The sequence below is a fragment of the Saimiri boliviensis genome, chromosome 4, assembly GCF_048565385.1.
Source record: "Saimiri boliviensis isolate mSaiBol1 chromosome 4, mSaiBol1.pri, whole genome shotgun sequence".
Classification (NCBI taxonomy): Eukaryota; Metazoa; Chordata; class Mammalia; order Primates; family Cebidae; genus Saimiri; species Saimiri boliviensis.
Genome location: NC_133452.1, coordinates 131786673 through 131848935, shown reverse-complemented (window position 1 = coordinate 131848935; position 62263 = coordinate 131786673). Strand labels below are relative to the sequence as shown.

Sequence of the window (62263 nt, the reverse complement as noted above, 5' to 3'; positions counted from 1 at the left end):
TCCTGGTCAACATGGTTAAACCCCGTCTCTACTAAAAATACAGAAAATTAGCTGGGCTTAGTGGCGCGTGCCTGTAATCCCAGCTACTCGGGAGGCTGAGGCAGGAGAACTGCCTGAACCCAGGAGGCGGAGGTTGCGGTGAGCCGAGATCGCGCCATTGCACTCCAGCCTGGGTAACAAGAGCGAAACTCCGTCTCAAAAAAAAAAAAAAAAAGCCAGGCGCGGTGGCTCAAGCCTGTAATCCCAGCACTTTGGGAAGCTGAGGCGGGTGGATCACGAGGTCAAGAGAGCGAGACCATCCTGGTCAACATGGTGAAACCCCGTCTCTACTAAAAATACAAAAAATTAGCTGGGCATGGTGGCGCGTGCCTGTAATCCCAGCTACTCAGGAGGCTGAGGCAGGAGAATTGCCTGAACCCAGGAGGCGGAGGTTGCGGTGAGCCGAGATTGTGCCATTGCACTCCAGCCTGGGTAACAAGAGCGAAACTCTGTCTCAAAAAAAAAAAAAAAAAAAAAAAAAAAGAAGGGTTGCTTTCCCAAGTATCATTTAATTTATTCAAAAATATTTACCAACTGCCTACCCTGTGCCATGTGCTGTCCTAGGATCTGGGGACATAGCAGTGAATAACCCTGTTCTCACAGTGTTTACATAGCAGGGAAGAAACACATAAACACAAATATAATGTCAAGTATCAGTAAGTGGCCAGGGTGCAGTGGCTCATGCCTGTAACCCAACCCTTGGGGAAACCGAGGCTGGCGGATTGCTTGAGCCCAGGAGTTTGAGACCAGCCTGGGCAACCGTAAGACCCTATCTCTACAAAAATAATTTTAAAATTAGCCAGGCATAACAGCACTCGCCTGTGGTTTCAGTTAGATGGCTGAGGTGGGAAGATCATTTGAGTCCAGGAGGTCAAGACTGCAGTGAGCTGGCACTCCAGCATAGGCAACAGAGCGGGATCTTGTCTCAAAAAACAAGTAGCAGTGGCCGGGCGCGGTGGCTCAAGCCTGTAATCCCAGCACTTTGGGAGGCCGAGGCGGGTGGATCACAAGGTCAAGAGATCGAGACCATCCTGGTCAACAAGGTGAAACCCCGTCTCTACTAAAAATACAAAAAGTTAGCTGGGCATGGTGGTGCGTGCCTGTAATCCCAGCTACTCAGGAGGCTGAGACAGGAGAATTGCCTGAACCCAGGAGGTGGAGGTTGCGGTGAGCCCTGATCGTGCCATTGCACTCCAGCCTGGGTAACAATAGCGAAACTGCATCTCAAAAAAAAAAAAGTAGCAGTAAATGCTATGAAAAAAATGCAAAGGGGCAAAGAGTACTTGCTCCTACACTCCAGCTTTTCTCTACAGTTGCCATCTATAGTCCTCAGATTCCCAAATGAGGAACCATGGTTCTCAGTTTAGAGAAATAATAAAGTACTTACTTGTTCTTGTTTCTCCAACAGGTTTCAAAGGATAGCCATTTGGGCTGTTTAGGGAATTTGTAAACAAGAAACAAGAAAGTGACTGAAGGCTGGGCGTGGTGGCTCATGGCTATAATCCCAGCACTTTGGGAGGCTGAGGCAGGTGGATCACTTGAGGTCAGGAGTTTGAGACCAGCCTGACCAACATGGCGAAACCCCATCTCTACTAAAAATACAAAAATCAGCCAGGCATGATGGCGCACACCTGTAATCTCAGCTACTTGGAAGGCTGAGGCAGGAGAATCACTTGAACCCCAGAGGTAGAGGTTGCAGTGAGCCAAGATGGCGCCATTGTATTTCAGCCTGGGCAACAAGTGCAAAATTCCACCTTGAAAAAAAGAAAGAAAGTGGCTGAAAATGATAAATGATGAGGCAAAAGGAGACTGCTTCAACTCACCAGTTTATTTGCCAATAATTATTTTATTGACAGTTTTTTTTTTTTATTGTTACAATGGGAAAGTAAGGCATCACGGACGTAGAAAGGCAGGCCATGCAAATGAGGGGACATAGTCTCATTTTATATCTTAGAAAGCAGTGAGTATCTGATAAGTCTTTGGGGAAATAGGAAAGGAGGAAAATCCAATAAAGAGAAAGATCAGCATAAGAAAAACAAAGACAGGCTACAAAATGCAGTTATCTACCTGGAATTGTAAGAGAGGGGCTAAATGAAGTCATCATCTCCTCTTTTTGGAGATCAGAAGGTCTCTGGGAAAAAAGAAGAACCAGTTATTCAGAAAATAACTAAGGTCACAGAATGAACATGTGGAATTAGAGAGCCACTGATAGAAGTGAGGAAATAGCTGTGTCGGTTTTGGGCAGTGTGCAGGTGGTGGTAATAGTATCACAAGGTTGCTACTTATTGAATCACTGCTACTACATGCGAGGAACTATGTTAACTCTACAGAATGATTCGTAATCACTGAAGCAACACTCACAGGGTAGGCATTATTATCATTCCCGTTTGACAGGAGAGGACATTGAGGCTACCAAGTTAAGTAGCTTGTCCTGGTTTCACAGCCAGCAAGTGACAGAGTCAGGAGTGGGACCCCCATCTGCCAGATGCTGAAGTCAGGATGTTTTCCACATTCCTACTTCCCCATGTTACAAATTTCACAGAGGGTTTAGGTGAGAATGACTTGAGAGTTTACAAAGTCCCAGTGAAGGTTAAAGAACAACAAGGAGATTCAGATGTGAGAAGGATATTTATAAGTTTCACAGAAAACTACCGAATCCTGCCTCCTAGGATTTCTAGGGGGAGGAAAGAAGACAAGGATTATGGTGGGAGGTGATTTTTTATTTTGATTGGAGGATTTCTTTGAGGGAAGGAACTGGCAGAAGGAGTCAGGCCCTACGGTGGTCCTAGGCAGAAATCCGGTAGTTGGGGTGGAGCTGGGGCCTGACGTCGCAGACCATGCCAAGAAGCTGGGCCAGGACACGCTCTCGGTTTCTCTGCTGGGAGCTCTGCATGCCCTGCACCTGGCGCCTTGTAGCCTGCTCCACCTCAGCCGACAGGTTCCCCTGGGAGCCCATGGCCTGGGGGGTGGGGAGAGAGGTGGAAGAGAGGGAAAAGCAGAAACAGAGAGACAAGGGTCCAGGAATATGAAAGGAAAGATCCTGAAGCAAAGCCTGGAAGAAAGGCCCTCTCAGAAACCACCCTCATCCCACAGAAATATCCCAACACCAGAGAGATCAACACAATCCCCTTTCCCCTTAGACCTGACATGCAACTTCATCCTAAAACAGACTGTAATATCCCCACCACCTCACCACCCATGGCCGTAAAACTCTACCCTCCACCACAAATGTTAATCATTCTCCACATAGACGTTATGCTTTACACAGACTGTGGCAATTCCCCTCACCAGCTCTACATGTCCTTCAAAACTCCTAGACTCCCTTACATATCATCACAAAGTTTCATTGATGTGATCCCTGCCAGGGTCCCCTCAGGCTCAGCCCGCTGCCACCATATTTTCTCGTTGAGTCATCCATACACACCTCACTAGATGCACCCACCAACTTGCACCGGGGTCTCATCCCAACTCTGCCCCAACTCACCGCCTGCTGCTTGCTCTGGAATTCCTGCTCTCGCTCTCTGCGGTATTGCTCCACTTCCATCTGTGCCTCCTCCTTTGCCTGCTTCAGTCGCCGGGCCTTCCCTGGAGGCAGAAGAAAGGACAGTGGGCGGGGGTGGACCCCCCACACAAAATGTAATAGCAGGGGTCAGTCCCTTCCAGAAAGTTATACAGCCTTCTCTCGGCCAACCAGGTGCTAGATTCTAACATCCATCCATTTCTTCCCTCCTAACCAGCCTCCAGACCCTAGCTCTCTTCCCACCAACCTTGGGTTTTCCCAAAATGTTTGCTGTCCCTCGCCCCCAATTTTCTTTCCAGACTCCTAAGGGAGGAAAGAGGAGACTCACTCTTTCTGGCATCTGCCACCTTCTCAGCTGCCCGCTTCTCAGCTTGCAGGAGCTGCTGGATACCCTGGGACTGACTGGCCATTTCTGTTGTGATGGCCGATGCTGTTTTGAAATACAGTCAAGGTACCAGATGGCTCCCACCCCCCACCGCTTACTTCTCCTCCTCCAGCTCGTTGCTGCAGTCCCCCACCACCCCTGGGTCTTAGTGCTCCCCTTCTCCCTCAGCCTACTGCACCGGGTGTCTCCCCCAATCTGATCCTCCCATTGATGACTCGTCCTCCTTTCCAGCACTTCTCGCTCAGGCAGTACCCCAGGGGGCCGCTTGGGAGCAGCAGAGACCAGGCCCAAAGCTGCGGGTTTCCAACAGGTTAGCCTTCGCAGTCGGAAAGGTCTAGGGATGAGGCAGGGGCGGAGTTGGGGAGTACTCGGGTCAGAGAAAGAGAGCTTGATTGGTGGTATCAGAGGAAGCAAAAGGGGTTGTGAATGGGGTGAAAAGGTAAGGATATCGTCATGCAACGTGTGTTGAGAAAAGAGTCTCCCTTTCTCTTTCTCCACTCCTGTCCCCTCCCTCGCCTCCGTTAACATCTCCATCTTTTTCTACATATTTCCTAAGTCCAAATTTCTGCATCTCACTTGCCCCGTCCTACGCTAGTCTTCTTCCGTCTTTTGTCTGTATGTTTTCTCTTTTTTTTGATCTGTCCCTGTTCTTGGCCCACGGTGGTTTTTGCTTTTGTCTTTCACATTTAATGTGATTTTTATCCTGTCTTTATCTCCCGTTTTCTCTCTCATCTTTTTGTCCATCACGGAACCATCTCCTCTCTCCGCCAAGTTAGAGGAGGCGGGGGAAAATCTCCAAGTAGCTCTCTTTTTCTCTCCGACCTCCCCTCGCCTCCAGTCCAGTCTTCTGGTTTCAGACGGACCCTTTAGCTTACGTTCCCTAGTTTCCCTAGGGAGAGCTGACCAAGAACCACCCTATCGGGGCGGAACGACATCCGGTAACGCCCCTCACAGTTCACTTCCGCCCTCCACCTGCGTCTCAGCTTGCGCCATTTCCTCCATTCTGGAGTGTCTCCGCCCTTCCCGCCTCCAGTCTCCGAGCGTCTTAAACACAGGCCTTGGGGCCTACAGCTCTGGGGGTACTGGGGGGGCGGGGGCAGGTCTGATGAGTAACCCCTCCCCCCAGGTCCCAGAGGAAGAAGCCTCCACATCTGTCTGCCGGGTACATGATATTCAATTTCTAGATCATTATTGGAGATTTTCTGTGACTTTTTAAAACTCAGATTTCTGCTGATAAAAATTGTCCCCAGCTGGCCTTGTTGGGTTTTTTAAAGTTCTTTGTTAAAAGTTTGCCTGGGCTTCTGAGCCTTAAACCAATTATTTACCCTTTTCTCGAATTTTACATTAAAAAATTAAGTCTCTGATCCTAGCACCCCCCCAAAATTTTTTTTTCCACTCTATCATCTGATAAAGGATCAGGGTTGGAATAGGTCTCATCTCTTGCTGAAGTTGTTAGAAATAAACGGAACCAAGGGAGAAACAACAGGGGATGTCAGAGATGGAGGGAGAAGCACCAGCCAAGGCTGAAGTCCTGACTGCTGCCTTTTTTCCTTCCTCAGCCCAAGAGTTCCATGGCCTCCACTTCCCGTCGCCAACGCCGAGAACGTCGCTTCCGTCGTTACTTGTCTGCAGGACGGCTGGTCCGGGCCCAAGCCCTCCTCCAGCGACACCCAGGCCTTGATGTAGATGCTGGGCAGCCCCCACCACTGCACCGGGCCTGTGCGCGCCACGATGCCCCTGCCCTGTGCCTGCTTCTTCGGCTTGGGGCTGACCCTGCCCACCAGGACCGCCATGGGGACACGGCACTGCATGCTGCTGCCCGCCAGGGCCCAGATGGTGAGTCTGTCCAGTGGGGAACAAGGTCATGAGCAACTGACCAGACCTGAAATGAAAGCCAACCAATACAATAGCTGAGAAATAAGCTAGTTATTTGGTCATCAGTACCTAGGGAAGGAGTTAACCAAGTTGGCATGAGGCTGTCATTTGTGCCATTACGTTTTTGAGCTACCATTGTCTGAAGAACCCAACATTTCCAAGACAGCAACTGGTCTTAAAATTTCACATCTTGTCTAGTTTAGTAGCTACTTTGTTCCTTGACAGGTTGTTTGCTTGTAGCCAAATAGTAGCATAGAAGGTAGTCTCTGGAGTTAGATTGCCTGGATTCAAAACCCAACTCCAAATCCCAGCTCCACATTTGATAGCTGTGTATTCTTGGACAGGTTACCTGAGGCTTAGTTTGCCCATGTGCAAAAATCAAAATCATAACCTTTGCTATGTCCCAGGCATTTCTCACAAAGTAATACCTTTAATCCTCACAACGTTACGAGGTGAACTGATATTATCCCCCATTTCCCAGATGAGGAAACAGGACATAGAGAAGTTTGCCAAAGTTACAGTCACTTGTAGAGCAGAGGTTATAACCCAGGTGGCCTAGATAGAGTGTCCATGCTTTTAACAGCTACATTGTCCCGTGTTATACCTTATAGCATTGTACAGTTATTGTGCCCATGTTCAAGGTACCCATGTTGTGCCACATATGTTTTGAGAATCAACTGACGCAGTACATAATAAGAGTACCTAGCACACACGATAAGCAATTGGTAGATGCTGGTGACAGTTGTTCCTGTTTTTCTTTTTCGTTTTTTGTTTGTTTGTTTAATATGGAGTTTCACTCTTCTTACCTGGGCTGGAGTGCGGTGGTACGATCCTAGCTCACTGCAACCTCCACCTTCCGGGTTCAAGTGGTTCTCCTGCCTCATCCTCCCAGGTAGCTGGGATTACAGGTGTGTGCCACCATGCCCAGCTAATTTTTGTATTTTTAGTAGAGATGGGGTTTCACCCTGTTGGCCAGGCAGGTTTCAAACTCTTGACCTCAGATGATCCACCCACCTCAGCCTCTCAAAGTGCTGGGATTACAGGCATGAGCCGCTGTGCCAGGCCTTGTTCCTGTTTGTGTTATCAACAGGTCCATGCTCCCTTACCCACAATTCTAAATTCAAAAACACTCTGAGAACCAAACATTTTTCATCAGGCTGCCACCAAAATTCGTTTTGGGACAGAAACCTAATCTGAACTAAAGTAAGCTTTCTATGATTTGTTTTTATCCTACTGATGTCAATATTCATACATTTCCCTGCAGAAACACTCATATGTTTGGTTCTTGGGGCTGCCCAGGCCCTCCTGGGCTACCTAATGTACAGTAAGTGTACTTTTAGGTTAGCCCTATCAAGTCCCAAAAAAAAAAACATTTGAATTCTGCAAAACCTTTGACGCTGAAGGATTTAGATAGGGAACCTGGTGATTATAATGTGGTGGAAGCAGCTCTTTAGAGGTAGAATCCTTCTTACTAGAATAAAAGGCGAAACCTTTCCCCATCTAGAGATTTCCTTCTGGAGTAAGAACATTAGAGGAAAATCTCCAGATGGGGATGAACAATCCTAACTCAATTTGAGTTTGCTACTCATAGCATCCCCCAGCTCAAGTATAGACAAAAGGCCCCTCCCCCAAAACTTCCCCCATATGGTCAAAAACCCCCCTTTTTAAAAATTTCCTTTAACATACCTGACATAGGCAGGCTGGGCGCGGTGGCTCAAGCCTGTAATCCCAGCACTTTGGGAGGCTGAGGCGGGTGGATCACGAGGTCAAGAGATCGAGACCATCCTGGTCAACATGGTGAAACCCTGTCTCTACTAAAAATACTAAAAATTAGCTGGGCATGGTAGCGTGTGCCTGTAATCCCAGCTACTCAGGAGACTGAGGCAGGAGAATTGCCTGAACCCAGGAGGCAGCTGCGGTGAGCCGAGATCGCGCCATTGCACTCCAGCCTGGGCAACAAGAGCGAAACTCCATCTCAAAAAAAAAAAAAAAAAAAAAACATACCTGACATAGGCTAGCATAGTCAGATTTATTTCTTCAGTTGTTGTTTTTACTTAAAACTAAGTTTACCAAGTATAGGCATCTAACTTGATAGCTCATATTGTAAGAGGCAGAACCCTGGAAGGCAAAAGAGCAGGTTTTTTGTTTTTGTTTTTTTTTTTTGAAGCAGAGTCTCTCTCCCTGTCACCCAGGGTAGAATGCAGTGGCATGATCTCAGCTCACTGCAACCTCTGCCTCCCAGGTTCAAGTGATTCTCCTGACTCAGTCTCCCAAGTAGCTGGGATTACGGACACATGCCACCACGCCTGGCTAATTTTTATATTTTTAGTAGAGTCGGGGTTTCACCACGTTGGCCAGGCTGGTCTCAAACTCCTGACCTCAGGTGATCCACCTGCCTTGGCCTCCCAAAGTGCTGGGATTACAGATATGAGCCACCATGCCCGACCAAAAGAGCAGATTACACCAAGACAGACCTGCATCCAGACCCCAGCTCTATTGACAAGGACATGCAGCTTATCTCTGTGAGCCCAATTTGCCTCACACAAATGGGATTTCTTTCTTTTTTTTTTTTTTTTTAAAGATGGGGTTTCACCATGAAGACCAGGCTGGTTTTGAACTCCTGACCTCAGGTGATCCACCCACCTCAGCCTCCCAAACAAATGGGATTTCAAATAAGCAAATTAGGCAAGCACTTAGTGCAGTTTTGGCACTTATTATTTATACTAAGTAATAAGTATGCTATTTTTATTTTTATATTCCCCAACTAAGGCTTCTAGAGTAGTAAAAATGCCCTTGAGGATGGGCGCGGTGGCTCACGCCTGTAATCCCAGCACTTTGGGAGGCCTAGGCGGGTGGATCACGAAGTCAAGAGATCGAGACCATCCTGGTCAACATGGTGAAAACCTGTCTCTACTAAAAATACAAAAAATTAGCTGGGCATCGTGGTGCGTGCCTGTAATCCCAGCTACTCGGGAGGCTGAGGCAGGAGAATTGCCTGAACCCAGGAGGCAGAGGTTGCGGTGAGCCGAGATCGCGCCATTGCACTCCAGGCTGGGTAACAAGAGAGAAACTCCATCTCAAAAAAAAAAAAAATGCCCCGATAGTGTGGTGGGAATTTCCTTTATTGTTTGTTTGTTTTGTTTTGTTTTGTTTTTTTGAGATAGGGTCTCACTCTGTTGCGCATGCTGGAGTGCAGTGGTGCGATCTTACCTCACTGCAGCCTCTACCTCCTGGGCTCAAGCCATCCTTCCACCTCAGCCTCCCTAGTAGCTGGGACTACAAACACACACCACCATGCCCAGTTAATTTTTTGTATTTTTGGTAGAGACTGTTTTGCTGTGTTATCCAGGCTGTTCTCCAACTCCTGAGTTCAAGCAGTCTCCTAACCTCAGCCTCCCAAAGTACTGGGACTAGAGGCATAAGCCACCACACCCAATCCTATTGTACTGAATTTTAAGAAGCTTGTGAGACTGTTAGTATCCCATTTACAGATGAGGAAAGCAGAGCCCAGAAGGTTCAGGGACTTAGTTGAAATCTCACAGCTCTCAAGGTCATTGTCTTCCAAGCTCAGGACCTTCACTCCCAAAAACTTTGTGTTCTCTCTGGCCTTGTTTATTCCTGGTCCCCTGCCAGCCCTGCCACCAGATGGCCTTCTAACTCCTTGATTGAAAGGCTCATCTCATTCAGCTTCCCGCATTTTTTTTTTTTTTTTATGCTCTCTGCAGAATCAAGCTTCCAGCTTTTTTATAGACTACCCTGCCTTAGTAAAATTAAAATATCTTCTTCGAACAGGTTAAATGACCCAGAATCCCCTGGTGGTGGTTGTTAGTTTAGGTGTGAGGGATGTGCCAGTGCATATTGGAGTGGCTGGGCTGGGTTATCACAGCCAATGAGACATCATGAATGGCCCCTACCTTTTAAGCTTTTGGTGACTTCTTTTTAGAACCATCAACTCAGCCCAACATGGGGAAGAGGTCTTAGCTGTCAAAGACTGTGTATAAACAAACTTCAGTCAGACAATAACCTTTACGTACAACAGAGTTAACGAAAACTGAGAAATAGGGGTATTTTTTTCTCACAGTTTTTGCAGAAAGAATAAAGCCCAAAGTCAGTCTGGGTTTTTGGGGTTTCGGTTTTTTAATGTGTTTAATTTTATTTTTTAAAATGTAGTATTTACTGTGCTTCTTCACTCTGCTAGCACAGCACTAGACGTTTAACATCCATCACCCACTGTACTCTTGCACAGTACAAGTAGGCTGTGGCCCTGCTTTAAAGGGCTTAAGGCCATCCAATTTATGTTCCATTTGGCTTTCCAGCCTTGCTTCATGCTGCACACACACAGAGCCAAGCCTGCTCATCTCTAGCCTGTCACCTTCCCTTCCACCTGATTCCCACTTTGCTAAAAGTCATTCTCCCTTCACAGCCCAGCAGAAGCCCAACTTCCTTCCTTTTTTTTTTTTTTTTTTTTTTGTTTCTGTTTTTGAGACAGAGTCTAGCTCTTGTCACCCAGGCTGGAGTGCAGTGGCACGATCTTGGCTCTCTGCAACCTCTTCCTCAGAGGTTGAAGCAATACTCTTGCCTCAGCCTCCCGAGTAGCTGGAATTAAAGGTGCCCACCACCATGCCGGCTAATTTTTATATTTTTAGTAGAGATGCGGTTTTGCTGTGTGGGCCAGGCTGGTCTCAAACTCCCGACCTCGTGATCTACTCACCTCGGCCTCCCAAAGTGCTGAGATTACAGGCATGAGCCATCTCGCCTGGCAGCAATCTCCTTGAAGCCCCCTTGTCCACCCCACCCGCTGTTACCTGTTCCTCCTCTGAGCATCAGTCAGTCATGAGTATAAGCTGCTGATATTGACATTTTTTAAAGGAATGGTTTTTTGTTTGTTTGTTTGTTTGTTTTGTTTTGTTTTTATGAGACGGAGTCTCACTCCAGGCTGGAGTTCAATGGTGCCATCTCAGCTCACTGCAACCTCCGCCGCCTGGGTTTAAGCGATTCTCCTGCCACAGCCTCCCGAGTAGTTGGGACTACAGGGACATGCCACCATACCCAGCTAAAAGGAGTGGTTTTTCCTGTTTTGTTTTTTTGGGGACGGGGGTCTCGCTATGTTGCCCAGGCTGGAGTGCAGTGGCTATTCATAGGCACGATCCTACTACTGATCAGAATGGGAGTTTCCGACCTGGGCCGGTTCACCCCTCCTGAGGCAACCTGCTGGTCCCCCACTCCCAGAAGGTCACCATATTGATGCTGAACTTACTGTCTGCACTAAGCAATCAGCATAGCACACTACAGCCCAGAACTCCTGGGCCCCAGCAATCCTCCCACCTCCGCCTCCTGAGTAGCTGGGACTACAGGCACATGGCACTGTGCCAGTGGTAGGAATGTTTTTTTAAGAGATAGTGTGTCCATTCTTTTCAGATAGAGCTCACGTCTTCTAATAGGTCAGAGAAGATCAGTGCTTCCATCACTAAGACAAAGTGTATTTTTCCTCCACAAAATGTTTTTTTTTGTTGTTGTTTTTTTTTTTTTTTTTTTTTTTTTTGAGACGGAGTTTTGCTCTTGTTACCCAGGCTGGAGTGCAATGGCGCGATCTCGGCTCACTGCAACATCCGCCTCCTGGGTTCAGGCAATTCTCCTGCCTCAGCCTCCTGAGTAGCTGGGATTACAGGCACGAGCCACCATGCCCAGCTAATGTTTTGTATTTTTAGTAGAGACGGGATTTCACCATGTTGACCAGGATGGTCTCGATCTCTTGACCTCGTGATCCACCCGCCTCAGCCTCCCAAAGTGCTGGGATTACAGGCTTGAGCCACCGCGCCCAGCAATGTTTTTTTTTTTTTTTTTTGAGACAGGGTCTCACTCTGTTGCCCAGGCTGGAGTGCAGTGGTGCAATCTCAGCTCACTACAGCCTCTGACTCCCAGGTTCAAGCAGTTCTCCTGCCTCAGCCTCCCAAGTAACTGATTACAGGCACTCGCCACCATGCCCATCTAATTGTTTGTTTGTTTATTTGTTTGATTTTGAGACAGTGTCTCCCTCTGTCGCCCAGTCACTGCAACCTCTGCCTCCTGGATTCAAGCAATTCTCCTTCCTCAGCCTCCCAAGTGGCTGGGACTACAGGTGCCCCCCACCACACAGGGCTAATTTTTTGTATTTTTAGTAGAGACGGGGTTTCACCATGTTGGCCAGGCTGGTCTCAAACTCCTGACCTCAGGTAATCCACCCATCTTGGCCTCCCAAAGTGCTGGGATTACAGGCGTGAGGCACCATGCCCAGACTAATTTTTGTGTTTTTTGTAGAGATGGGGTTTCACCATGTTGGCTAGGCTGGTCTCGAACTCCTGACGTCAGGTGATCCACCCTTCTCAGCCTCCCAGAATACTGGGATTATAGGCGTGAGCCTCTGCGCCCATTCCACAAAATGGTTTTTTTTTTTTTTTTGAAACAGAGTCTCGCTCTGTTGCCCAAACTGGAGTGCAGTGGTGAGATCTTGGCTCACTTCAACCTCCACCTCCCAAGTTCAAGCCTCAGCCTCCTGCCTCCTGAGTAGTTGGTACTATAAGCATGTGCCACCATGCCCAGCTAATTTTTTGTGGTTTTAGTAGAGACAGGGTTTCACCGTGTTAGCCAGGATGATCTCAATCTCCTGACCTTGTGATCCCCGTCTGCCTGCCTCAGCCTCCCAAAATTCTGGGATTACAGGCATGAGCCACTGCACCCAGCTAAAATGTTTTTTATATTTATTTTTCTCAGTATGAAAGTCCAGCATATTAAAGGGCATTGGGAACAGCTGATCTATACTGCTAAATTGCTATCAAGGGGGCATTTCTAATACTGGAGAAAGGTGAACTTTTTTTTTTTTATTTTGAGACACTGTCTCACTCTGTCACCCAGGCTGGAGTGCAGTGCCACAGTCTCAGCTCGCTACAACCTCTGCCTCCCAGGTTCAAGTGATTCTTCTACCTCAGCCTCCCAAGTAGCTGAGATTACAGATACCTGCCATTGTGTCCGGCTAATTTTTGTTGTTGTAGAGATGGGGTTTCACTATGTTGGCCAGGGTGCTCTTGAACTCCTGACCTGAGGTGATCCACCCACCTCTGCTTCCCAAAGTGCTAGATTAAAGGCATGAGCCACTGTGCCCGACCAGTTGGACTTTTTTTTTTTTTTTTTTTTTTTTAATGGAGTCTTGCTCTGTCACCCAGGCTGGAGTGCAGTTGCTGGATCTTGGCTCACTGCAATCTCTGCCTCCCAGGTACAAACGATTCTTCCACCTCAGCCTCCTGAGTAGCTGGGACGACAGACGCACACCACCATGCCTGGCTAATTTTTGTATTTTTAGTAGAGAAAGGGTCTCACCATGTTAGCAGGCTGGTCTTGAACTTAAGACCTCGTAGTCTGCCCACCTCAGCCTCCCAAAGCGCTAGGGTTACAGGTGTGAGCCACCGCACCCAGCCAGGTGAATTATTTTATAAACGATGTTGGAACATTTGGCTCTTCTAGAGAAAAACAAGTCCTACCTCACACCTAATCAAAAAGTAAATTCCAGGAGATTAAACACCTGAATATGACAGGATGGTCTGGGGAGAAATGAAACTTGGAAGGCAGTATCACAGAAAAGTACCCTTATCTGTGATTATTTTATTTCTTTAAAATAAACAATGTTACAAACATGAGAGTATATTAACAAACCCTGTGGTAGGAATGGGGGCGTGTATTGTATTATACTTTGTACTTTTTTGAGTTTTGAATGTCTTTTTTTTTTTTTTTGAAACCAAGTCTTGCTCTGTCACTAGAGCAACAGCCTTGGAGGGCAGTGGCATGATCCCAGCTCACTTCAGCCTCCACCTCCCAGGTTCAAGCAGTTCTCTGCCTCAGCCTCCCAAGTAGCTGGGATTACAGGCACCCACCACCATGCCCAGCTAATTTTTGTATTTTTAGTAGAGACGGGGTTTCATCATCTTGCTTAGGCTGGTCTTGAACTCCTGACCTCGTTATCTACCCACCTTAGCCTCCCAAAGTGCTGGGATTACAGGCGTGAACCACTGCACCCAGCTGAGTTTTTAAATTTCTAAAAATAAAAGTAAGTATATATTTAAAGTAATAGAAGAAAATGCAGGGAAAGTTGTTTTTTGTTTGTTTGGTTTTTTTTGTTTGTTTTTTTGATACGGAGTCTTGCTCTGTCACCAGGCTGGAGTGCAGTGGTACAATCTCAACTCACTGCAACCTCTGCCTCCTGGGTTCAAGCAGTTCTTCCGCCTCAGCCTCACGCGTAGCTGGGACCACAGGCGTGTGCCACCATGCCCAGCTAATTTTTGTATTTTTAGTAGAGATGGGGTTTCACCATGTTGGGCAGGATGGTCTTGATCTCTTGATCATGATCTACCTGCCTCGGCCTCTCAAAGTGCTGGGATTACAGACGTGAGCCACCGTGCCCAGCCAGGGAAAGGTTTATAATCTGAAAATAGAGAGAGCCTTCCTAAGAGTGAAATGAAATAAAAAGTCAGAAAATAATATGTTGTTACAGATTTAACTACATGAAAATTTTTTGGCAGCTCACACCTGTAATCCTGACACTTTGGGATGCTGAGGTAGGTGGATCACTTGAGTCCAGGAGTTCAAGACCAGCCTGAGTAACACAGTGAAACCTGGTCTCTGCAGAAAATACAGAATTATCCAGGCATGGTACATGGCTGTAGTCTTGTAGTCCCAGCTACTGAGGAGGCTGGGGTGGGAGGATCACTTGAGCCCAGGAGGGGTGGAGTTTGTGGTGAGCAAGATCATGCCACTACACTCCAGCCGGGGCAACAGAGCGAGACCTTGTCTCAAATTTAAAAAAAAAAAAAAGTGTTTTTAAAGACAGATGAGGAAAATATTAATAATATGTATAATACATACAATATGTAGAACCCTCATATCAATATGTAGAATTTCCTTTTTTTTTTGAGACAGAGTTTCACTCTTGTTACCAAGGCTGGAGTGCAATGGCGCGATCTCAGCTCACCGCAACCTCCACCTCCTGGGTTCAGGCAATTCTCCTGCCTCAGCCTCCTGAGTAGCTGGGATTATAGGCACGCGCCACCATGCCCAGCTAATTTTTTGTATTTTTAGTAGAGACGGGGTTTCACCATGTTGACCAGGTTGGTCTCGATCTCTTGACCTTGTGATCCACCCGCCTCGGCCTCCCAAAGTGCTAGGATTACAGGCTTGAGCCACCGCGCCCGGCTTTTTTTTTTTTTTAAGACAGGATTTCACCATGTTGGCCAGGATGGTCTCAAACTCTGACCTCGTGATCCTCCCATCTCGGCCTCCCAAAGTGCTGGTATTACAGGCATGAGCCACCACGCCTGGCCTTTTTTTTTCTTTTTTTTTTCCTAAGACGGGGAATATGTATAGCTTCCAAAGAGAAAGCAAAGAATATGAGCAGTTCAGTCACCAAAAAAAAGAAAGAAAAAACATCATTAGTAAAATCATTTTTTAATCTATCCAACTGATGAAATTAAAAGGGTTGGCCGGGCGCGGTGGCTCAAGCCTGTAATCCCAGCACTTTGGGAGGCCGAGGCGGGTGGATCACGAGGTCGAGAGATCGAGACCATCCTGGTCAACATGGTGAAACCCCGTCTCTATTAAAAATACAAAAAATTAGCTGGGCATGGTGGCGTGTGCCTGTAATCCCAGCTACTCAGGAGGCTGAGGCAGGAGAATTGCTTGAACCCAGGAGGCGGAGGTTGCAGTGAGCCGAGATCGCGCCATTGCACTCCAGCCTGGGTAACAAGAGCGAAACTCCGTCTCAAAAAAAAAAAAAAAAAAGAAATTAAAAGGGTTGATGATATTGAATTTTGGTAAAGGAAGACACAGGCACACTTGTATATTGGCACAAACTTATTGAGAGCAGTTTGACAAAATTATACATGTTTTTTGACTCAGAAATTCCACTTATGAAAATCTACCCCCACAGAAAGACTGTAGCAAGTCCACAAAGGTACTCATGAGGCTGAACAGTTTTGGAAACAAAGTCTGTGGGTATTGGGGTGAGGAGATTTGTTTTGTACACACAGTGGAACACTAACTATACAGTCATCAAAAAGAGTGAGGTAGACTGTATATACTCCTGTGGAAAAAAATATAAATGAGATGTTAAATGAAGGAAGCAAGTTGACAAGCAATATTTGTAGTATGGTTACATATCTCTGAATAAACGTGTCATATGTATGCATTTAGGTACACCAAGACAGGACTGGAAGAGAAGACAGTACACTGTTAATAGCACATTTTTTCTTCTTTCTTTAAAAAGAAAAGTTCAACTTTATCCCTTTCACATTAAAATGTCAAATAAAATTGAGGGAGAAGCCACCCATAGGCTAGAAATTATATATATTTTTTGCCAGTTTATTCATTTCTTTTTTTTTTTTTTTTTTTTTTTTGAGACAGAGTCTCACTCTGTCATCCAGGCTGGCGTGATCTCAGCTCACTGCAACCTCCGCCTTCCGGTTCAAGTGATTCTCCTAACTCAGCCTCCCAAGTAGCTAGGATTACAGGCACATGTCACCACTCCTGGCTAATTTTTGTATTTTTAATAGAGACAGAGTTTCACCATGTTGGCCAGGCTGGATTTGAGCTCCTGACCTCAGGTGATCCACCTGCCTTGACCTCCCAAAGTGCTGGGATTACAGGTATGAGCCACCACACCCGGCCTCTTTTTTTTCTAGCCATAGGATTTGGTCTCTTGTTTCAGACAGTTAGGATCTCATCCTGTCTACGGTTTTGTAGCTAGCTTTTTTCAAACACATGCCTCAGTTGTAGTGGCTGTTTAATGTTCTGTGCCATAGTTTGCTTATGTTTTTATAGTTGGAGGCTCTACTCCTTCAAACCTATGACTATAAATCTCCCATGCAAGCCTTAGCACCCACCATGCTCACACCTGCAGTGAGCTCAGATGGGGAATGTGTGACTGAAAGACAGGACCAGGTACTCCCTGGGTGGGACAGGTTCAGAGGGCCTATAACAGGTCACAGCAGCACTAGGGAGAAGTGTCCCCCTCCCCTCACCCTGATGTGGTTTGGGTAGGGATGGTGGTCCTTGGCCAGCCAAGCCTGGGCCATTCTGTATTCCTGCCTTCCTGGCTGGGCCTTCCCCTGTTCCAGCTTTCTGCCAGGTAAACAGTACTTTCCAGCACTACCAAATAAAGATTTAAGGACTGCTAGCCCATTTCCTCTAACCCTGGGGAAAGAAAGTAGGTCCACAGGAAGGAAGGCTGCCTCCCTCCCCTTCTTCTACCCCCCACTCCCCCGCCAACGAAAGAGGTGGTTGGCAGCCACAGCACGTGGCCCTGGACAGGGTGCCTGGGTTGGCCGTGAAGGAAGTAGTGTGGCGCTCAACTACCCCTGGGCCGGATGCATCGAGGTTGGGACTGAAGAAAAGGGGAGTTGAGGAATGTCAGTTCCTCTCCTGTTTTCTCTCAGCCCATGGGTGAGACCCTCTGTCATACTCCGCTCCCTTTCCCCTGCCCTCGGTCAGCAGTCATTTGGAAAGAGCTTGCTCTGCTGCTGCCCGAATTCTGTGGCTCATGCTTCTTGCTGGTTCCGCTCCCCACCCCTCTTCCATCGTCCCCTAGTAAGGATGGCTGAGAGAAATTCCCCTGAAAACATTTGTTTTACTCAGTTTACTGATAAGTGATAATAAAAGATAAGCATTATATATTTGTGTATTTATGGCCTACAGTGTTCCGATTGTTTACCAGTCTGATGTATGGTTTCAGGTGAGAAAAAAAGGGATTTATATAGTGACAGTATTTTTAAGCCAAAAATGAAATACATAGTCAAAGAATTTTGGCACTGCCTTGGTGGCTGGAGGCAGGTCAGAAAATGTCAGTTGGCATAGTAGAACTTCTAGAACACTGAAATAGTTTGTGAAGACACAGGTGAGAATATTTTAAGCTACCACACTTATCATGCATGTGGCAAACTATCAGTCTGTTTGTCAGTGATGGTTATTTCTTGATACCCAGAAGGCATCCATGTGGTCCACCCTTCCATTGCTCTAAGACCAGGGGAGTGGGTGAGCAGCAGGATTCAAGATGGCAGCCCTGCCAAGGAGTGGGAGTCCCAGCTAACTTCTGCTCCCTGCTCTCCCACCAACAGCCTACACCGATTTCTTCCTGCCACTGCTGAGCCGCTGTCCCTCTGCTATGGGAATAAAGAATAAGGATGGGGAGACCCCTGGCCAAATTTTGGGCTGGGGACCCCCCTGGGATTCTGCTGAAGAGGAGGAAGAAGATGATGCCTCCAAGGAGCGGGAATGGAGACAGAAGCTCCAGGGTGAGCTGGAGGACGAATGGCAGGAAGTCATGGGGAGGTTTGAAGGTGAGGAGCCCTCTGCCATCCACAGCTGCCCTTCCCCGCTGGCTGCTTTCCTTCTGCATGAATGCGGCCCACGAGGCTCCTCTGCCCCCTCCTCTGTGCTTCCCTCCCACCTTCTCACGGCCTCTCTCCGACTACCCCCACCCCACCCTCCCAAACAGGTGATGCCTCCCATGAGACCCAGGAACCTGAGTCCTTCTCAGCCTGGTCAGATCGCCTGGCCCGGGAACATGCCCAGAAGTGCCAGCAGCAGCAGCGAGAAGCAGAGGGATCCCGTCGACCCCCACGGGCTGAGGGCTCCAGTCAGAGCTGGCGACAGCAGGAGGAAGAGCAGCGGCTCTTCAGAGAGCGAGCCCGGGTCAAGGAGGAAGAACTGCGAGAGAGCCGAGCCAGGAGGGCGCAGGAGGCTCAAGGGGACGGAGGGCCCAAACCAGCCAGGGCTGGGCCTAGGGCAGAGCACCCCAGAGGAGCAGGGAGGGGCAGCCTCTGGCGATTTGGTGATGTGCCCTGGCCCTGCCCTGGGGGAGGGGACCCAGAGGCCATGGCTGCAGCCCTGGTGGCCAGGGGCCCCCCTTTGGAGGAGCAGGGGGCTCTGAGGAGGTACTTGAGGGTCCAGCAGGTCCGCTGGCACCCTGATCGCTTTCTGCAGCGATTCCGAAGCCAGATTGAGACCTGGGAGCTGGGCCGTGTGATGGGAGCAGTGACAGCCCTTTCTCAGGCCCTGAATCGCCATGCAGAGGCCCTCAAGTGACCCTAGGGAAGAAGCAAGAAACTTTGGGGCTGCAGCCTCAGGATGAGGCAGAAGGAAGGGTAAGGGAGAGGATGGGGACCACAAGGAAGAGCCAGGTGCTGCTCAGCAGAGGATATGGGTGGGAGCGAAACTTGTAACAAGTGGGGGTGGGGGGGTGCGGGCCGCCACCACTGCTCCTTGACTCTTCCATTTCCTAATAAGACCTGGTTCCACATCTCACTCCCAGTGTCTCCTCTGTCTTTTTCCATTGCTGTGGTTTTCATCACCCATGACATCTCCTTTCCCGCCCGCCTGCTGAAACCCACAGCTCCCACACACCTGCAACACACGCACACGCTAACGCGGGCCCTCAGCTGGAGGCGAGAAGCCTGTGCATGCCCACTCAGGTCAGCCCTGAGAAGGCCCAGTTTGCCAGCCAGTCTCACTCTGCTCCCTGCACTGGGGTCTTGTTCACCCTGCAGTCTGTGGCTGGAGAAATAGATGTGAACAGAGGCAAAAAGGGGAACAAAACCAGTTTCCCTCCCCTCCCTGGCTCCCCAAGCTGAACCACATCCTCCTCCCCACTTCACACCCCCTTCCCCCAACACAGGGCTTTCCCTTTGCTGAGTCACTGAATGAGCGAGTTGGGGGGAGCCAGGGCTGGGGGGCCTTGAGGAGACCGGGGGGATGGGCAATGCAAGCAGAACGGCTGGAGGAAAAGCCCTATGGGGGAGTGGAATTTCAGTTGCTAAAATTAGGAGCAGGGGAAGGAGGTGGAAAGAGCAAAATGATGTAACCTGGATTGTCTGTTCTTGGGCAACCGCAGCTCCACACCCAAGGCTAGCCAGGCCCCTGGCTCCATCTGTCTCTGCCCTGTAGCTTGTCAGTTGTATCTCTCTTCCTCCAGGGCCCCAGTCTTCATCTCTGCCATTCAGCTTCTGCCCCATCCTAAACCTGAGTTCATCTCTGGGCAGCCCAGGCATAGCCTTCCCTATAAACATTTCCTTTTTCAAGAACCAGTGGTTGAAGTCCTAAGGGGTGCAGGGAAAGGGTCTGGAATGACCACAGAGAGGTGGGGGGGCTCCCTGGAAACTAGCATAGGAAATGGCAGACCAGACCCCACTACTATCACTCGGGACACAACTGGGAACTAGGGAGAAAGGAAGGACAGGGCTGCAAGGAGATTACAGGCATGTGCTGGTGAGTGCAGTCTGCATATCTACGCCAGAGCCAGCATCTTATCAATCGGAAACTGATTTTTCAGTCTCTACAGGAGAACCCCAGGAGTGGAAGTGGAAGGCAGTAGAGGGTAGGGAGGGCAAGCCTCTGGAAACATGGGAACATGGGTGGGCAGGCGTGAGGTCCTTGAAGAAGAGAACCGGATGTTAGGAAGAGTCCCAAGGCCTCTGAAAGGACCAGGCAGATGTTCAGGATGCAAGAGGGGGAGGGCTGGTGAGAAAGATCCTGTGAGAGGAAGCTGCTGTGATTCAGAGAAGAGACTTCAAGCTGTGTGTGACCCTGGCGTCCGGTTCCTCTCACAGGCCGGAGCTTTCGGAAGTGGCATGCAAAGAGCCTAGGTCTGGCCTTGGGGGGAGTTGGGGTTAGGATCCCTAAGCTGGGGTTTGAGAGATAAATCATGGAAACCTCTGCTGACCAAATTTGCTCCTCCACCCAAGAGATTTCTCACTGGTTTTTAAGCACATCATCTCCCCTTCTGCCAGAGTTACATAAAACTAAAGCAAAATAAGCCCTGAAACCTGGGCCCACCGGATCACTGTCTTTTCAACGTCCCTCCCTGGTGTCTGGCCCCCAGCCCTGGTGGGGGTTCCCCTGAGATAAGGGCTGTTCACTTTCTCTGACCACATGGTTTCCGCTTCTGTGTCTCCTGTTTCCTAGGCTGATAAAAATACTGAGCCCTAGAGGCCCTGGCTTCCTCTGACCCCTTGGGGCAGGCAGCAGACATCCTGTCCAGCATGGAGGGGGCAGGGAGGGAGCCAGGGATTCCCAAGCGGTGGGTGACACAATGCCTGCCATGAAACACTGGGTGGGTGGAAGTGTATCTCTGCTCTCTAGAGCATCACTTCTTCACTGTTGTTACCTGGGCCACTGCCCACGGGATGAAGTACAACCTCTGACCTTGACTTTCTGTGGTCCTTTCTTCATCACATGTTCCCTCACATCTGTGCTGCTTCTGCCTCAGGATGCTCCTTTCCCTGAACATACTGCATTTTCTAGCTTGTCAGGCTCTGCTCAGGTGCTAGCTCTAGAGAGCTACTCGGGAGGCTGTGGCAGGAGAATCACTTGAACCTGGGAGGCGGAGGTTTCGGTGGGCTGAGATCCCACCATTGCACTCCAGCCTGGGCAACAAGAGCGAAACTCCATCTCAAAAAAAAAAAAAAAAAAAAAAAAAAAAAAAACACCTGTTAGGAGCAAGGCACTGCTTGACAATAGGTATAAATGATAAAGTCACTGTCTTCATAGAACTTGCAGTACACTGCAATGAGACAATATACAAATAGTTATATACATAATGGGAGGTGTATCTGCTCAAGGTAATAAAGTGCTCAAAGGAGGTTTGAGGCACCAGCATGACAGTCAGGTGGAGCTTTCCAGCTAGCAGGTCTGGAGCTCAAGAGAAGTTGGATCTGGAGGAATAGATAAGAGCATCATTCCTTTCCCAGTAGAGGTTGAGCCTTTGAGGATCTTCAAGGGGGGTTGGCCAGAAGAGCCCTGAGCATGATCAAAGGAAAATAACCAATAAAGGAGAGGTTGGGGAGCAGTCAGAAGCAGGTGGTGGGGGATGCCAGGCAGAGACAGGGCAGCCACGTCTGAGGCTTCAGAGAGACCTAGTAAGTGAGGGTTGAGAAGATTGTTGGGTTCAGGAACTAGACGATTACAAATTTTGAGAAAACCGTTTCCATTTAATAGAGGGACAGAAATCACCTTACATAGGTTGAGGAATGAGTGGGAGGTGAGGAAAAGGAGGTAGTGAACACCGAATAACAGAATCATCTCTTAGTTCTACTTACAGATTTTACAGATGAGGAAAATTTTACCAGTTCCTGAAAAAGTGGTTTGTTAAGGGGCTAGTCTTTTAAAACATCACACGAAAAGACAAGGTGAGAGATGGACTGGACATTTGAGGGTGAAAGATTTCAAGGAAGAATCTTTGTGTGTGTGTGTTTTTTTTTTTTTTTTTTTTTTTTTTGAGACGGAGTTTCGCTCTTGTTACCCAGGCTGGAGTGCAATGGCGCGATCTCGGCTCACTGCAACCTCCGCCTCCTGGGTTCAGGCAATTCTCCTGCCTCAGCCTCCTGAGTAGCTGGGATTACAGGCACGCGCCACCATGCCCACTAATTTTTTTGTATTTTTAGTAGAGACGGGGTTTCACCACGTTGACCAGGATGGTCTCGATCTCTTGACCTCGTGATCCACCCGCCTCGGCCTCCCAAAGTGCTGGGATTACAGGCTTGAGCCACCGCGCCCGGCGTTATTTTCAAGAAATAAAATCGAATGTAAAATGAAGGCGCTTAAAGAGACAAAGATAGGCCAGGTGCAGTAGCTCACACCTATAATCCCAGCACTGTGAGAGGCCAAGGTGGGCAGATCACTTGGGGCCAGGGGTTCAAGACCAGCCTGGCCAACAAGGCAAAACCCCGTCTCTACAAAAAATACAAAAATTAGCCAGGCGTGTTGGCACGTGCCTGTGGTGGGAGAATCACTTGAACCCAGGAGGCAGAGGTTACAGTTAGCCAAGATCACACCACTGCACTCCAGTCTGGGTGATAGAGCGAGACTCAGTCTCAAGGAAAAAAAAAAAAAAAAAAAAAAAGGTAGGCCGGGTGTGGTGGTTCACGCCTGTAATCCAAGCACTTTGGAGGCCAAGGTGGGCGGATCACCTGAGGTCGGAAGTTCAAGACCAGCCTGACCAACATGGTGAAACCCTGTCTTTTTTTTTTTTTTTTTTTTTGAGATGGAGTTTCAGTCTTGTTACCCAGGCTGGAGTGCAATGGCACGATCTCAGCTCACCACAGCCTCCGCCTCCTGGGTTCAGGCAGTTCTCCTGCCTCAGCCTCCTGAGTAGCTGGGATTACAGGCACGTGCCACCATGCCCAGCTAATTTTTTGTATTTTTAGTAGAGACGGGGTTTCACCATGTTGACCAGGAAGGTCTCGATCTCTTGACCTCGTGATCCACCCGCCTCGGCCTCCCAAAGTGCTGGGATTACAGGCTTGAGCCACCGCGCCCGACCCCCCATAATTTATTATTTTAAAAAATAATAATTATAATTATAATAAAAATAATAATTTTTTTTAAAAAAAAGAAAAAAGGTGCAGTGGCTCATGCTTATAATCCTAGTGCTTTGGGAGGCCAAGGCAAGCAGACCACTAGATGTCAGAAGTTCAAGACAAACCTAGCCAACATGGTGAAACCCTGTCTCTACTAAAAATATAAAAATTAGCTGGGTGTGGTGGCACACGCCTTAATCCCAGCTACTCAGGTGACTGAGGCAACAAAATCACTTGAACCTGGGAGGTGGTGGTTGCATGAGCCGAGATCACGCCACTGCACTCCAGCCTGGGTAGCAAGAGCGAAACTCCGTCTCAAAAAAACTCCTGGGCAACAGAGCAAGACTGTCTCAAAAAAAGAGAGACAGCCGGGCGCGGTGGCTCAAGCCTGTAATCCCAGCACTTTGGGAGGCCAAGGCGGGTGGGTCACGAGGTCAAGAGATCGAGACCGTCCTGGTCAACATGGTGAAACCCCGTCTCTACTAAAAATACAAAAAATTAAATGGGCATGGTGGCGCGTGCCTGTAATCCCAGCTACTCAGGAGGCTGAGGCAGGAGAATTGCCCGAACGCAGGAGGCAGAGGTTGCGGTGAGCCAAGATTGCGCCATTGCACTCCAGCCTGGGTAACAAGAGCGAAACTCCATCTCATAAAAAAAAAAAAAAAAAAAAAAAAAAAAAAAAGAGGTAGTGAAAAGAAGAAAGATAGAGGAAGTGGGATAGAGTACAGATAAAAGGATCAGCCTTGGAAACAAAAAATACTGTGAGTCAACATGTAAGGAAAGATGAAATATAAATAACAAAGTAAAGGGAAAAGAGGGAAGTGAGATCTATGCTGGATGGCCTTAAGCTCGATGAAGTATTAATAGATGAGCGTGAAGGGCATCAGAGGCACGGAGATTTAGAACATCACCCGCAGGAGTACAATGGGGAGTCAACAAAGCATGAGTAAAAGTTGTCCAGGAACACTGATGATTCTCTGAGATTAGCTGGCCAGGATTAGTTGTAAGCCTTTTATAGTGACTCAGCTGTCTCCCGCAATGCTCGGAGACAGCTTTGTCTTAGGCTGCTAAGACAAAGCCCAAAGAATGAGACCACTTAGTTTACCCAAGTGAAGTTTTTCAGGGTCTTCTTGGTGGAACATCAGGTAGATAAGAGTTTTTTGTTTTGTTTTGTTTTTTGAGATGGAGTTTGCTCTTGTTGCCCAGGCTGGAGTGCAATGGCACAATCTCAGTTCACTGAAACCTCACCTCAGGGCTCAAGCAATTATCCTGCATCAGCCCCCCAAGTAGCTGGGATTACAGGTGCCTGCCACCACCCAGCTAATTTTTGTATTTTTAGTAGAGATGGGATTTCACCATGTTTGGCCAGGCTGGTCTCAAACTCCTGACCTCGGGTGATCTGCCTGCCTTGATTTCCCAAAGTGCTGGGATTGCAGGCATGAGCCACAGTGCCTGGTGGTGAGAGATTCTAAAATGCAGACAAAGTGGATTTGAAGTTGTTGACCATGCAGTACATGTAAAATAAACAGGGAAAACCAGGAAAGCAGAAGCAGCTGGAAGTCTTGGTGAGAATAAAGAACTGATTCAAAGGGAGGCAGAGAGTGGGAGATATGAAAAGTGAATGGCTGTGATGAGAAGGGTAATTCAGAGACCAAGATCTTGAAGGCATAACTCTTCCAAGTGATGCTGGGGTTTAAGGTACGACCTTACTCCTGGGTGGCTAAAATGGAGCAGGGAAGAGGCTCTAAAACCAGTGGATTTGAGAAAGTTGGAGAACTGAGAGGCCAAACCGTAAGATTCATCTGATCTGTGTGGCTTTTAAAGTCATTGAAGATGGTGGTAGGAGGCCGGGCACAGTGGGTCATGCCTGTAATCCCAGCACTTTGGGAGGCCAAGTGGGGCGGATCGCTTGAGCTTGGGAGTTCAAGACCAGCCTAAGCAACATAGCAAAACCCTATCTCTGCAAAATAAAAATAAAAAATTAGCCGGGCATGGTGACGTACACCTATAGTCCCAGCTACTCAGGAGGCTGACATGGGAGGATCAATTGAGCCCAAGAGGAGGTCAAGCTTCAGTGAGCCAAGATCACGCCACTGCATTCCAGCCTGGGTGACAGAGCAAGACTTTTTCTCAAAACACAAAAAAAGGGGCTGGGCACAGTGGCTCATGCCTGTAATCCCAGCACTTTGGGAGGCCGAGGTAGGCAGATCACAAGGTCAAGAGATTGAGACCATCCTGGCCAACATGGTGAAACCCCGTCTCTACTAAAAATACAAAAATTAGCCAGGTGTGGTGGCACTCACCTGTGGTCCCAGCTACTTGGGAGGCTGAGGTGGAAGAATCGCTTGAACCCAGGAGGTGGAGGTTGCAGTGAGCTGAGATTGCGCCACTGCACTCCAGCCTGGGTGACAGAGCAAGACTCTGTCTTAAAAGAAAAAAAAAGGGGCAGGCATGGTGGCTCACGCCTGTAATCTCAGCACTTTGGGAGGCTGAGGCAGGTGGATTACCTGAGGTCAGGAGTTTGAGACCAGCCTGACCAATATGGTGAAACCCTGTCTCTACTAAAAATGCAAAAATTAGCCAGGCATGGTGGTGGGCACATGTAATCCTAGCTGCTCAGGAGGCTCAGACAGGAGAATCACTTGAACCCAGGCAGCTTAGGTTGCAGTGAGCTGAGATTGCGCTATTGTGCTCCAGCCTGGGTGACAGAGTGAGACTCCATATCAAAAAATAAATATAAAAAATCCAGGGAGGCCAGCCGACCAGTGGCTCACGCCCGTAATCCCAGCACTTTGGAAGGCCAAGGCAGGTGGATCACCTGAGGTCAGGAGTTTGACCAGCACGACTAACATGGTGAAACCCCATCTCTACTAAATAGCCAGGCATGGTGGCCTGCACCTGTAATCCCAGCTACTTAGGAGGCTGAGGCAGGAAAATCACTTGAACCCAGGAGGTAGAGGTTGCAGTGAGCTGAGATAACACCACTGCACTCCAACCTGGGCAACAAGAGTGAAACCCCCTCTCAAAAAAAACAAAAACAAAAAAACTAACTTTGGGAAACCAAGACAGCAGATCAAGAGTGCAAGACCAGGCTGAGCAGCATAGTGAGACCTTGTCTCTTAGCCAGGCGCAGTGGGACACACCCATAGTCCTAGATACCTGGGAAGCTGAGGTGGAAGTATGACTTGAGCCCATGATTTTGAGGTTGCAGTGGGCTATGGTGGTGCCACTGTACTCCAGCCTAGGTCACAGATCAAGACACCATGTCAAAACAAAACAAATCCATCATTTCGGCTCACCTCTCTCTCCTCTCTTTCCCCCTCAAACACACACACAAGTATATACTGACAACCTCTGAAGGCTTCCTGTGGCTGGATGAAATCCAGAGGCTTTCCCACTCTTTGCATGGCCCTGCGGGACCTGACCCCTGCCCTCCTCTCTGACCTCATCTCCCACTCCTTTCCCAGCTTCTTATCTGCTCCAGCCACCCTGGCCTCCTGTTTGTCTTCAACACCCCCAGCTCGGTTCTGCCTTCCAGCCTTTGCAGTAGTTGCTCCCTTTACCTGGAATGCTTTGCTCCCAAACTTTTTTTTTTTTTTTAACTTCCAAACTTTTACCTGGTCACTATTTCTTGTCATTTGAGTCTCAGCTCCAGTGCCATGCAATCACTCGAAGAGGATTTTGCTGACTGCTGTATTTTAAAGTAGCTCCCTGCCACTCTTATTACATCAGCCTGTCTTATTTTCTCTTAGCACTATGTACCGATTCTTCTTCAGTTTCTTTCTTTTCTTTTTTTAATTGTTATTATTATTATTTTTATTTTTATTCTTATTCTTTTCTTCTTCAGTTTCTTTCTTTTCTGTCTGGGCTCACTGGAATTCAAGCTCTGCAGGTGCCGGCACCTTCTCTGAGTCCTCTGCCTCTATGTCCGTCCTGCCTAGAACAGTGTCCAGCATGTGGTAGGCACTCAGATACTAAATGGAGGGATGGATGAATAATTCATAAAGCAGGATAAAGTTCAACTTTAGGCTTGTGGCTCTGATTGGACTTATGTTTAGAGTCAGATTTAAGTTTACTGTTAGGAGTGGTGGTAAACTGGTTTCAAGATTAGCCCTGAAACAGGGTTGGGTTGGTGTAGAGGAGAAGTCTTATTTGGGGGGTTATTAATTGGGATGTGTTTAGATTTGAGGTTACAGTTACAGTTGGAGTTGGGTTTGAGTTGTGATTTGCGTTGAGGTTAAATTTGGGTTAGGGTTGAATTTGGTATTAAATCCCAATTTAGGTTTTGAGGCTAAGTTCAAGTTTGAAGCTAATGTCATTTCAGCCTCATCTGGAGGCCTCAGAGATTTCACTAGTTTCTCCACAAAGACCACTATAAAGACTGTATTTTCCTGAGTTTGGGGCACAAGTCTCCAGTCATCAGTTCTCCCACCCAGGGAAAGTCCCAAACCAACAGTTGGCCTGCCCAAGAAAGAAACCAAATTTCAAAGAACCTCCGAAACTGAGATTGAAACCAAGATTGGCCCATCTCAAGGAGCATCCTTCAGCACATCTCACATGCACGTGACACTGAGCCTCGGCCCAGCCTTGCCCTTCCTTCCTCTCTGTCTCTCATGTCTCCCATCACTCTTTCTTGGCTTCCCTTTTTTGTCCCTCAATGTCCCATTCTTCCACTTCGATTTAAATTTCTCTCTTTCTCTCACTATTCATTGCAATTGCAATGCTGTTTTTAATTTTTTTTGTTTGTTTGTTTTTGAAATAGAGTCTCTCTCTGTTACCCAGGCTGGAGTGCAGTGGTGAAATCTTGGCTAGCTGCAACCTCCACCTCCTGGGTTCAAGTGACTCCCCTCCTCAGCCTCCCCAGTAGTTGGGACTATAGGAACATGCTGCCACGCCCAGCTAATTTTTTGTATTTTTAGTAGAGATGGGGTTTCATCATGTTAGCCAGGATAGTCTCTATCTCCTGACTTCATGATTCACCTGCCTTGGCCTCCCAAAGTACTGGGATTACAGGTGTGAGCCACTGAAGCCGGCCTTGAAATACCATTTTATATTTTAATATAGCTCAGCTGAGGTCTCAATCCATCCGCTCTTACCATTAGAGAAGCAGAAAGAGACAACAGGAAGCAAAAAGAACCCTGAGAGAAAGAGCGACGTAGAGAAAAAGAAAGGAGCAGGGGCTAAGAGGGAAATCAACACTGACATAAGAGATAATACAGTGGTGGTGCATGCCTGTAGTCCCAACTACTTAGGAGGTGGGCAAGAGAATCACTTGAACCTGGGAGGCAGAGGTTGCAGTGAGCCGAGATCGTGCCACTGCACTCCAGCCTGGGCTACAGAGCTAGATTCTGTCTCAAAAAATATACATACGAAAAGAAATTTTCTGACCTACCTCACCTGATAGTAGGTTAGAAGAGCCTCATTCCAGCCGGGCAGGGTGGCTCACATCTGTAATCCCAGCTACTCAGGAGGCTGAGGCAGGAGAATCGCTGGAATCCAGGAGGCAGAGGTTGCAGTAAGCCAAGATTCGCCACTGCACTCCAGCCTGGGTGACCGAGCAAGACTCCGTCTCAAAAAAAAAAAAAAAAAAAAAAAAAAAAACCCTCATTCCAGAAAAGGTTCTGCCCTATGCCTGGAAGGATGGAATGCTGTACAGAGAGACCAAGAAGAGTATGGCCGGCCTTGCTGGGTTCACCCCAACCCGTCTATTACCATTAAATTATGCTAGTTTTGTTCAATTACATTTCTGCACAGTTGTCCATTCTTCATCAAATCTAAGCATAAAAATAGTTTTCCCTGGAGGGGAAGCCCTAAGGAGGGCTTCAATTCCAAAGGCTCCCGTGTCACTTAAAATTTTGATTAAATAAGGCCAGGCGCGGTGGCTCACGCCTATAATCCCAGCACTTTGGGAGGCCAAGGCGGGTGGATCACGAGGTCAAGAGATCGAGACCATCCTGGTCAACATGGTGAAACCCCGTCTCTACTAAAAATACAAAAATTAGCTGAGCATGGTGGTGTGTGCCTGTAATCCCAGTTACTCAGGAGGCTGAGACAGGAGAATTGCTTGAACCCAGGAGGCGGAAGTTGCCCTGAGCCGAGATTGCACCATTGCACTCCAGCCTGGGTAACAAGAGCGAAACTCCATCTCAAAAAAAAACACTTTGATTAAGTAAATGTATTATGCTTTTCTCCTGTTAACCTGTCTTTTGTTGCAGAAGTATTGGCCATGATGAGTCAGGAAGGAATCGCCCCTTTCTGCCCTACAGAATAAAAAGAAATAATAGCTAAGACTAGTAAAGCATAAAAGGCAAAGGTGCAGGGCTTCAAGTAGAGAAGAGAACAGAAGAAATAGCTCATACACACCCAGAATGTTACTTTCATGTCCCTCCATGTTACTCCAAGATCCCTCAGGGACCTTGTGCCTGGGGAGAGAATCAGCCCGTGTAACGGTGGGCTTTACCCCGGGTCACCACCAACCCCAGCTCCAACCTCTCTAACATCGTCCAAGCAAAATTACACCAATAGCAGTAATAATATTTGAGGTGACCAGTTGGTATTATCTCAAACTTAGGAAAAGTGAATAAAGTCATCTTTAGGAATTGTGCTTTTTTTTTTTAAACCTTGTAACTTGCAAGCTAAGTGAAAATGGGCTCCTGTATGAGAATGCTGGTATCAACGTTTTTTGTGTTAGCCAAAAACTAGAAACAAACCAAATGCCCATCAACAGAAGAATATATTAGAGTATATTGATACGATAGAATATTACATCACAGTTAAAAAAAAAAAAAACCACTACTGATACATGCAACCACATGGATGAATCTCACAAACAAAATACTGACTGAAAGAAGCCAAACAGAAATGAGTAGATTCTATATGATTTCATTTACATGATACCCCAAAGCAGGAGGAACTAGTCTATGGGGATGAAGGTCAGAGAGTGGTTGGTTATCTTTGGAGGGTATCAGCAGGGAAGGAGCATGAGGGAACCTACTCGGGACCTGAAAATACGTGGAGCTTGGCGGTGGCTACGTGGCTACAAACAGATGGAAAAATTCATCAGCTGTACACTTAAGAGGTGTCCACCTCAAACCTCTGTTACATATCAATAAATATATATATATGTATTCGGAACCTTTCTTTTTCTTGAGACGGAGTCTTGCTCTGTGTCCCAGGCTGGAGTGCAATGGTGCGATCTTGGCTCACTGCAGCCTCTGCCTCTCCAGTTCAAACAATTCTCCAGCCTCAGCCTCCCAAGTAGTTGCCACTACAGATGTGCGCCACCACGCCTGGCTAATTTTTTGTATTTTTTTAGAGACAGAGTTTCATCATGTTGGCCAGGCTGGTCTCGAAATTCTGACCTCTGACCTCAAGTAATCCGCCCACCTCAGACTCCCAAAGTGCTGGGATTACAGGTGTGAGCCACTGTACCCAGTCTGGAACAGTTTTAAAATAAGATATTTGCTCTGCAAATGCAACTTCAGGACAAGTCCCTTAGCTGTGTCCACCCCAACCCAAGTCACCACCCTTAAGCCTCACCCACGTGGCGTTCTGACACTTCTCCTGTAGAGAACTTTGGAAGGTGTCTGCCGCATTGATCCTGGAGTGTGTATTTATTTGGGGTTATATAAATCTGATCTGTGGAAGCTACCTGAGGTCAGGACGAGATGGAGGGCATCCTTCAGGAGTGGGATGTGTCCAGCATCCTCTCTGGGGAAGGGGACCAAAAAATTTATCTTCCAAACGAGGACCCTTTCAAGAATGGAAGGGGGCTCCATTAATATTTGCACCTGGACAAGAGGCAAACACAAGAATGTCCCCGATGAAGGGACATATAATGGACCTTCTTGATGTGAAACCTGCCAGATGGGCTGGAAAGTCCGTATACTGGAACAAGTATGACTTGAGTTGTTTGGGACAAGGACAAGGGACAAGAGAAGAAAATGGGCAAAGAGAGAAGCCGGTACTCAGCCAAGTGTGCAGAGATGTTACATATGATTGCTCTTCAGGGAACCGGGCCTCCAGCCCACACCCCAGCTGCTCAACCTCCTCCTCCCCGAATTGACTGTCCCTTCTCTGGAACTCCTAGACCTGACCCCACTCCCTGGCCCTCCCAGCCCACGATTCCCCTGACCTAACTCCCTTTCCCAGAATTCAGTCGCCTGAACCCCCAGCCTGTGGTTCTCTTCTAGGCCTCAGCCTTTCCTGCCTTTGACTGAAACAGCAGCATCGTCTAAGCCCTGGGGGCTTCCCCGGGCCCCAGCCCCGACCTAGAACCCGCCCGCTGCCTGCCACGCTGCCGCTGCCGCTTCCTCTATAAAGGGACCCGAGCGTCCGGGCCCAGGGGCTCCGCACAGCAGGTGAGACTCTCCGGCCCCATCTCCTTGGGCTGCCCGTGTTCGTGCTTCGGACTGCCACCCCGCAGTGTCCTGCCCTCTGCCTGGGCCTCGGTCCCTCCTGCACCTGCTGCCTGGATCCCCGGCCTGCCTGGGCCTGGGCCTTGGTGGGTTTGGTTTTGGTTTCCTTCCCTGTCTCTGACTCTCCATCTGTCAGCCTCTTTGTCTCTGTCTCTCACACATTCTCTGTTTCTACCATGATCCCTCTCTGTTCCCTTCCCGTCTCTCTCTGTCTCCCTCTACTCACCTTGGGGTATCTCTGACTGCATCCTGTCCCCTTCTCTGTCGATCTCTCTCTCCGGGGGTGGGGGGTGCCGTCTCCCAGGGCAGGAGGTCTGTCGCCTGTCTCCTGCAGTGTGCCCCGCCCCGCTCACTCTCTCTCTCTCTCTGCAGGTTCTCCCCCATGACACCACCTGAACGTCTCTTCCTCTCAAGGGTGCAGGGCACCCCCCTACACCTCCTCCTTCTGGGGCTGCTGCTGGCCCTGCTTCCTGGGGCCCAGGTGAGGCAGCAGGAGAATGGGGATTTCTGGGGTGGCCCAGCCAAACCTTGAGCCCTAAAGCCCCTCCTCAACTCTATTCTCCCCTAGGGGCTCCCTGGTGTTGGCCTCACACCTTCAGCTGCCCAGATTGCCCGTCAGCACCCCAAGATGCATCTTGCCCGCAGCACCCTCAAACCTGCTGCTCACCTCGTTGGTAAACATCCACCTGACTTCCCAGACATGTCCCCCACCAGCTCTGCTCCTATCCCTGCCTCAGGACCCCAAGCATCCACCGCCCTCCCCCAACTTCCCCCGCCCCCAAAAAGCACTGGCGGCCCACTCTTAAACCTCCCCCAGCCATCCCCCAGGAACTCAGTTGTCCAGTGCCTGCTTCCTTGGGGATCGAGACCTCTAACCCAGACCCCTGACCTCCCACCCCCATCCCCTATGGCTCTTCCTAGGAGACCCCAGCAACCAGAAATCACTGCGCTGGAGAGCGAACACGGACCGTGCCTTCCTCCAGGATGGTTTCTCCTTGAGCAACAATTCTCTCCTGGTCCCCACCAGTGGCATCTACTTTGTCTACTCCCAGGTGGTCTTCTCTGGGAAAGCCTACTCTCCCAAGGCCACGCCCACCCCGCTCTACCTGGCCCATGAGGTCCAGCTCTTCTCCTCCCAGTACCCCTTCCACGTGTCTCTCCTCAGCTCCCAGAAGATGGTATATCCAGGGCTGCAGGAACCCTGGCTGCACTCGATGTACCATGGGGCTGCGTTCCAGCTCACCCAGGGAGACCAGCTCTCCACCCACACAGATGGCATCCACCACCTGGTCCTGAGCCCTAGTACTGTCTTCTTTGGAGCCTTTGCTCTGTAGAACTTGGGAAAATTCGGAAAGAAAAAAGAATTGATTTCAAGACCTTCTCCCCATTCTGCCTCCATTCTGACGATTTCAGGGGTCACCACCACCTCTCCTTTGACCATTCCAACAGCTCAAGTCTTCCCCAGTCAAGTCAGCTGGAGCTTTCAAAGAAGGAATTCTAGGCATCCCGGGGGACCACACCCGCCTGAACCATCCCGGATGTCTGTCTGGCAGAGGAGTTCAAGCCTGTCTAGGAATTCCCAGCCCAAAGCTGTTGGTCTGTCCCACCAGCTAGGTGGGGCCCAGATCCACACACGGAGGAAGAGCAGACACGTGGGGGAGCAGGGGGCAGGGAGGGGACTATTTATGAAGGCAAAAAACTAAATTATTTATTTATGGAGGATGGACAGAAGGGAATAATAGAAGAACATCCAAGGAGAGAGAGAGAGAGAGAGGCCCAAAAGATGAAGAGTGAGAGGGCATGGGCACAAGAAAGAAAGAAATCGGCGTCACGGGGGGTCATGGGGCCTCAGAAGGCAGCGAAAGGCCCTGAAAGCCAGCTGCCCACCAGAGCCCCACACGGAGGCATCTGCATGCTTGATGAAGCCCAATAAATCTCTTTTCTCTGAAATGCTGTCTGCTTGTGCATGTCTGTCTGGGAGTGAGAATTCCCCAGTCTATCTAAGGAATGGTGGGCAGGACAGAGGGCTCAAAGGGAGGAACAGCTGTGAGCAGAACAAGAGGATAAAGGGCTCAGAGAGCTTCAGGGATATGTGATGGGCTCGCCAGGTGAGGCAGCCAGGCTGCTGCAGGGGAAGCAAAGGAGGAGCTGAGAAGGCAAAGGAAAAGTCAGGGTCTGCAGGGGCGGGGGTCAGGGAGCCGCCGGGGGGGATATGGTCACATGTAGTGGCTCTGAGGAATGGGTGACAGGAGACCTCTGGGGAGATGTGACCACAGCAAAGGGTAGGAGAATGTCCAGGGCTATGGGGGTCGAGTGTGGGTACCCCCACTCCAAGACAGGGCCATACAGAGGGCCCCAGAGAGTGAAAGAGCCTCCAGGACCTCCAGGTATGGAATACAGGGGATGTTTAAGAAGACATGGCCACGCATTGGGGCTGTGAGAAATGAGAGCTTCACAAACAAATCAGGGACCCCAGAGTTTCTTGGAAGCCAAGACTGAAACCAGCAGTGTGAGTCCCAGGGTCAGAATGAAAGGAGAAGCCCTATCCAGTGGGGTCCGTGAATTCCCGGGGCTGATTTCACTCCCTGGGGCTGTCCCAGGCTTGTCCCTGCTACCCCCACCCAGCCTACCCTGAGGTCCTGAGCCTGCCCCCAAGTATGGAGCTGCCCTGTCCCTGGCTCCTTCTCCTCCCAGGGACCCAAACACAGGCCTCAGGACTCAACACAGCTTTTCCCTCTAACTCCATTTTCTCTCCCCTGAGGACTCAGCTTTCTGAAGCCCCTCCCAGTTCTCCCTCTTTTTCCTGCATCCTGTCTGGACATCAGAGGGAAACAGACCACAGACCTGGTCCCCAAAAGAAATTCAGACAATAGGCTTTGAGGGGCATGGGGGAAGGGACTTCAGCCTCCAGGGTCGTACACACAAATCAGTCACTGGCCCAGAAGGGCCCCTCGGAATTGGAGCAGGGAGGGCGGGGAGTGTGAGGAGTATCCTTGATGCTTGGGTGTCCCCAACTTTCCAAATCTCCACCCCCGTGATGGAGAAGAAACAGAGACTGAAGCTTCAGGGCCCACTACCGCTTCCTCCAGATGAGCTCATGGGTTTCTCCACCAAGGAAGTTTTCCGCTGGTTGATTGATTCTTTCCCCGCCCTCCTCTCCCCTCAGGGACTTTATAAAGGCAGTTGTTTCACACCCAGCCAGCAGACGCTCCCTCAGCAAGGACAGCAGAGGACCAGCCAAGAGGGAGAGAAGCAATTCCAGATCCCCCTGAAAACAACCCTCAGACACCACATCCCCCGACAAGCTGCCAGGCGGGTTATCTCTCTCTCACATACTGCCCCAAGGCTCCACCCTCTCTCCCTTGGAAAGAACAGCCATGAGCACTGAAACCATGATCCAGGACGTGGAGCTGGCCGAGGAGGCGTTCTCCAAGACCCAGGGGCCCCAGGGCTCCAGACGGCGCTGGTTCCTCAGCCTCTTCTCCTTCCTGCTCGTAGCAGGTGCCACCGCCCTCTTCTGCCTGCTGCACTTCGGAGTGATCGGCCCCCAGAGGGAAGAGGTGAGTGCCTTGCCAGCCTTCATCACCCTCCCACCCAAGGGGAAGCAGAGACGCAAGAGAGGAAGGGAGACGGAATGGGCAAAAGACGTGTGCTGACAGGGAGGGATGGAGAGAAAAAACGTGGAGAAAGATGGGGATGCAGAAAGAGATGTGCCAAGAGATGGAGAAGAGAAAGCGAAAGATGGAGAGACAGGATGTCTGGCACACAGGAGGCGTCCACTAAGTGTGTATGGAGTGAATGAATGAATGAATGAATGAGCAAGCAGACATATAAATAAGATATGGAGACAGATGTGGGTGTAACAGAGAGATGGGGAAGAAACAAGTGATACGAATAAAGATGGTGAGACAGAAAGAGATGTGGGAGATAGGAGAGAGAACTAAGGACAGAGACGAGGGCGATAAGTATGAAGATAGGGTGTCTGGCGCGCAGAAGACACTCAGTGAAAGAATTGTTGAATGCACGGAGGGTGACTACACGGATGAATGGAGAAAAAAAAAAAGCAGACACCTCAGGGCTAAGAGCGCAGGCCAGGCTGGCAGCCAGCTGTTCCTCCTTTCAGGGCGCCTCCCTCGCGACGCTAACCATTCTCCTTCTCCTCAGCAGTCCTCCAGAGACTTCTCTCCAATCAACTCTCTGGCCCTGGCAGTCAGTAAGTGTCTCCAAACCTCTTCCCTAATTCTGGGTTTGGGTTGGGGGGTAGGGTTAGTACCGGGATGGAAGTAGTGGGGGAAATTTAAAGTTTTGTTCTTGGGGGGAGGACGGATGAACGTGAAAGTTGTTAGGGAGGTATTTTCTAGAAGTTGAAGGGTCTCAGCTTTTCCTTTTCTCTTTCCTCTTCAGGATCATCTTCTCGAATCCCGAGTGACAAGCCTGTAGCCCATGTTGTAGGTAAGAGCTCTGAGGATGTGTCTTGGAACTTGGAGGGATAGGATGAGGGGGTTGAAGCCTGGCTGAGGGTAGTCGGGCCTCGGAGACAGTGTGAGAAAGACTCGCTGAGGCCGGGCGCGGTGGCTCAAGCCTGTAATCCCAGCACTTTGGGAGGCCGAGGCGGGTGGATCACAAGGTCGAGAGATCGAGACCATCTTGGTCAACATGGTGAAACCCCGTCTCTACTAAAAATACAAAAAAAATTAGCTGGGCATGGTGGTGCGTGCCTGTAATCCCAGCTACTCAGGAGGCTGAGGCAGGAGAATTGCCTGAACCCAGGAGGCGGAGGTTGCGGTGAGCCGAGATCGCGCCATTGCACTCCAGCCTGGGTAACAAGGGCGAAACTCCGTCTCAAAAAAAAAAAAAAAAAAAAAAAAAAGACTCGCTGAGCTCAAGGGGAGGGCGGAGGAACAGCACAGGGCTTGGGGGATACTCAGAACGTCATCCAGGTGGGACGTCGGGTGACAGACAGAGGGGACAGGAACCGGATGTGGGGTGGGCAGAGCTCGAGGGCCAGGATGTGGAGAGTGAACCGACATGGCCACACTGACTCCCCCCTCTCTCTCTCTCCCTCCCTCCAGCAAACCCTCAGGCTGAGGGGCAACTCCAGTGGCTGAACCGCCGGGCCAATGCCCTCCTGGCCAATGGCGTGGAGCTGAGAGATAACCAGCTGGTGGTGCCATCAGACGGGCTGTACCTCGTCTACTCCCAGGTCCTCTTCAAGGGCCAAGGCTGCCCCTCCACCTTTACGCTCCTCACCCACAGCATCAGCCGCATCGCTGTCTCCTACCAGGCCAAGGTCAACCTCCTCTCTGCCATCAAGAGCCCCTGCCAGAGGGAGACCCCACGGGGCGCTAAGACCCATCCCTGGTATGAGCCCATCTACCTGGGAGGAGTCTTCCAGCTGGAGAAGGGTGATCGACTCAGCGCTGAGATCAGTCCGCCTGACTCTCTCGACTTGGCTGAGTCTGGGCAGGTCTACTTTGGGATCATTGGCCTGTGAGGAGGACGAACATCCATCCTTCCCAAACCCCTCCCCTGCCCCGATCCCTTTATTATCCCCTCCTTCAGACACCCTCACCCTCTTCTGGCTTAAAAGAGAATTAGGGGCTTAGGGTCGGACCCCAGGCTTAGAACTTTAAGCAACACCAGCACCACTTGGAAACCCGGGACTCAGGAAAGTGTGGCCTGCACAGTAAAGCACTGGCATCCACGAAGAATTCAGACTGGGGCCTCCAGAACTCACTGGGGCCTACAGCTTTGATCCCTGAACTCAGTCTGTGACATCTGGAATCTGGCCACCAGGAGCCTTTGGTTCTGGCCAGAACGCTGCAGGACTTGAGGAGACCTCACCCAGAAGTTGACATGAGTGACCTCGGCCTTCCTTTCTCCAGATGTTTCCGGACTCCCCTGAGACACAGAGCCCGGCCCTCCCCATGAAGCCAGCCCCTCTATTTATGTTTGCACCTGTGATTATTTATTATTTATTTATTATTTATTTATTTACCGACGAATGTATATTTATTTAAGAGGTCGAGGCATCCCGAGGGACCCAGTGTAAGAGCTGCCTTGGCCAGACATGTTTTCTGTGAAAACAGAGCTGAATAGTAGGCTGTTCCCATGTAGCCTCCGGGCCTCTGTGCCTTCTTTTGATTATGTTTTTAAAAATATTCATCTGATTAAGTTGTCTGAAAAATACTGATTTGGTGACCGACTGTCACTCATCACTGAACCTCTGCTCCCCAGGGGAGTTGTCTGTAATCGCCCTACTATTCAGTGGCGAGAAATAAAGTTTGCTTAGAAATGAAACGTGGTCTCCTTTTTGGAATTAATTCTGCATCTGCCTCTTCTTGGGAGTGGGAGGAAGCTCCGTAAGTCCTGTCTCCACAGGGTTTAAGATCTCTCAGACCCAGTCCCATCCTTAGACTCCTGGGGTCCTACATAAACAAAGCCCAGCAGAATATTCCCCATCCCCGAGGAAACAGGAACATGAACCTAATTACCTTTCCCTCAGGGCACGGGAATTTCCAATTCTGGGAATTCCAGTCCTTGCTGGGAAAATCCTACAGCTCAGGTGAGATTTCTGGCTGCTGCAGCTGGCCAACCAACGGAGAAAGCTGGGGAGGAGCCACATTCTCACGTACCTGAATCATAGTCAAGGGACTTCCAGAGATTCAGGTATGTAAGCTTCAAATCACCCTGTCCTAACTCTGCCACCTGAACCAGCCATTTAACCCATCTATCAATGAAGATAGGAACATCCTCCACACATAGGGCATGCCAGAGAAGGTTTGACCTCCATCAGAGGACCCCACTCAGCCCTTGGCACAGCGGGCACTCAGTGAATTCTGGCTTACTTCCTGCAACCAGTTTCCAGCTGTTCTATCCCCTTCCGTTCTCTCAGTGGGTGAAATTGAAGATAATGAAGACAATAAAGAAGGAACTGAACCGCTGGGCATGGTGGCATGCACCTGCAATCCCTTCACTTCAGGAGATCAAGGTGAGAAGACTGCTTGAACCCAGGAGCTCGAGAGCAACCTGGGCAACATAGTGACATCCTGTCATCCTGCCTCTATTTAAAATAAAAGAAAAATCTATAGGAATAAGAGGTGGGTGAAGGACTCACAAGCCAGTTTGGTCCCACTCGTCTTTGTAGTGAAGGAGGGGAGAGGTGTGAGATGGGTGATCTGGAAATGTAATTTCAGCACTTTGGGAGGCTAAGATGGGAGGATCACTTGAGCCCACTAGTTCAAGACCAGCCTGTGAAACATAACAAGACTTTGTTTCCACAGAAAATTTAAAAATTAGCCAGGTGGGCTGGGCACCGTGACTCACGCCTGTGATCCCAGCACTTTGGGAAGATGAGGCAGTTGGATCATGAGGTCAGGAGTTTGGGAACAGCCTGACCAACATGGAGAAGCCTCATCTCTACTAAAAATACAAGATTAGCAGGACATGGTGGCACATGGCTATAATCCCAGCTACTCGGGGGGCTGAGGCAGGAGAATCACTTGAACCCAGGAGGAGGAGATTGCGATGAGCTGAGATCATACCATTTGCACTCCACTACCACACGGTTTTCTCCAGCCTGGGCAACAAGAGCGAAACTCCATCTCAAAAAAATAAAATAGGCCGGGCGCGGTGGCTCAAGCCTGTAATCCCAGCACTTTGGGAGGCCGAGGCGGGTGGATCACGAGGTCGAGAGATCGAGACCAACCTGGTCAACATGATGAAACCCCGTCTCTACTAAAAATACAAAAAATTAGCTGGGCATGGTGGTGCGTGCCTATAATCCCAGCTACTCAGGAGGCTGAGGCAGGAGAATTGCCTGAACCCAGGAGGCGGAGGTTGCGGTGAGCCGAGATCGTGCCATTGCACTCCAGCCTGGGTAACACGAGCGAAACTCCGTCTCAAAAAAAATAAATAAATAAAATAAAATAAAATAAAAAGCCAGATGGGGCATGCCTGTAGTCCTAGCTACTCAGGAGGCTGAGACAGGAGGATCACTCAAGCCCAGGGTCTGAGGTTACAATGAGCTATGATCATGCCACTGTACCCCCTGTCTGGGTGACAGAATGACACCCTGTCTCAAAAACAGTATTCCAAAAACAAATATGGAGGCAGCGATTGAGCTCCCCCAAGACTGGGAGCCCCCAGTGAACTCGGAAATTAGGCTCTACCACCAGCCCTGGGGTGCCAGGCAGGAGAAACATGTGTAGTAGGCTGAGGGGGTGGGGTGACCCAGTGGGGTGACCTAGATAGGGCATTGGGTCACCTTCTGCCTCCCCCAGCCTGTGGCTGAAAGTCCGACGTGAAGGAGGGACTACCGTTACCCCGATGCACCCACACTTACTCACTTTTGGGAAGGGGGGCCTGAAGTGTGAACCAAAGGTGAGGATTTTCCGCCTCACCCTAAACGGGACATTGTGGCATTGGTTTTTCCTCCTCCCCAGAACTTCCTGGTGTTTTCGGGCACCACAGACTCCTTCCGTCATCCCCGTCTCTCTCTAATATCTTCCCCTTCTTTCTCCTTCCGCCTCCTCCCTTCAGCCCCGGTGAGCCTTGAATTAAGCTCCTTGGAGAAGCGTTGACTGTGGGGTAGGAGAGAAAGCGGCCTTCAGGCAGCCCTGGGGGAGAAGTGCGGGGCCCCTCCACGCCTCATTCCTCTATCATGATAGGGGCTTACTCTGCTGCTGCGCCTTTCTGAGCGGTGCTTGCTGTGTTCTGCAGTGATCCCTCTCAGTGTTGCGAGGACCCAAGAAAAGAGTGCGGTGCAGAGTCTGGTTGGGACCATGTGGGCCTGAAAATCAGGATGCCTGGAGAAGCGTAGGAGTTTGAGGAGTCCCCCTTTCTTCCACCCTCCAACTGGACTCATGGTGGGGCCTGGCCATTCAGAGGCAGGGAGGGGTGGGACCAGCAGACCACCATCCTCAGGAGCAAAGCCCATACATTGTGTTGTGGTGCATTGTTTCAAGCAACCAGAAAAGTACAGAGAATATTTAACCCACACCCGTGCACCCATCCCGAGTGAAGACGCGTCACATAGCAGCATCTGTATCAGCAGCACTGAAGCTTTCCATTCTTTATTTTCATCAGACTCAAAATCCATTTCCAAACAGTCTCCTACATTTTTCCCACTGCCATGGGGTCCTGGGCGTCCGGGCCCCCAATATTCACGCACTCGCATCACGCAGTCATATCCCCTCACCCCACCATCACCGCCCCAAAGAAGGTCTTCCCTCTCGCGAAGTCCACCATATCGGGGTGACTGATGTTGACGTACACCCTCTCGCCCCTCCGGAGCTGCACCAGGCCGCCGAACCCCACGCTCGTGTACCAGAGAGGCCCGTACCCTTGCCTCCCGGCCGGGTCCACCACGAGGGTCACGGTCTCGGCGCCCTCGAGCAGCAGCTCGGGAGTGCCCGGCCCGTAGGCGCCCCCCTCCCGGTACAGCGAGCTGCGCAGCGTGACCGAGCGGCCGCGGGGACCCTCGCCGCCAGGGGGCGCCCGGCCCCGGTAGCCGACGAAACAGTAGAGGTAATAGAGGCCGTCCTGCGGGAGCGCCAGCCCCTCGGCGTCCGAGAACCGCGTCCCGGGGCTCAGAAACGCCTGTTCCTTCGTCGCCTCCCAGGCCAGCCTCTGCCCCTTCAGCGGAGCGCCTGCGGAGACAGGGGCCCGCGCGCTCTTGGGAAAACGATCCTAAGGGCTCGGGTTCTGGAGGGTGGCGGCTCTTAGCCCCGCGGGGAGCCGCGCGGGGCCGCGGCGGGGTGTGTGTGGGGGGGCGGGGGGGAGGTGCTGTCTCTGGGATGAGTGCGAGCTGGGGGCCGAGGGAACAGGGAGGTGGGGTGCAGGGCGCTGTAGTGGGGACGTCCGGGCCGGCTTTTGCCTGCGCTGGCGGGAATAAGCAGCTGCACCGCGGGGACGAGCGGAAGGGTGGGCACGAGCGGCGAAAGGTGGTAAAGCGGGTGGAAAACCGAGCCCCGGAATCATGGAGCCCAGGGACTCTGGGCCAGCAGAACTGGAACCTTCGGATTATTTAAATTTATTCGGGTCTTTGAGAACCTTACCTATGAGGTGGGCAGCTGGGAGCTCGGGGCTGAGATCTGTTTCTGGCTCCTCCTCCGGCAGCTTCTGAAACCCTGGAAGGGGCATAATAGAGTCCACGATTGGGGCCAGGGCAGCCACTCATGCTGGCGACCCTTGAGAGGACAGGGTTCAGGGATGGGGAGCCTGGATTCCTGGAGGAAGAGGTATCTGGGTACACAGCCGGGAGCTGGGAGCCCCTGAGGGGCTGGATAGGGTAAGGAGAAACGGTCAGCTCTTACCCAGTCCTTGCTGGGCCTGTGCCCCGGGGTCAGCGGTCTCCGTTACCTGGTTGGGTGGGGTCACAGTGCCCAGAGTTCAGATTCAGCTCATGTCACCCCTACCCCTCTGAAAATGGACTCAAGCTGCAGGCCTGGGGTTTCTCCCACTAGCACCATCCCCAACCACACCTCCCTAGAAGGGAGAGGAAGCAAGGCATAGGTACTTGGGCAGAGAGACAGATGTGCCTTGGGAAGAGGTGACATAAGGGGCTTACGTTGGGAGATCAGCACATCATAGGTACAGTACATGGAAAGAGAGTCAGCAAAGACACAAGACATCCCCACCAGAGACAGCAGAGCCAGCTAAGCCAGACGGGGCAAAAGACCACAGGCACGACCAGAGGGAGCCCAGCATCCGCAACAAACAGCCCTCCACCAGGACCTGTTGCAGCCACTCACCAGTCCTCCCTGATCCTGGGGCACCAAGGCCAGCACAGCCAGGACAGTGATAGGCACCACCAGCAACAGGGTCACCAGAAATGTGGCTCCTGCCACAGCTAGCAGGAGGGAGCCCCTCCCCTGGAGCCTCCCACCCCTACCCTCCAGCCCCATTGCCCCCATTGAGACTGAACCAGAGGCAAAGCAGGGGTTTTCATACCTCAGGGATGGGGCCACCCCCTCCCTGTAGACTCACACACCTGGCTGGGACTTTCCACACACCCCGTCTCCCCTCACCCAGCTTCCTGTTTACCCAGAGCTGGGGTGGGGCAACTGGATGCCTGGGTTCTCCGAACTGGGGGAGAAGTTGGGGTATGCAGACAGGCTCTCAGGGTGGAACCAAAGGGGACTTTAGACATCTTCTGGCTCAGCAGAGAGGGAAACTGAGGCCTGGGGAGGGAAGGTAGCTTGCAGAAAGTCAGTCAGCAGAGCTGAAATGAGAACACCGATCTCCAGGTGCAATGTGGTTTGCATTCTTCTATACCTTTAAGGTAGGTGCTGAAGGAAGAGCTGATCCACAAACCTGAGGTCAAGGGCTGGAGTAGGACAAGGACTGGAGTCTTGAGGGATGGATGTCTGGGTCCCTGAGAAGAACTGATTCCCATACTGGGCTGACCTCCTCCCATTCCCTTGCACACCTTTAGACCCTGTGCTGGGTGAGAAAGGCAGAGGTAAGCCTTAGGCTCACCACTGACTGCTGACTCACTGAGGAGGGATGGAAATGGAGCTTTACCTCCCTGCTGCAAAGAGTAAAAACAGATGGGCCGGGCGCGGTGGCTCAAGCCTGTAATCCCAGCACTTTGGGAGGCCGAGGCGGGTGGATCACGAGGTCAAGAGATCGAGACCATCCTGGTCAACATGGTGAAACCCCATCTCTACTAAAAATACAAAAAAAAATCAGCTGGGCATGGTGGCACGTGCCTGTAATCCCAGCTACTCAGGAGGCTGAGGCAAGAGAATTGCTTGAACCCAGGAGGCGGAGGTTGCGGTGAGCCGAGATCGCGCCATTGCACTCCAGCCTGGGTAACAAGAGCGAAACTCCGTCTCAAAAAAAAAAAAAAAAAAAAAAAAAGACAGATGGACAAGGGATACTCCAGTCCTCAAAGAGCTTCGAAGTCTGCAATGAGCGCTATCCATTAATAAGTGCTTAATAAATGTCTGTACATAAATGAATAAAAGGACAAATAAATGCTGGAATAACCAAACAAAGCAGCAAGGATTAAATGGTAGAGGTGAGGCAGCGTGAGTGGTAAAGTCAAGGGAGCAGGCCGGGTGCTGTGGCTCACGCCTATAATCCGAGCACTTTGGGAGGCCAAGGTGGGTGGATCACCTGAGGTCAGGAGTTCAAGACCAGCCTGGCCAACATGGAGAAACCCAATTTTTATTTAAAAAAAAAAAAAAAGGCCGGGCGCGGTGGCTCAAGCCTGTAATCCCAGCACTTTGGGAGGCCGAGGCGGGTGGATCACGAGGTCGAGAGTTCGAGACCATCCTGGTCGACATGGTGAAACCCTGTCTCTACTAAAAATACAAAAAATTAGTTGGGCATGGTGACTCGTGCCTGTAATCCCAGCTACTCAGGAGGCTGAGGCAGGAGAATTGCCTGAACCTAGGAGGCGGAGGTTGCGGTGAGCCGAGATCGCGCCATTGCACTCCAGCCTGGGTAACAAGAGTGAAACTCCGTCTCAAAAAAAAAAAAAAAAAAATTAGCCTGGTGTGGCGGTGTACACCTGTAGCCTCAGCTATTTGGGAGGCCGAGGCAGGAGAATCGCTTGAACCTGGGAGGTGGAGATTGCAATGAGCCGAGATCGCGCCATTGCACTCCAGCCCGGGTAACAAGAGCGAAACTCCGTCAAAAAACAACAACAACAAAAAGCCAGGCGCGGTGGCTCAAGCCTGTAATCCCAGCACTTTGGGAGGCCGAGACGGGTGGATCACGAGGTCAAGAGATCGAGACCATCCTGGTCAACATGGTGAAACCCCATCTCTACTAAAAATACAAAAAATTAGCTGGGCATGGTGGCGCGTGCCTGTAATCCCAGCTACTCAGGAGGCTGAGGCAGGAGAATTGCCTGAACCCAGGAGGCGGAGGTTGCGGTGAGCCGAGATCGCGCCATTGCACTCCAGCCTGGGTAACAAGAGTGAAACTCCGTCTCAGGAAAAAAAAAAAAAAAAAAGAGTCAAGGGAGGCAAGTCCAGGTCCAAGGAATCCGGGAGGGCCCCCGTCATCTCCCTTTCCTGGCAGCATCTCTATATGTGTTTGGGTAATAGTAAGAATAATATACCTGATACACGAAATGCACTTAGTATGTGTATGCCACTAATTTACACATTTTAATACTTTTTTTCTGAAACAGGGTCTCGCTATGCCACCCAAGCTGGAGTGCAGTGATGGGATCATGGCTCACTGCAGCCTTGACCTCCAGGCTGTTTCCATCCACCGACCTCAGCCTTCTGAATAGCTGGGATTACAGCCAAATGCCATCACACCCAGCTAATTTTTGTATTTTTTGTAGAGATGGGTTTTTGCCATGTTGCCCAGGCTGGGCTCAAACTCCTGGACTCAAGTGACTTGTCAGTGTTGGCCTCCTAAAGTGCTGGGATTACAGGCATGAGCCACCATGCCCAGCCAGTAATCATAATCCTGACAAAACCCTAAGAGGAAACTGGGGCACAGAGAGGTTAAGAATCTTACGGAGCTCACATAGCCAGTGGCATAACAAGGACTTGAACCCAGGCATCTGGCGCCAGAGCCTTGATGACAAGGCAGTTTATTTTTTATTTATTTATTTATTTTTGAGATGGAGTCTCACTCTGTCGTCAGGCTGGAGTGTAGTGGCACGATCTCAGCTCATTGCAATCTCCACCTCCCAGGTTCAAGCGATTCTCCTGCCTCAGCCTCCCAAGTAGCTGAGGCTACAGGCGTACACCGCCACACCAGGCTAATTTTTGTATTTTTAATAGAGACAGGGTTTCACCGTGTTTGGCCAGGCTCATCTCGATCTCTTGACCTTGTGATCCACCCTCCTTGACCTCCCAAAGTCCTGGGGATTACAGGCGTGAGCCAACACACCCGGCCACAAGGCAGTTTAAAAACTGAGTAGCTGGGCGCGGTGGCTCAAGCCTGTAATCCCAGCACTTTGGGAGGCCGAGGCGGGTGGATCACGAGGTCAAGAGATCGAGACCATCCTGGTCAACATGGTGAAAACCCATCTCTACTAAAAATACAAAAAATTAGCTGGGCATGGTGGTGCGTGCCTGTAATCCCAGCTACTCGGGAGGCTGAGGCAAGAGAATTGCTTGAACCCAGGAGGTGGAGGTTGCGGTGAGCCGAGATCGTGCCATTGCACTCCAGCCTGGGTAACAAGAGCGAAACTCTGTCTCAAAAAAAAAAAAAAAAAAAAAAAAAAAAACAAAAAAAAACAACTGAGTACTGGGCCTGGCACGGTGGCTCATGCCTGTAATCCCAGCACTTTAGAAGACCAAGTCAGACGGATCACTTGAGGTCAAGAGTTAAAGACCAGCATGGCCAACATGGTGAAACCCTGTCTCCATTAAAAATACAAAAATTAGCTGGGTGTGGTGGCACAAACCTGTAGTTCCAGCTACTCAGGAGGCTGAGGCAGAAGAATCACTTGAACCTGGAAGGCAGAGGTTGCAATAAGCCCAGATCACACCACTGCACCCCAGCCTGGGTGACAGAGCAAGACTCCGTCTCAAATAAAAAAAGATCACTTCTCAGCCTTTTGGCCAAGATCAAGTTTAAAAAAAAAAAAAGAGTACTGACTTGAGATTTGTATGTAAAATTTGTTTTCCTCAAGCCAGAAAAGAACTAGGGAAATAAATACTGAACTCCAGTCTATGTGAAGCTTCTGAAGGGTTTGGATGTAAAATGTACTGATACTTGCAATTTTTAAAGATATTTAAGCCGGGCGCGGTGGCTCAAGCCTGTAATCCCAGCACTTTGGGAGGCTGAGGCGGGTGGATCACGAGGTCAAAAGATTGAGACCATCCTGGTCAACATGGTGAAACCCTGTCTCTACTAAAAATACAAAACATTAGCTGGGCATGGTGGCGTGTGCCTGTAATCCCAGCTACTCAGGAGGCTGAGGCAGGAGAATTGCCTGAACTCAGGAGGCAGAGGTTGCGGTGAGCCGAGATGGCGCCATTGCACTCCAGCCTGGGTAACAAGAGCGAAACTCCGTCTCAAAAAAAAAAAAAAAAAAAAAAAAAAAAAAAAAAAAAGATATTTAAAATGAGATGGATTGATAAATATGTGATAAAGCAAATAAAAGATGTTAACAGAGCCGGGTGCAGTGGGTCACTCTGTAATTCCAGCACTTCGGGAGGCTAAGGTGGAACGATTGCTTGAGGCCAAGAGTTCAAGACCAGCCTGGGCAACATCGTAAGACCCATCTCTACAAAGCCTCATGTGGTAGCAGGTGCCTGCAGTCCTAGCTACTCAGGATGCTGAGGTGGGAGGATCACTGAGCCCAGGAATTCAAGGCTGCAGTGAGCTATGATTTTACCACTGCACTTCAGGCTGAGTGACGGAGCGAGACCTCCCCATCTCAAAAACAAAACAAAAAATGTTATCTAGTAGTGTCTAGGTGGTAAGAATATGTTCACTGTTCAATTCTTTTCATTTCATCCTATGTTTGTACTTTTTTTTTTTTTTTTTTTTTTTTTTGAGACAGGGTTTCGCTCTTGTTTACCCAGGCTGGAGTGCAATGGCGCGATCTCGGCTCACCGCAACCTCCGCCTCCTGGGTTCAGGCAATTCTGCTGCCTCAGCCTCCTGAGTAGCTGGGATTACAGGCACGCGCCACCATGCCCAGCTAATTTTTTGTATTTTTAGTAGAGACGGGGTTTCACCATGCTGACCAGGATGGTCTCGATCTCTTGACCTCGTGATCCACCCGCCTCGGCCTCCCAAAGTGCTGGGATTACAGGCTTGAGCCACCGCGCCCGGCTTGTTTGTACTTTTTAATAATCAACTGTAAAAAACCCTGAATATTATTCAGCTTAAGGAACATGGAGGATGGGGAGAAGGGTGAGGGAGGAAGTAGAAGTTTCTTGAATTTGGAAGGGGAAATGCAAATGAATATGGACCCACCCAAGCACCAGATCTCCTCCTCACCCTTTGCCTTACACGAGTTCCCCAGTCTTCACCCTCCGCAAGGAGTAAGCCTGCAATCCTCTAGCACCCATCTCCGTCTCCATCGCAGTGCCACTAAGAAGCCTTCACCCAGGTCTCTCCAGAGAGCCTCAGGCGGCTGCCTTTACTTAGTTCTGTTTTCAATGCCAGAAAGCTGCCTCCTACAGGAAGTTTACCTGGATTGCGCATACCTCCTTTCCATCACCAACTTTCTGTCCTAGATGGATCCACAGGGCTCATGTAGATCTAGTCTGTCACATCCTGTGTGTTAATCAGACACAAGTGGGTCACCCCAAATATGCCAGGGCTCCCAGTCTGATGTGGGAGTGGAGTGTGTGTCCACACACATACACCAAGATCAAGCAGTCTCAACAGATGCAGTGTAAGGGGTAGTAAAGAAAAAGTTAACCAAGGAAGACACCTGAAGGAGGTGGATGTTGGCTGACCAGTGGCAGGATCCGTGAAATGACGAGATGACAGCCCTAGCTATAGGCCTAAGAGTTTGAAAGAAAAGATGTTGTAACCCTAACCCTCAAGCCGAACTTCCTCTCCTAGCAATGCTGGGGAGGAACCCAGGCTACGGGAGAAGTTAAAGCCAGAGGAGAGGCAGGAATGTCTGAAGTGGCAACGCTTCTCTCCAGCCAGACAGCGCTGGCCAATTTGGAGTCTGTTTATCCTGCAGGCCACGGGCTCTGGGTAAGCTGGGAATGGGCAGGGACTTGGTGGAAGGATGGTCACACCCCAGAGTCAGATGAAGCTACGATGACGGGTGGGAGAGCATGGTTTTGAGTTTCCCTGGACTGTGGAGGAATCCTCTGAGTCTCTGCTCCCCAAATAATGAAAGACAATCCCTTTCTATGCCCACAGCCCTTATGGCCTCCACCTGGGGTTCTGCTCCCCACTCTCCAGAATTCCTCTTAAACCCAGAAGGATTGCAGTTTCCAGACCCTACTCAGTATATTTGGCTCTGGGGTGAAGACAGTGGCCCCCTCTTTGCCCTCAAACAGGAACCAGTGGTTGAAGGGCAGGAAGTGCCTGAGGGGAAGTTAAGGGGCCCCAGACGCTCCTCCATGCCCCACTTCAGCCCCAGCGACATCTGCCTGAAGGAAGCGGATCTCCACACCAGCCAAGGGGGCCCCCACACTCCTGCGCTGCTCAGAGGCTCAGGGAGCAGCCCAGCTGTTGGGTGTGCTGATATCACCCTCCCTACTTCCTCTCAGTGCCCACACCCACCCAGGCCCAGGCTCCTTCCGCTCGATCAGCCCCTTACCAGCACCTAAAACCATGCAGGGCTGGAAAGGCCCCATCAAACCACCTAGTCAGCCCAGGGCAGAGGAAAGGGCTGGGCTCTGGAGCTGGACAGAGCTGGCCTTAAACTCCAGCTCCACTCTTCTGGGATGGAGATAGTAAAGTTCAGGCTTGAATCTCGGGTCCGTACTTGGACAATGGACACCATGATACCCTGTGTTCTGACGATTAGCAGTGAGGAATGGAAAGTGTCCAGCTCAGGGTTGGCACATAAGTGAGGCTCCCCAGCCTGGGAACGATCATAACAGAGGGCCCCTCACTTCGCAGATGAGGAACTTGAGGCACGTGACTAACCCCTGATCATTTCACCTAAAAGAGCAAGGACTAGAGTTTGACTTCCAGGCCAGTCCCTGATCCCCGACTTAATAACGTCACATTTCAATGGCAATATGTGTAAGTAAAGGGCCTCTAGCATCTGCTTAGGGAGGGTACTGGGAGCTCAGGAGGTGATGGGGAACAGTGATGTGTGCGGCTCATGACTAGGTGGACAGCCTCTGGGGACAGCTGATGCAGGAGGGAAAGGGACCTCACAGGAGGCCCCCAAACAGCAGGGGTTTCAGCGGGAAGCCTCTGAAGGGTGAGTGGTCTCAGCTATGAGGCAAGAGAACCGATGAGGGCACGTACCCTGGTAGGAGGTGAGGTATTGAGGTCTGGGGTGGAGAAGCTCTGAGGGTATATTTTTCTGCCTCTAAACTGTTGGAGAGAGAATCTGAGAAAGCAGCAACCAACCAGGAGGCCGGGGTGGGCTGGAGAGGGAATGGGGTCTCTAACCTTGAGCCTTCTTCCCTATATATAGGTAGTACTTCCCTATGTATAGGTAGTATATACCTCTACGGGGGCCTGGGACTGGGCGGGCTCCTGCTTCTGGCTGTGGTCCTTCTGTCCGTCTGCCTTTGTTGGCTGCATCGCAGAGGTGAGCGCCGCACTCCCTCCTCACCCCGCGTTAGTGCCCCCTGTGGCCCCACCCACACCCTTTCCCGAACTACGGCTGGCTCTGGAGCCATGGGGAAGCCAACAAGGGAGCCCATGCCTGCTGGGGTGGGGAGCCGGTGAGGGGTGGGGAGAAGCACACAGGGTGGGCTGTGCTGAGCTTCTTCTTTTCTTCCAGTAAAGAGGCTGGAGAGCAGCTGGGTGAGTCCGGGGACAGGGAATGGGGAGGGCAAGAGAGGACCCGAGTGGGTGGGCGGGGAGCAGCGTGGCTGGGCACTGAGAGGAGGGGTGGGGGCGGGAGATGAGGAGAGAGAAAAGTAGGAGCGTGAGGAAGGCAGAGAAAATTAGGGCGAGAGAGAGAAAGGGAGACAGAAACCAAGAGAAAAAGTGAGAGAGAGGAGAGGAGTGAGAGACAGGGAGAGAATGAGAGTGAAAAAGACACAAAGAGAAAGTGCAGTGAGAGAGAGTGAGACAGAGACAGAGAGAGAAGCTCCAGAACCAGGCACAGTGGCTCATGCATGTACTTCAGCTATTAGGAGGCTGAAGGAGGATGATGGCTTGAGCTCAGGGGTAAGACCAACCTGGAAAACATAGTGGGACTCTGCCTCCAGAGAGAGAGAGAGAGAGAGAGAGACAGAGAGACAGAGAGAGAGAGAGAGAGAGAGAGAGACAGAGAGAGAGAGAGAGAGAGAGAGTCAGGGAAGTAAGGAAGGCTGGAGGCAGGAGCAGAACTCACTGGCAAGGACCTGAAGGCGTGGCCTCCCATCAGCACCTTCTGTCCCCAGGCCCAGGGCTCCTCGGAGCAGGAGCTCCACTATGCATCGCTGCAGAGGCTGCCAGTGCCCAGCAGCCAGGGACCTGACCTCAGGGACAGAGAAGAGAGAGGCACCAAGGAGGATCCCAGAGCTGACTATGCCTGTATTGCTGAGAACAAACCCACCTGAGCACCCCAGACACGCCCCTCGACCCAGGCAGGCGGACAGGGTCACCCTGTGGTCCACCCAATAAAGACCGTGGTCCCCCCACTTCTGTGTCTCAGTCCTCTCGGTCCATCTCCAGCTTCCGCTCAAAATGATTATCATCAAAACTTCTGTGGCTTTTTGACCTTTGAATAGGGTGTTTGTTATGTAAAAATTAAAATAACCGCCGGGCACGGTGGCTCAAGCCTGTAATCCCAGCACTTTGGGAGGCTGAGACCTCCACTTTGGGTGGATCACGAGGTCAAGAGATCGAGACCATCCTGGTCAACATGGTGAAACCCCGTCTCTACTAAAAATACAAAACATTAGCTGGGCATGGTGGTGCGTGCCTGTAATCCCAGCTACCCAGGAGGCTGAGACAGGAGAATTGCCTGAACCCAGGAGGCGAAGGTTGTGGTGAGCCGAGATCGCGCCATTGCACTCCAGCCTGGGTAACAAGAGCAAAATTCCATCTCAAAAAAAAAAAAAAAAAAAAACCACCCTCCCACCCACTCTGGGGTCAAGTAGTGATTTATTGGGCAAATGAGAGTCTTCAGGGACCCAGGCTCCCCTAACAGCCAAAAGAGAGCATGTGTGGGCCTGGCAGGAAAGGGCAGTTTCCAAGGAGGGGTCATATCTGATCCTTCCCACTTCTCAGGACAATCAGGCTCAGCCTCCTGGGTCTGGGGAGCAGGTGTGCTGAGCCCCCACATGGCGGTGGGAGGGGCCCTGGGCACCACAGCCGGAAGCTGCCTTCTTGGACCTTTCCAGGTCAGACCTGGTGGAAGGGAGAGTTCAGAGTTGGGGGAATCCGGAGAGGGGAGATTGGGCATCTGGAGAATGGAGAAGAAAACACATGAGACTCATAAGGAGGAGTTAGTGGTAGGGCAGAGAGCGATTTATTGGGGTCTTTTGAAGAGGACTGGGGATCACTGGCGTCTGGGATCACTCCTCAGGGGCCATCTGAGGAGTGGCAGCATGTTCCCATGTGACAGTGGCCTGGTCAGAGAGAGGACAGGAGCTGCTCAGTGTCGAAGTCCCCCGAGGCGCTCCTCCTGGTCTCTGTCCCCTCTCCTCCCACTCTCCTACTGCCCCTCCCATCTTGTCCACTACTGCCCCTGGCTCCATTACTCACATTTGTCCTGGTAATAGAGGGTGCTGCCCACGGCCACAGAAAAAAAGCTGGTGGCATAGAATCCAGCCCGAAGGAGGAGGACTGGACCAGCCCCTAGCTGAGGATGTTCTGCACGGGGCCGTGGAGAAAGGGGTTGGGGAAGAAGTGCACATAGGCTTCTTCTGTGTGCACTTCTTTCCAGGAGCATAGGGACCCCAGGGGAGGATCTCTGACTCCCAAGGACATTGCCTCTTGGGACCTCCAGCCAGGAAGAGACACCACCTCCCAGCATCTCACCTTTCTCAACCACCAGCCGAGTCCCATTCCCTGTCCCGACACCCAGGCCCAGCACCTCCACTCTGCAGAAGTAGATGCCGGCGTCATGGCCTCGCACGTCCCGGATGCACAGCTCAGCCTGGTGGTCGTGGAGGAAACGGGAAGAAGCAAGGGGAGCCAGGCGACCCCTGAACTCTGGGGTTCCATTCCTCACCTCCTTCCCTGAAGCCACCTCATCTCGGAACCACATGACGGAGCCAATGGCCAGTTTCCCTCTGCTGGCATTGAAGGAGCAGGGCAGGAAGGCAGAGGATCCTTCCAGGGTGTGAATCTCACGGGGCTGGGACACCCAGAGAGCACAGGATCCTGGAGGCAGAAGGAAGACCCAGAGAAAAGCCTCCTGAGTTACTCCAAACAGGAAAGACAGGTGAGCTTGGAGTAGAGCATCCCAGCTGTCTCGGATGTGGGGTTCATGGAATAGACACTTTGGGTGCCTCATGAAACCCTTTCATCTTAACCCATCTGATTTCTTTGTTTCTTTCTTTCTTTTTTTGAGTTGGAGCTTCGCTCTGTGGCCCAGGCTGGAGTACAGTGGCGTGATCTCCACTCACTGCAACCTCTGCCTCCCAGCTAAGAGTGATTCTCCTGCCTCAGCCTCCCAAATAGCTGGGATTACAAGTGTGTACCACCACACCCGGCTAATTTTTGTATTTTTAGTAGAGACGGGGTTTCACCATGTTGGTCAGGCTGGTTTCTAACTCCTGACCTTATGATCTGCCCGCCTCGGCCTCCCGAAGTGCTGGGATTACAGATGTGAGCCACAGCACCTGGCCCAACCAATCTGATTTCTTACCATTGCTTATTAAATCATTTTTCAAATTCTTCCCATACCAACTCTCACTCTCACCCTCTGCCATCATTCTCCAGCCAGTTCAGTAGTAACTTGTCCAGCTAAAATGTAAACCATCACAGTGAAATTAAGCTTATTAATGAATGCAGCTGCCTACTTAACTAACATCCCTAATTATATTATTCCAGGTATTATTTTAGTACTAATGGCATTGCATAGTAAGCCATCTTTGTTCTTTTTCTCTTTTCTTTTTTTTTTTTCAAGGCAAAGTCTTGCTCTGTTGCCCTGAGGCTGGGGTGCAATGGCACGATCTTGGCTCACTACAACCTCTACCTCCTGGATTCAAGTGATTCTCCTGCCTCAGCCTCCTGAGTAGCTAGGATTACAGGCATGGGCCACCACGTCCCCCTAATTTTTGTATTTTTAGTAGAGACGGAGTTTCACCATGTTGGCCAGGCTGGTCTCAAACTCCTGACCTCAAGTGATCCTCCTCCCTCAGCCTCCCAAAGTGCTGGGATTACAGGCCTAAGCCACCGCGTCCAGCCACTCTGTTTTTCGTTAAAAAGCATTAACTAGCCAGGCACAGTGGCTCACGCCTGTAATCCCAGCACTTTGGGAGGCTGAGGGAGGCAGATCATGAGGTCAGGAGTTCAAGACCTGCCTGGTCAACATTCTGAAACCCCCGTCTTTACTAAAAATACAAAAAAATTAGCTAAGTGTGGTGGCAGGCACCTGTAATCCCAGCTACTTGAGAGGCTGAGGCAGGAGAATCGCTTGGACCCCAGAGGCAGAAGTTGCAGTGAGCCAAGATTGAGCCACTGCACTCCAGCCTGGGCGACAGAGCACGACTCCATCTCACAAAAAAAAAAAAAAAAAAAAGAACATTAACTAATTAAGTCTCTAGGTGAACACATGACCTTAATTGGCTGAGATTCCCATTTAACTCATCCATAATGATGAATTAAACCAATATTAAAATCCCTCATTAACTTACCTACTTAGGGAAATTTATGAGTCATTCTATTTCAGTGGTTCTCAAACTTGAGTGTGCATGGAAATTACCTGGAGCATTTGCTAAAAAACAGATTCCTGGGCCCACCCCTAGAGTTTTCAATTCGGTAGGTCTGAAGTGGGGCCTAAGAATTTGTCCCAGGTTCCCCGGAATCCACACTTTGAGAAATCCTGCATTTTGTCAATGAATATGCCTGTTAGTTAATGTCTCTCAGTTCATTAAAAACAGTTTTAGCCGGGCACCGTGGCTCATGCCTGTAATCCCAGCACTTTGGGAGGCCAAGGAGAGTGGATCACCTGAGGTCAGGAGTTTAGGACCAGCCTGACCAACATGGTGAAACCTCGTCTCTACTAAAAATACAAAAGTTAGGGCCAAGCGCAGTGGCTCAAGCCTGTAATCCCAGCACTTTGGGAGTCCAAGGCGGGTGGATCACGAGGTTTAGAGATCGAGACCATCCTGGTCAACATGGTGAAACCCCGTCTCTACTAAAAATACAAAAAATTAGCTGGGCATGGTGGCGCGTGCCTGTAATCCCAGCTACTCAGGAGGCTGAGGCAGGAGAATTGCCTGAACCCAGGAGGCGGAGGTTGCGGTGAGCCGAGATGGCGCCATTGCACTCCAGCCTGGGTAACAAAAGCGAAACTCTGTCTCAAAAAAAAAAAAAAAAATACAAAAGTTAGTCAGCGGTAGTGACATGAACCTATAATCCCAGCTACTTGGGAGGCTCAGGCAGGAGAATCACCTGTACCTGGGAGGTGGAGGCTACAGTGAGCCATGATAGCGCCACTACACTCCAGCCTGTGCAGTAGAAGGAGGCTGTCTGAAAAAAAAAAAAAAAAAAAAAAAACAGTTTCACCAGGCGGGATGCAGTGGCTCATGACTGTAATCCCAACACTTTGGGAGGCCAAGGCAAGTGGATCACTTGAGATAAGGAGTTTGAAACCAGCCTGGCCAACATAGCAAAACCCCATCTCTACTGAAAATATAAAAATGGTTGGGACCTGGCCGGGCGCGGTGGCTCAAGCCTGTAATCCTAGCACTTTGGGAGGCTGAGGCGGGTGGATCACGAGGTCAAGAGATCGAGACCATTCTGGTCAACATAGTGAAACCCCGTCTCTACTAAAAATACAAAAATTAGCTGGGCATGGTGGCGTGTGCCTGTAATCCCAGCTACTCAGGAGGCTGAGGCAGGAGAATTGCCTGAACCCAGGAGGCGGAGGTTGCGGTGAGCCGAGATCGCGCCATTGCACTCCAGCCTGGGTAACAAGAGCGAAACTCCGTCTCAAAAAAAAAAAAAAAAAAAAAAAAAAAAAAAAAAAAAATGGTTGGGACCTATAATCCTAGCACTTTGGGAGGCCAAGACAGTCAGATCACCTGAGGTCAGGAGTTCGAGACCAGCCTGGCCAACATGGGGAAACCCTGTCTCTACTAAAAATGCAAAAATTAGCTGGGTGTGGTGACACGTGCCTATAATTCCATCTACTCGGTAGGCTAAGGCAGGAGAATTGCTTGAACCCTGGAGGCAGAGGTTGCAGTGAGCCAAGATCATGCCACTGCACTCCAGCCTGGGCAACAGAGCAAGACTCTGTCTCAAAACAAAACAAACAACAAAAACAATTAGCCAGGTGTGGTGGTGTGTGCCTGTTGTCCCAGCTACTCTGGAGGCTGAGGCAGGAGAATCACTTGAACACGGGAGGTTAATGTGAGCTGAGATTGCACCACTGCGTGCCAGCCTGGGCAGCAAAGCAAGATTCCATCTCAAAAAAGCAAAAAACAAAAAACAAAACAGTTTCACCAAGAAATCTATCATAGATTTACTTGGATCTCTCAAACTCCTAATTATATGTCTAGACCCTAGCTAAAAAGCCTCACAGTGGGTGACACAGAGAGTCTGTGAATTGGGGAATCCACCGAGTGTCTTTGGAGAGGCCCTACTCCTCCCTCAGAACTGGGTGTTTTCAGCCACCCCCACGCTTGCTCCCTATAGCATCTAGTCCAACCTCCTGGATCTTCCTCCTCCCACCCACAATCCTTGGTGTCCTGAGCACACGCCCTGTCACCTGGATGGACCATGATCAAGATGAGCAACAGCATCCAGGCCATGTCGAAAGATGTCCCAGTTGGCGAAGGGGATCTGAGCAGTGAGGTCCGGGTGGAGGAGGGAGGACTCACTACTTGTAGCCAGGCCTTTGGTCACCAGATGGGGACGGGGAGCTTCCTATGACACACAGGACTCACACATCACTTGGAAACGATCACAACTGCCAGGGACCTCGAGCATCAAATGCATGCCTCCCTGAGGAGAGAGGACGCTGCTGGTGGTGATGTCTGACTCTAGGAGGACAAGAGGCCAGCTTGTGGCAGCCTACCTAAGCGTGTGAGGGGGAGGGTGGGGCTTAGATGGCTGCTAACCCGAGGATGAGTGGGCGGTTGGGCGGGTGAGACCAGGATGTGGGTTCCCCCACCTCCCGAAGTTCGAGAAGACCATCTTTTACCCAGAATAAGCCTCCAGGAGCCCTCCTCAGCCTAGAAGCTAACCTACTTCCTCTCCCCACTGCTCACCAGTGCCCAGACCCATCCTACCCATTCCCTTCCTGGAGTCTGGCCTCACTGAACCCCGCAGCTGCTCCAGGATTTCTATGAGGGATTAAGAGAAGCAAGCCGATTGGTGAAGCGATATTTTATTTAGTAATCACCCTGGGGGTGTGTGTGTGTGTGTGTGTGTGTGTGTGTGTGTGTCTTTTTGTGTGGTTGGTTGAGTGTTTTTTTGGTTTTTTTGTGTGTGTGTGTGTTTTTTTTCTGAGACGGAGTTTCGCTCTTGTTGCCCAGGCTGGAGTGCAATGGCGCGATCTTGGCTCACCGCAACCTCCGCCTCCTGGGTTCAGGCAATTCTCCTGCCTCAGCCTCCTGAGTAGCTGGGATTACAGGCACACGCCACCATGCCCAGCTAATTTTTAGTATTTTTAGTAGAGACGGGGTTTCACCATGTTGACCAGGATGGTCTCGATCTCTTGACCTTGTGATCCACCTGCCTCGGCCTCCCAAAGTGCTGGGATTACAGGCTTGAGCCACCGCGCCCAGCCGTGTTTTTTTTTTTTTGAGATAGAGTCTTACTCTGTTGCCCAGGCTGGAGTGCAGTGGAGTGATCTTGGCTCATTGCAACCCCCGCCTCCCAAGTTTAAGCAATTCTCCTGCCTCAGCCTCCCAAATAGCTGGGATTACAGGCACACACCACCACACCTGGCTAATTTTTGTATTTTTTGTTGAGATGGGGTATTACTATGTTGGCCAGGCTGGTCTCAAAATCCTGATCTCAAATGATCAGCCAACCTCGCCCTCCCAAAGTGCTGGGAATGCTGTTTTGGTTTTTTGAGATAGGGTCTGTCTCTGTCTCTGCTCGGCTGGAGTTCAGTGGCACCATCATGGCTCTTGGCAGACTCAACCTCCCGGGCTCAATCAATCCTCCCAATTCAGTCTCCTGAGTAGCTGGGACTATAGGCACACACCACCACACCAGGTTAATTTTTGTATTTTTTGTAGAGATGGGGTCTTCCTATGTTGCCCAAGCTGGTATCCAACTCCTGAGCTCAAACAATTCATCCCTCGGCATTCCAAAGTGCATGAGCCACCATGGCCGGCCTCAATCACCTGTTTTCCTTTGATAGTGTTGACTTAGGTGATTTAGCAGAGGAGTCAGTATAGCTGATGGAAGAGTTTGGATTCATTCATATTTGTATCTCAATTAAGGGAATACACCCCTAGCAGAGATCAGCTTTTTTTTTTTTTACACCGAGTTTCGCTCTTTTGCCCAGGCTGGAGTGCAGTGGTTTCACTCTCAGCTCACTACAACCTCTACCTTCTGGTTGCAAGCAATTCTCCTGCCTCAGCCTCTCGCTTAGCTAGAATTACAGGCGCCCACCACCACACCTGGCTAATTTTTGTATTTTTAGTACAGATGTGGGTTTCACCATGTTGGCCAAGCTGGTATCGAACTCCTGACCTTGTGTTCCACCTGCCTCGGCCTCACAAAGTGCTGGGATTACAGGCATGAGCCACTGCACCCAGCCCATAGTCAGCTTTATCTAGTAACTTCTACAGGAACTTGCTTTATCTAGTGCCTTCTACAAGGACTTATTACCCACTGGGAAATCCACCAATTATTTTATTCACCATTTAACTAGCATTTATTAAGAACCTGCAAACTGCATTTTTTTTTGTTGTTTTTTTTTTTGTTTTTTTTTTGTTTTTTTTTTTTTTTTTGTGAGACGGAGTTTCGCTCTTGTTACCCAGGCTGGAGTGCAATGGCGCGATCTCGGCTCACTGCAACCTCTGCCCCCTGGGTTCAGACAATTCTCCTGCCTCAGCCTCCTGAGTAGCTGGGATTACAGGCACGCGCCACCATGCCCAGCTAATTTTTTTTTGTATTTTTAGTAGAGACGGGGTTTCACCATGTTGACCAGGATGGTCTCGATCTCTTGACCTTGTGATCCGCCCGCCTCGGCCTCCCAAAGTGCTGGGATTACAGGCTTGAGCCACTGCGCCCGGCAGTATTTTTTTTTGCATATTATTTTTAATATGCATAAAATTTATTTTTACACACACATGCATTACGGGTAACTCCAAGGTTATACAGGCATACCTCAGAGATATTTCGTGTTTAATTCCAAACCACCATAATAAATGAAGTATCACAATAAAGCAAGTCACAGATTCTTTGGTTTCCCAGTACATATAAAAGTTATGTTTCAGCCGGGTGCAGTGGCTCACGCCTGTAATCCCAACACTTTGGGAGGTCGAGGCAGGTGGATCACGAGGTCAAGAGATTGAGACCATCCTGGTCAACATGGTGAAACCCCGTCTCTACTAAAAATACAAAAAAATTAGCTGGGCATGGTGGCGCGTGCCTGTAATCCCAGCTACTCAGGAGGCTGAGGCAGGAGAATTGCCTGAACCCCGGAGGCAGAGGTTGCGGTGAGCCGAGATTGTGCCATTGCACTCCAGCCTGGGTAACAAGAGAGAAACTCCGTCTAAAAAAAAAAAAAAAAAAAAAAAAAAAATTATATTTCATTATACTGTAGTCTATTAGACATACAATAGCATTATGTCTGAAAAAAAATCTACATACCTAACTTTCAAAATATTTTATTGCTAAATAACATTAAGGATAATCTGACCTTTCAGCAAGTAAGAATCTTTTTGCTGGTGTAGGGTCTTGCCTTGATGTTGATTTGATGACTGCTGATTGATTAGTGTGGTGTTGCTGAAGGTTGGGGTGGCTGTGGCAATTTCTTTCTTTTTTTTTTTTTTTTTTTTTGAGACGGAGTTTCGCTCTTGTTACCCAGGATGGAGTGCAATGGCGCGATCTCGGCTCACCGCAACCTCCGCCTCCTGGGTTCAGGCAATTCTCCTGCCTCAGCCTCCTGAGTAGCTGGGATTACAGGCATGTGCCACCATGCCCAGCTAATTTTTTGTATTTTTAGTAGAGATGGGGTTTCACCGTGTTGACCAGGATGGTCTTGATCTCCTGATCTCGTGATCCACCCGCCTCAGCCTCCCAAAGTGCTGGGATTACAGCCTTGAGCCACCGCACCCGGCGGCAATTTCTTAAAAGAAGACAACAGTGAAGTTCATTGCATCGACTGACTCTCACAGATTTCTCTGTGGCAAGCGATGCTGTATGATAGCCTTTTACTCACAGTAGAACTTCTTTCAAAACCTGCCACTAGGCCGGGGGTGGTGGCTCACGCCTGTAATCTAAGCACTTTGGGAGGCTGAGGCGGCCGGATCACCTGAGGTCAAGACCAGCCTGACCAACGTGGTGAAACTCCGTCTCTACTAAAAATACAAAATTAGCCGAGTGTTGTTTTGTTTTGATTTGTTTGAGACAGAGTCTTACTCTGTCGCCCAGGCTGGAGTGCAGTGGTGCGATTTTGGCTCACTGCAACCTCTGCCTCCCAGGTTCAAGCAATTCTCCTACCTCAGCCTCCCAAGTAGCTGGGATTACAGGTGCGTACCACCACGCCTGGCTAATTTTCATATTTTTAGTGGAGATGGGGTTTCAACATATTGGTCAGGCTGGTCTTGAACTCCTGCTCTTATGATCTGCCAATCTCAGCCTCCCAAAGTGCTGGGACTACAGGCATGAGCCACTGCGCCTGGCTATCTGTTCAAGTTTAATAAGATTGTGGCAATTCAGTCACATTTTCAGGCTCCACTTTTTTTTTTTTTTTTTTTTTTTTTTTTTTTTTTTTTTGAGATGGAGTCTCACTCTGTTTTCCAGGCTGGAGTGCAGTAGCACGATCTCAGCTCACTGCAACCTCTGCCTCCTCTCGGGTTCAAGCAATTCTTCTGCCTCAGCCTTCTGAGTAGCTGGTACTATAGGCATGCACCACCACGCCGGGCTAATTTTTGCCTTTTTGAGTAAAAACAGGGTTTCACCATATTGGACAGGCTGGTCTCAAACTCCTGACCTTGTGATCCGCCCACCTTGGCCTCCCAAAGTGCTGTATTATAAACATGAGCTACCACGCCCAGCCCAGGCTCCACTTCTAATTCTAGTTCTCTTACTATTTCTATCACATCTGCAGTTACTTCCGCCAAAGAAGTCTTGAATCCTTCAAGGTGATCTATGAGGGTGAGAATCAACTTCCAAAACTCCTATAAATGTTAATATTTCTACCTCCCATGAATCATGAGTCATGAATTTTTTTGTTTTTGTTTGTTTGTTGTTTGTTTGTTTGAGACACAGTATCTGTCACCCAGGCTGGAGTGCAATGGCGCGATCTCGGCTCACCGCAACCTCCGCCTCCTGGGTTCAGGCAATTCTCCTGCCTCAGCCTCCTGAGTAGCTGGGATTACAGGCACACGCCACCACGCCCAGCTAATTTTTTGTATTTTTAGTAGAGACGGGGTTTCACCATGTTGACCAGGATGGTCTTGATCTCTTGACCTTGTGATCCACCCGCCTCGGCCTCCCAAAGTGCTGGGATTACAGGCTTGAGCCACCGCGCCCGGCGAGTCATGAATTTTTTTGTTTTTGTTTGTTTGTTGTTTGTTTGTTTGAGACACAGTCTCTGTCACCCAGGCTGGAATGCATTATCTTTGCTCACTGCAACCTCCACTTCTCAGGTTCAAGCAATTCTCCTGCCTCAGCAGGAGACAGGGTTTCACCACGTTGGCCAGGTTGGTCTTGAACTCCTGACCTCAAGTGATCCCCTGCCCTGGCCTCCCAAAGTGCTGGGATTACAAGCATGACCCAATGCCTGGCATGAATGTTCTTAATGGCATTTAGAATGGTAAATCTCTTCCAGAAAGCTTTCAATTTACATTGCCCAGATCCATCAGAGGATTCACTATCTATGGAAGCTACAACCTTATGAAATGTATTTCTTAAATAACAAGACTTGAAAGTCTAAATTACTCCTTAAACCATGGGCTACAGGATGGATGTTATGTTAGCAGGCATGAAAACAACATACATCTCTTTGGACATCTTCATCAAAGCTAGCGCTCTTGGGTAACCATGTACATTGTCAATGAGCAGTAATCATTTTAAAGAAATTTTATTTTTCAGAGCAGAAGGCCTCAACAGTAGGCTTAAAATATTCAGTAAACCGGCTAGGCACAGTGGCTCACACTTGTAATCCCAGCACTTTGGGAGGCTAAGGCTAGAGAATTGCTTGAGGCCAGGAGTTTGAGATCAGCCTGGACAACATGACAAGACCCTGTCTCTACAAAAACATTTAAAATTAGCTGGACATGGTGGCATGCGCCTATAATACCAGCTACTTAGAAGTTGAGGCTGGAGAATTCCTCCAGCCTAGGAGTTCACAAATGCAGTGAGCTATGATTTTGCCACTGCATTCCAGCCTGAGCAATGGAGTAAGACCTTGTCTCTAAATAAAATAAAATTTAAATTGGGAATAGTAGTAAGAGAAGCTTAAAAAAAAAAAAAAAGCAAATTTGGGCTAGGTATGATGGGTCACACCTGTAATCCCAGCACTTTGGGAGGTGGAGGTGGATGGATCATCTGAGGTCAGGAGTTCAAGGCCAGCCTGACCAACATGGAGAAACCCCTTCACTATTAAAAATACAGTATTAGCCAGGCATGGTGGTGCATACCTGTAATCCCAGCTACTCGGGAGGCTGAGGTAGGAGAATCGCTTAAACCCAGGAGGTGGAGGTTGCAGTGAGCCGAGATGGCGCTGTTGCACTCCAGCCTGAGCAACAAGAATGAAACTCTGTCTCAAAAAAAAAAAA

General features: G+C 49.9%; 7 protein-coding genes across 13 annotated transcripts; 4 read left to right on the top strand and 3 right to left on the bottom strand.

Moving 5' to 3' along the window:
* Positions 1–1846: 1846 nt before the first annotated feature.
* On the bottom strand, positions 1847–4191 carry ATP6V1G2 (ATPase H+ transporting V1 subunit G2). Its single transcript, XM_003944360.4, has 3 exons — positions 3888–4191; positions 3524–3624; positions 1847–2998 (listed from the first exon to the last, which is right to left on the bottom strand). Exons 1-3 carry the CDS (start codon positions 3967–3969, stop codon positions 2825–2827), a joined length of 357 nt encoding a protein of 118 aa, XP_003944409.1. The 5' UTR covers positions 3970–4191; the 3' UTR covers positions 1847–2824.
* A 54-nt stretch (positions 4192–4245) lies between these two features.
* On the top strand, positions 4246–20658 carry NFKBIL1 (NFKB inhibitor like 1). Of its 4 annotated transcripts, none has more exons than XM_003944358.4 (4): positions 4246–4383; positions 5504–5780; positions 17954–18130; positions 18334–20658. In XM_003944358.4, the coding sequence occupies exons 1-4, from the start codon at positions 4285–4287 to the stop codon at positions 18921–18923; spliced, it is 1143 nt and encodes a 380-aa protein (XP_003944407.1). In that variant the 5' UTR covers positions 4246–4284; the 3' UTR covers positions 18924–20658. The 4 variants fall into 4 exon arrangements, with proteins under 4 accessions (XP_003944407.1, XP_003944406.1, XP_003944405.1 ...); XM_003944357.4 differs by having other exon boundaries at positions 4247–4383; positions 17954–18175; XM_003944356.3 differs by lacking the exon at positions 4246–4383 and adding an exon at positions 4900–5106.
* Positions 20659–31419: 10761 nt separating this feature from the next.
* On the top strand, positions 31420–33558 carry LTA (lymphotoxin alpha). The gene is made up of 4 exons (XM_003944359.4): positions 31420–31694; positions 31981–32089; positions 32177–32282; positions 32530–33558. Exons 2-4 carry the CDS (start codon positions 31991–31993, stop codon positions 32940–32942), a joined length of 618 nt encoding a protein of 205 aa, XP_003944408.1. The 5' UTR covers positions 31420–31694; positions 31981–31990; the 3' UTR covers positions 32943–33558.
* Positions 33559–34808: 1250 nt separating this feature from the next.
* Positions 34809–37930, top strand: TNF (tumor necrosis factor). Of its 2 annotated transcripts, none has more exons than XM_003944354.4 (4): positions 34809–35168; positions 35776–35821; positions 36013–36060; positions 36681–37930. In XM_003944354.4, exons 1-4 carry the CDS (start codon positions 34986–34988, stop codon positions 37100–37102), a joined length of 699 nt encoding a protein of 232 aa, XP_003944403.1. In that variant the 5' UTR covers positions 34809–34985; the 3' UTR covers positions 37103–37930. The 2 variants fall into 2 exon arrangements, with proteins under 2 accessions (XP_003944403.1, XP_010330583.1); XM_010332281.2 differs by having other exon boundaries at positions 34823–35168; positions 35773–35821; positions 36681–37929.
* A 2722-nt stretch (positions 37931–40652) lies between these two features.
* On the bottom strand, positions 40653–42639 carry LTB (lymphotoxin beta). Of its 2 annotated transcripts, XM_003944353.4 has the most exons (4): positions 42363–42603; positions 41925–41970; positions 41667–41738; positions 40653–41258 (listed from the first exon to the last, which is right to left on the bottom strand). In XM_003944353.4, exons 1-4 carry the CDS (start codon positions 42522–42524, stop codon positions 40804–40806), a joined length of 735 nt encoding a protein of 244 aa, XP_003944402.2. In that variant the 5' UTR covers positions 42525–42603; the 3' UTR covers positions 40653–40803. The 2 variants fall into 2 exon arrangements, with proteins under 2 accessions (XP_003944402.2, XP_039323408.1); XM_039467474.2 differs by lacking the exon at positions 41925–41970 and having other exon boundaries at positions 42363–42639.
* A 4862-nt stretch (positions 42640–47501) lies between these two features.
* Positions 47502–50818, top strand: LST1 (leukocyte specific transcript 1). The gene is made up of 5 exons (XM_010332280.3): positions 47502–48251; positions 49131–49256; positions 49660–49776; positions 49972–49994; positions 50579–50818. Exons 2-5 carry the CDS (start codon positions 49253–49255, stop codon positions 50735–50737), a joined length of 303 nt encoding a protein of 100 aa, XP_010330582.1. The 5' UTR covers positions 47502–48251; positions 49131–49252; the 3' UTR covers positions 50738–50818.
* Positions 50819–51593: 775 nt separating this feature from the next.
* Positions 51594–56501, bottom strand: NCR3 (natural cytotoxicity triggering receptor 3). Of its 2 annotated transcripts, XM_010332279.3 has the most exons (4): positions 56065–56497; positions 52164–52508; positions 51888–51995; positions 51599–51751 (listed from the first exon to the last, which is right to left on the bottom strand). In XM_010332279.3, exons 1-4 carry the CDS (start codon positions 56105–56107, stop codon positions 51705–51707), a joined length of 543 nt encoding a protein of 180 aa, XP_010330581.1. In that variant the 5' UTR covers positions 56108–56497; the 3' UTR covers positions 51599–51704. The 2 variants fall into 2 exon arrangements, with proteins under 2 accessions (XP_074254360.1, XP_010330581.1); XM_074398259.1 differs by having other exon boundaries at positions 51594–51751; positions 51888–52508; positions 56065–56501.
* Positions 56502–62263: the final 5762 nt, after the last annotated feature.

Coding starts and splice junctions, on each gene's coding strand:
- LST1 (XM_010332280.3), top strand. Junction 49,777..49,971: donor TTGTTGGCTGCATCGCAGAG/GTGAGCGCCGCA, acceptor CTTTTCTTCCAG/TAAAGAGGCTGGAGAGCAGC. Junction 49,995..50,578: donor AGAGGCTGGAGAGCAGCTGG/GTGAGTCCGGGG, acceptor TTCTGTCCCCAG/GCCCAGGGCTCCTCGGAGCA.
- LTB (XM_003944353.4), bottom strand. CDS start 42,524: ATGGGGGCAATGGGGCTGGAGGGTAGGGGTGGGAGGCTCCAGGGGAGG. Junction 41,971..42,362: donor CCCAGGATCAGGGAGGACTG/GTGAGTGGCTGC, acceptor CCACCCAACCAG/GTAACGGAGACCGCTGACCC. Junction 41,739..41,924: donor ACAGGCCCAGCAAGGACTGG/GTAAGAGCTGAC, acceptor TGCCCCTTCCAG/GGTTTCAGAAGCTGCCGGAG.
- TNF (XM_010332281.2), top strand. CDS start 34,986: ATGAGCACTGAAACCATGATCCAGGACGTGGAGCTGGCCGAGGAGGCG. Junction 35,169..35,772: donor TCGGCCCCCAGAGGGAAGAG/GTGAGTGCCTTG, acceptor CCTTCTCCTCAG/CAGTCCTCCAGAGACTTCTC. Junction 36,061..36,680: donor GCCTGTAGCCCATGTTGTAG/GTAAGAGCTCTG, acceptor CCCTCCCTCCAG/CAAACCCTCAGGCTGAGGGG.
- ATP6V1G2 (XM_003944360.4), bottom strand. CDS start 3,969: ATGGCCAGTCAGTCCCAGGGTATCCAGCAGCTCCTGCAAGCTGAGAAG. Junction 3,625..3,887: donor GGTGGCAGATGCCAGAAAGA/GTGAGTCTCCTC, acceptor TTCTGCCTCCAG/GGAAGGCCCGGCGACTGAAG. Junction 2,999..3,523: donor TCCAGAGCAAGCAGCAGGCG/GTGAGTTGGGGC, acceptor CCCACCCCCCAG/GCCATGGGCTCCCAGGGGAA.
- NFKBIL1 (XM_003944357.4), top strand. CDS start 4,285: ATGAGGCAGGGGCGGAGTTGGGGAGTACTCGGGTCAGAGAAAGAGAGC. Junction 4,384..5,503: donor GTTGTGAATGGGGTGAAAAG/GTAAGGATATCG, acceptor TTCCTTCCTCAG/CCCAAGAGTTCCATGGCCTC. Junction 5,781..17,953: donor TGCCCGCCAGGGCCCAGATG/GTGAGTCTGTCC, acceptor TCCCACCAACAG/CCTACACCGATTTCTTCCTG.
- NCR3 (XM_074398259.1), bottom strand. CDS start 56,107: ATGGCCTGGATGCTGTTGCTCATCTTGATCATGGTCCATCCAG. Junction 52,509..56,064: donor CTTGATCATGGTCCATCCAG/GTGACAGGGCGT, acceptor TTCTGCCTCCAG/GATCCTGTGCTCTCTGGGTG. Junction 51,752..51,887: donor CCTCTATTACCAGGACAAAT/GTGAGTAATGGA, acceptor CTCTCTGACCAG/GCCACTGTCACATGGGAACA.
- LTA (XM_003944359.4), top strand. CDS start 31,991: ATGACACCACCTGAACGTCTCTTCCTCTCAAGGGTGCAGGGCACCCCC. Junction 32,090..32,176: donor CCCTGCTTCCTGGGGCCCAG/GTGAGGCAGCAG, acceptor ATTCTCCCCTAG/GGGCTCCCTGGTGTTGGCCT. Junction 32,283..32,529: donor ACCTGCTGCTCACCTCGTTG/GTAAACATCCAC, acceptor GGCTCTTCCTAG/GAGACCCCAGCAACCAGAAA.